Source organism: Solea senegalensis, linkage group LG15 (assembly GCF_019176455.1).
Source record: "Solea senegalensis isolate Sse05_10M linkage group LG15, IFAPA_SoseM_1, whole genome shotgun sequence".
NCBI classification, from domain to species: Eukaryota; Metazoa; Chordata; class Actinopteri; order Pleuronectiformes; family Soleidae; genus Solea; species Solea senegalensis.
Genome location: NC_058035.1, coordinates 9,645,199 through 9,717,287, shown reverse-complemented (window position 1 = coordinate 9,717,287; position 72,089 = coordinate 9,645,199). Strand labels below are relative to the sequence as shown.

Below are 72,089 nucleotides of genomic sequence, written 5' to 3'. Positions count from 1 at the left end.
GAGAAAGGCTAGGTAGATAGATAAATTAGGAAACTGCAGGCCGACAAACAGGGAAAGCTGCAGCAAGAAATTACATTCAAAGCCAGGATATGATCTAAAATATAGACCCAACATGCACTCACCATATAGACTTTATTCTGGTCAATATCCTATTTTGATTAAAGGCACTGAGGGTCGTAATGTATAACACACTTGACCTTGGGAGGCTGACGTCCAGACTGCCAGACATTCATGAAGGGGCTAGTGAGTGAATGAGAACTTATGAGGAGAAAATAGTGAAAGAAAAGCTTGGCACTTTGAGACTCCAGGTCTTGGAACAGCAGCAGTGGAGAATCTACTGCATTCCAAATTCCGAAATGGATGGTGAATCCCAAGGCAGATGAAACTAAATTCGACGCTTATCAACAGATGATGTGGAGAACATTGCGGTGTCTCCCACTACAACGGACCCAGAGGCGTTGAAAAGTGAACATATCCTTGAGATGGGAATTGAGACCATGACAAGAAAGCTGGCACAGATACAGCTTTGGGTGTTGAAAAGACCATGACAAGAAGACACAAGTTCCATTGATGGACAGTGACGTTGACTAGGTCACTTACAGCGATGAACAATGACTTAAATGATGTTGCCACACCAGATGTGTGCTGTGGATGTGGTGAAACTGGACACATTGTGAGACATTGCATAAGTTCACAAGCTGACTCTGATTGTGTGGAACGTGGTTGTGGAGCTCAGCCTAGTCAAGGTGAAGGTGTGAATTCAGTAAATTTAAATGGAGAATATTTTTACAAGGGGAGAACTTTTGAAAAAGTGACGATCAAGATGCCAAATTTGGCTTCTGCCTAAAGTTCCATTAATCAACTGGGAAGAATTATGTTGTGAACAAGCTTATGTTTATTATCAGACTATTAGACAATCAAATGTGAACATTTATTGATTAAGGAAAGGGGTGAGTCAGCAATGAAGACTATAAACCAATGATAAAAGATTATTTGATCTCAAAAGAGCAATTGATTGAAGTGTTAACTCCCATTGTAGTAAGTATGTTGTTCCCCTGTGCGACACTATGTTTAAAGTAATAAGATGTTAGCAGATTGGAATTAAGTTCAATGTGACTTCTCATTGATTAATCTAGTTTAGGACTTGCAAAGTTATAGTATAACTGTGCGAGGGGGGAATAATGGAAATACATTTTTGGAACAGTTTTGGAACAATAAAATAAATTAAATGAAATTTATAAGAATGAACTTGCATTTGAGATGATGAGACAAAATTAGATACATTTGTAATTGAAATTTGTGCATGGAAAAATGTAATACATTTGTAAGCTTTGTATGAAAAGTAGTCTAATATTCCACGAGAATCTCATTCCTAGATCGATTTAGTTATGAACACTGTAGGCTTTAGAATCAATAAAACAATACATAGTGATAGTGCTGAATCGTTTTCGTCATTTGAATATAGTACCATCTGACAACCTTGGAGCAGAAAAAGCTGATGAAAAATGTTGTTGATTTGAATTGAATATTGGATTTTAACTGAATATTATTCAAACTAAATTTAATCTCTGAGTTGGGGATTAGGTAAATTGGATGCTCTAAAGTGACTATAGGTGTGAGTATGAGAGTGAGTGGTTGTTTGTCTATATGTAACCCAGCGATGGACTGACTGTCCATGGTGTACCTATCGCCTATGTCAGCTCAGATTGGGACAGCATCTCTGAGATCCTCACGTGGAGGATGGAGCAGTGAAAATGGATGGATTGTTTCTGAATCAGTATTTGTGTTGACATGTATTAAATCTCCTAAAGGTAACTAAGAAACGAAACAACATGTGAAAGTATCTATCATATCATATTCAAAGTCAAGGTTTGGTTTAAGAGAAGTGATGCAATATTGACAACCAAGTTAAATGAAATGAGTACTAACACTACACTGAATTGAACGTATGTGGAGTCATTGCATGCTAATTCACACCAGAGCTAATGCTGCATGAAATGCTAACAGGTCGACCTATGCTAATATTGCTGCTGCATTGTTTTTAGCAAATAACCCACATTAGCTGACTGCCCTCCATAGTCTTGTCTGTAGGTCTGTTTTCTTTCAGAAAAGATGGTGGCTTCCTTGCTCGAGACAAGGAAGTTGAGTGACTCAAGCTGTCTGTGAACCCATGCGCCAGAAGGGGGTTCAAAGAGAAGTGGAGATGAGCCAGTGAAAGAAGAATCCTGTACTGTGATGAGACCAACATCATCAGCAATCCAGGCTAAAGAAGCATGCCATGGCGTCAATCGAACAAACTGGTTGGAATGTTCTTTTAGGGAACATCTTCAAGTACAAGGGAGCAACAGCTCAAAACAGCAGCAAAGGAAAGGATGGACTGTGGACCATGAAGAGGACAATAACGGGATACACTAATTCAATATGGACATTGCATTGTATTACATTGTATTAGGAGGCAACACTACTGAAGTTTGAAGTTCAAATAACACATGGAATGATATGATTGTGAATGGTTTACATACAGAAAAGTGTTTGTGATATAATCTCTGACATTGATATAGATGTTTGAAATCTTTTTCTTGTGCATCAATATTACTGTTTGATAACATCGATAGAGAAAATGTGAATTATCTGACCAATTGGCAAAGGATCATAAAATTAGATGGTAATTGTTAAAATTTTAATGGAGACTTCTTGTCCCAATTGGCTCAAGGATGGGAGTTTCTCCAATTTTATTCTAGAAAAGGTTTCCTAGTCTTTTTCCCACCTTTTAGGAGGGGTGGTTTTTCTGATTGGGAGATAACAGCTGATCCTAGGTTCCCTTACACCTACACTTAAAGAGTATTTGTCTTAAAGAAGTGTGGCTGGATGGAGATCGACGGATGTGGCTAAGTGTAGCCGAATTTGATTTAAGTAAGATAGATGATTAGTTTACCTAGTCTAAAATAGTTAAAATAATGTGCAAATAGGACATCAAATAGAATATTACTCAATTAGCTGATCCTAAAATTGAAGTTTCAAACTGTTCCTCAAGTTAGATAAAAGACTGAATGAAGGGAATTTTGTTGAAGCAAGCAGGCAAGCGTTATTATGTTAAAGCAACTAAGCAACATAGTTGTGTTAATTATTCTGCATTTTCGAGACTTTACGGAGTCTCGAAGGGGGGAATGAAGTATATGAACTAAGAAGAACACATTAACACAACTAATGTTTAATACTTAAACGTATTAAAGATTTACATTAATAAGTAAACATGAGACAAGAGGATCTCTTGGACACATGACAAGTCAGACCATACGTTGTACAATAGGCATCCTGTATAGGACAAGAAGCTTGAGGGTCTGTCTTGGATATGGTTCGTTAGGAAAATAGATGTCTCTTGTTTGATTAAATGGTGATATTGTCCAAGGTAAAGATCATGGGACAGTATGGCATATCTGGACCCAACTTGTTTTCCAAGTTGTTGTATTATGGAAACAGGAGAAAGGCGGGTGTCGAAACATGTGATGCCTGCAAATAGGAGTGTTAGAGAATCTATATAGTGTTGGTTTTGCTTTTCTGAGGCAGAATTGTTCGGAGATTCGGCAGGAGCACATTCTCCCAAGCTGCTGTGGCGGCTTGGTTCTGACGCCTGACTTGTAACTAAATAAAATCCCTTTGTTCAGTACAAGTCCTGTGTCAGCGAGGTCTTTTTCTGCATCATCAACTCATCACCTATCGTTCAGAAGAAGAAGGAAGCCTGACAAAAACGACACTTTGATTCAAACTTGGTGGAGAGGAGTTGCTTGTGGCTTGATTAGGGTTTACAGTCATGGGTCGGAGATATTTCACACGTGTCTTCTTTACTTTAAGACTTTACTCTAAGAGCCGTGTTGTAAAAAAAAAAAAAAAAAAAGACACATACATGGGAAAAGCAGATTAAAAGTTTCTTGCATTTTATTCATACAGAGTATTAAAACAATCAGTTATCTGAGCATGATAATCAGAACCTCAATTAACTGCTCATGCATATTATAGTCTCAATATTCCATTTAATTTTTAGGCCATTTAGGCCTCTATGACTCCATTACCATAAATTACTCCAAACTAATATCTTTCCTGATGGAACGATATTAGTAGTTCACTGTTCACAGGAAGACACAAGATAATTATGTGCTGCTATTTAACATTTATTAAAAAACTGGTTTTGACAATCCTGAAGTCTGTGTTGTGTAAAATGTAACAGCCTCCGTGCTAATATTTGATGTAAGTTATTAGTTGTTTTGTTGTTTCCTTTTAATAATAAATGCATTACAAATTGGTGTTTTTAATGACATGATTGAGTCTAGATTAACTGTCAGGGCGATGAAGCAGTCATGTGCATAATTTCCACACATGGCACACTGGTATCTCCTTTCCACCGCACTGGTAATCCGGGACACGCTCCCCAGCCATCGATTCCACCGAGCACACCAGATATAATACAAAAACACATCCATAGTCCGCCACTGGTGAGAAATATAAACCAATTTTATAAGTCCACAAATCTCTAAGCTGTAATCGAGCCCGAGAAATGCTGCAAAGTATGACCCAGAAAAACATCCTTCATGCTGTAGTTGCTACAAATGGACTGTGGCCCGTCCAAATTATTTCTAATAGAAATGCCATTCACTTTAATGTCCGTAAATTGTGCTGCCAGGCGAAGAGGCACAGACTTGGGATGCATTAACTAGAATTTAAGTGATCTACAGCAACATGAGTGACACTGGGAGTGGATAAAGGTTAAGTGCGTGTGTTATGTGTGTGAGGGGGAGTTTAAAAGAGACCGTCTCTCCACGTACTGTTTATATTTGGTGGGAAAAATCAAGTCAACTGAAATCTAAATGTGGTTTTTGTGATCCTGGCTTGGGCTGTTTCTGTGTGTAAACGTCAGGACTAAGGCAGGATGAAGATGGGGCCTCCAGTCAGGGTGCGCTGCACCTGAGCGTCCCCGCTCCGAACCCCCCGTCGGACACGCCCTCGGCAGTGTTGAGCACAGCGGGAGTCTCCTGCTCCACACACTAAGACCTGACAGTGCAGGAACACTTGCTGTAAACAAAAGAAATTCAGCTTATTTCAGCAGAAATCCAATTATGTCCAGAGGTGGTACTGAAATATACTAGTCAGTAAAAGTACCACTATTTTAATCACTATTGAGTAAAAGTTACTAAGCAACTTTTCTAACAAGGTTGGGGTTCTTTTTTTTTTTTTCCTTATTAATCCCCTTTATTCCACTTGGCCACAGGCTGCCCTTTCTTGTGTCGTGCAAAATGTACAAGGGGACACAAATCTCACATGAATTGTTTTTAATTAAATTATTAATAAAATATGTGAAGACATAATGTGTTGGTCAAAGTGGGTCAAAGGTCACAAATGCGTTAACTTAAGGTCCCTGAGGACCTTCAAGTTTCTGGTGCGTGATTAATTTTTTTTAATTCAGGAAGTACAGTAAAAGTGAAACTACAAATTTTGAAAATGACTTTAACCCTTAGAACACAGAGCATTTTGGCTGCTTTTCTCCATGACTATGTTTAAACGTCCAGTATATACCTAGGCTATAAGAATGTGCAATAATAGAATGTCTTCTATCCTTTTTTCAGCACTACTTAGGCAATCTGATGAAAAATAATAATCATTTTCACCGACTATATAAACAAAAAGTACTCAAAATATTTAATATTGGAAATACGTCACAGTTCAAAGTTTTTATGAACAAAAAGAAAAGAAAAACACTCTATTTTGTGACTGCTGCACAATTATTGCTGCTTTATACTACTAATAAATAATAAATAAACTCATTTTTAAAAAAAAATTTAAAGCCTGACTATGTGACCTATAAACACATACCACCAGGACGTCCATATAAGGAGTTGTGTATTATTCATGTACACTAAGGGTTAAAAAATACACAAAAAACGACTCAATGACAGTAAAGTGAGTAAATGTAATCCATTACATTTCTCACCTCTGATTACATCATGTCAGTCTTTTGCATTACTGTGCGTCACACATACACCACCCACTCCCAGCATGCATCGTTGACTCACTTGGTTGTCCTTGCCAATGAACTTGAAGACAGGGACCTGGTAGTGTTTAGAGAGCTGGTCCTTTGATGAATATTGTGTCACTGCTTCATCAGAGATGCACCTGAGCAGGAAGCAGCCAAAGCAGGAAATGTAGTCATACAGGTGACCTCCTGGGACAACACTCACTCAGTCAGCGATGGAAACAGATCAAAGTCACAGAGCGGCACGTAAAAACATTTACTCTGGACTTTAGTGGAGAAATGGTTTTCCAAAGTGTTCCCCACATGACAAGGCTGTTTCAATTTCTCTACCTTAAACATTATTGTTTTCCTTCCACATTAATCAAGAGTACGAGGCCTGTGGCATTTTTCATTTGACATTTCCTTGCGGAGATTTCCTGTCCTATAACTGTCAAGCAGCTGATGCTAAGGCTGCGTGGTAACAGCGACCGGGCCTGATCCAGTTGACATTTATTGTAGGAATTATTTAATGTTGTGGCGATAAAAGCAGTTCTGCTATTTGTGAGAAAACAAAAAAAAAACCAAAAAAAAAAACCATTTAGCAGTTTAGCAATGTTCACATAAGCAGGACACTGATAAACAAAGGCGCTGTGTTATCACAGTGCCATGCAGTTTTAGTTTTATTTGCTCGGATTATAAAACTGCCAAATACAATGCATGTTAATAACATATTCATTTGTACAGCCCACGGAACTGAAAAATGACATCTGAAAATTCATTAACTTTGTGCCTCTGGAAATGATTTCCATTGACAGTGTTTGTGTGTAATAACAGCTCATCGTCAAAGATTTCTATTAAAAGAAAGTCTCTATGAAAACTGCTTTGCTCTGTGAATGGATCAGACTATATAAACTATATCCAAATGTAATTGGATGACATGATACTAGATGTGTGGTGTTAAAATAAAATATGGACAGTGCATCATGTCTTCTTTTCACAACCATCCTCTTATTTCAGACATTAGAGCAGTGTTTCTCAAACCTTTTAAACGAAATAACAAAAACTCAAATTGAAAAACTAGAGTTAAAAGAAAATGATAACTAACTGAAACTGAATTGTGTGTTTACAAAACGAACTAAAATTGCAGGGAAAACGTGCTTAGTTTTCATCTTTATAAAGTTATTTTATACAATATAACACAAGCCCTCATATGTGGTGTACTTATTTTTTCTCTGCCGGTTGTATTTAGAGATGAAACAATTACTCGATCGATCAAAGCTTTTCTCATGATTAAAACAAGAATTTGGATTAATCAATTATGAAAAGAATCGCTGGTTGCAGCTCTAATTGTATTTTCATTCACAATAAAAACGTTTTCAATTTGTTTTTGTTTACAATGTGCGACATAAGGCTGCGCAAGTGAAACACAACAGTCGTTATGCAGTTAATTGGGTTGAGTTAGTTCACTTAAGTGAATCAAACCTCTCAGCTTTTATTGTGTTTATTCTTGAGATTGAGCTCCTGAGACTCCTGGCTCACAAACAATGTGATGTAATTATTTATGTTATGTTCATGTGTGTCTTTAGTCTGTTGAATTATGACACACAATATTAAAACTAATGAAAAACTATTATAACTGCCCTGCATGTTTCAACACACCTGATTGAGGAACTTTGCATTGGAGGACACACTGCAGGATTTGTAATAGTTTTTTTTTTTTTATTATTTCTAATTCACATTTGGTTAATGTTTAACTTTTCATGGACTGTATGTTGCGTACATTACTATTGCTCTTCTATTTAATCATTTGAGAGGAAAGATCAACTAGTTTAATAATACAGTATTCATTGCATTCTGAAGTAGCATGAAGCTTTAAAACTGATAAAAAAAAAAAAATGATTCACCCATCTTTGATGAGGTAATACTTAAGAGCCTGGTCAGCTTTGGGGCCTGGTGTGGCGAAGCAGCTCTCCACCAGTGCAGCGAGGCCCTCCACTCGCTCCTTGGGCTCCACCCCGAAGAACAGGGAGTCATGCAGGCGGAGCTGAGGTGGGGTGCGGTAGGACTCTGAAAACTCTGCGTTCGTAAAGAGCTCCAGAGAGAAGGGGAAGACTCCCTCACTGTGGCCTGCCAGCTTCAGGGCAGAGCTGCGCACACTTGCCTGGTACCTGTCCGACACGTGGTACTCCCTGGGGAACTCACAGGTGACTGGGAGCAACAACTTGCTGGTGCGGACGATCACGTCCCTGCTGCTGCCCGGGTTGCTCCTGGGAAGGCCTGTCACCAGGTTAGTGCCAACAATCTTGTCACCTGTCACCTGGGGGTCAACATTTATCACTTCACAGCTTTTTGGGTGACAACCTCACATGACACACTTTTGAATTACAGTGGGAAAAAAAAACAAAAAAAAACTACTCCATGTCTCTGACCTCCACCACTGTGCCGCAGGTCTTCAGGCTGAAGTTGAGATTGATGTGCGTGCCGTTGGAGACACCTCGACAAGACGAGTTGGACAGGAAGAGCTCAAGTCCTCCCACAAGGTCCTTAGGGACTGACACAGTAATAGAGCTGGGATCACACTGGACTGGCACTGCACGAATGAAAAGTGACACTTTTGATTAAGTCATAAATAATCCTGCACTATGTTTAAAAACACTCCGAGGCCACAGACTTTTATGAAGGCTGCTCATTCTCCCATGACATCAGCATGGATCAAGGTCCAAAAATATTCAGAATCCACTACACAATAAATTTTCATAGCAATAATGACTTTAAAAAGAAAAAAAAAAGTCAAAAACTCCACTCTCTCACAAGGACAACAAATGTTTTTGTTAGGTTAAAACTGAATCCAGAATTAGATCTGAATCATCACAGATCTGAACTCCATTCTTAACTTTTTAAATTCTCACAAATCAGACAGAGGAAGTATCAGTTTGGGCCTGAAGAAATGAATTCTGATCAAAATTCAATAATCTTTTTAGATTACACAGAAACACAGAAACCCTCTCACCCTGACATGTGCGTCTGTCCTCTCCCAGCTCCAGCCCTCTGGGACAGTGACACTGATATGAGTGGAGCAGTGTGGAGCAGCCATGGCTGCAGCCTCCATTGTTCACATGACAGCCGTCTATCTCTGCATGACACACACAGAGAGAAGATTTAGGACACAGTGTATATCCCCTTGCTTGGTTCACCTGTCTCAGTAGACTACCTTTGCAGTGGCGTCCGTCCTCGCTCAGCACGCGACCCGGTCTGCACTCACAGCGGTTGGAGCCTTTGGTGTTCACGCACACCTCAGCACAGCCACCATTGTCCTTCTCGCACTCATTCACGTCTGAACACAGAACATACACCACACCTGGGTCAGGAATGATTATCAGATCGGTCTTGTTTTAATCGACTGACTGCCAGATGGAGGGAGTTTATTACCATGAGGCAATTCAGTTAGTGGGAAGAGGTTGATAAATCAGCTTTAAAGGAGTTTGAAACACACTTTATAACACTGAGCAGACTGAGAAAGATACATATATACTGTATATGATAAAAAAGTTTTTTTTTCCCTTTGGCTTCTCCCTCTCTAGAGGTCACTATGGAATATAAGGGATGGAATAGTGCAAGACAGAGAGGGTAAAAAAAAAAAAGGAATTAGGATGAAAAAATGAGAAAGTAATGTCTAAGACAGGGGGAGACAGATTAGGACGATGGGTGAATAATGAGATAATGGCAGTTTGCGAGCTGCCCAGGTTCCCACTGCATGTCTGTCACACATCATTAGGTGTACTGTCCACTCTACACACACACACACACAGATTGTGATAGGCTCCCTGGAGATTTACCTAAAAATATGACAAATAATCATTTTGTGCCAAGAAGGAAACAAATCCTTATGAGGCCAACTAGATCCAGATCATTTGTCAGCCGAGACACCTGGACTACAATTAAGCGTGTTTATAATCAGTAAATCAAACAGGACATTTAAGCATTTCAAAATGAATCGGTGGATTAAAGTTTGAGTAACTTAGAGTAACCGAAAAATATTCATTCATGGTCGTGCTGAGTAGAGCTGGAGCTAATTCCAGGTGACTAAAGGCAAAAGGCAGGGTACACGCTCCACAGCAGGCTCAAACAGACCTGAACTATGACACTCACACCTATGGTCATTTAGGGCGTCCAATTACCCTAATCCCCAGTCTGCATGTTTTTGGACTGAAGCTGGAGAGGAACCCACAATGGAGAACATCCACAAAGAAAGACCCTCTGTTACCAGTGACCTCCTTGCCGTGAAGCAATAATGCTAGCCACTGCACCACTTTATAGCCCCTATAGATTAATAATATCCATTTGAAAAATAATGGATGGATGCTCATGGTTCAGGAGTCTATCTGACACTAATGTGGTGGTGGGGCTGTGATCCGCAGGTGAACAGACGGGTTTATTGTTTAAATCCCTGACAGGACAATATAAATGCAAATAAAGAATAAGATTCATTTTCAAAGCGCTCAAAAAGCTGCGGGTGAGACGATGTATGTATGTACATGTTCTTTACTGTATCTGTACATTATACTTGCTGCATACACAAAGGCTTTTGTCGTCTCTGCAAATTCTGCCCCACGTTGAATAGTTTACTAAAAATAGCATAAAAAAACATGCTTCACTTTACATCCAGTCTGTGAGTTCTCTTGTTATTGTTTTTAGAATCAATCTGCAGCTCATCCACTCCTGCTTATCTGCGATATCGGTTGTTGTCACTGTCATCTCTCTTCACCCCCTCTGTCTCTGTCTCACCCAGGCACGTTTGTCCGTCTGGTCCCAGCACAGTTCCAGTTGCACAGCGACAGTCGGACTCGGGACACGTGGGACCTGCACAGTCCGCCTCATCACAGATATCGTAGAAGTCTGTGCAACAAAGACATAAATCATGACGAGTCACGCAGGGGTAGGATTTGGATTGGGGGGAAGGGTTAGTTTTATACGGACAGTTTCACTCACAGCCACAGTAAACATGGAAGCAGACTGAGGGTCTGGGCAGACGGTAGACAAAGTACCCCCCAGCACAGGCCTTCACGTCTACACTGGCGTTCCACTGGCAGCAGTTGTCATTGTAGCTGGCGCACACAGACAGGGTCACGATGCCGTCCTGGGGTCGAGGATGGCTGCCACTGAGCCAGACTGGAGCGTGCGTGCCACAGTGGTTCTCAGGTATGCAGAAGGTGGGCATGGCATCCCCAGCCATGCCAGTGAAGCGGTACCATTCTCCAGACATGTGGCTGTCACACAGAGGCACCCCAGACGACTGGTTCACGTGGAACTCTGTGTTCCTCCACGGCTCGTTCAGGCTGATGTAGGCAGAGCACGGGTCCAAGGCTGAGATTTCAAAAAAAAAAAAAAAAAGATTCTAAACAGTTGTTATTATTCTTATTATTCATGTTATCTGTATTCTATTACACCATTTCTTTTAACATCTTGTAATCTTAAACTTTAAACTGCATTTGTGTATGAACATCCCCCTATAAATAAAATAAACCTTATGTATACTTAATAGGAACATGATGTAAATGTGTATTTTAAAATATGGAGGCTAAAACAGGGAGGCAGTGTAGAAACAGATAAGGCAGAGAGTTACTGCTTTGATTAAGTAACACTCCTTAAATGGTTACTTCATCCAAATAATGAAGAAAAGACAACAAACAAAAACAAAAGTCCTTCACTTGATCCAGCAAAAGCAGAAATCTCTCAAATAACATTATGTGCATTGTTAAGTACCACTGCATGATAGAAGATGATAGAAGATGTCATTTGAAAAAAGGCTTTAGTAGTGATTTTGATGGAGAATAACACAATTAGTTACTTTGGGAGAATGTCACTGTCTGCTCAGTCTACAGGCAAGCAATAAATCCTTTACCCCGTTCCTTGTTTTGTACCATGCAGCAAACCTTTGAGCCGTCATGATAAACACAGTCGATCCTAATTGAACTAAAAGCCAACATTTATCCTGCATGTTTTTGCCAGTGGTGACTTCTCACAACAGCCGCTTGTGCAGAGTCAGGAGAAAGAGCGGAGTAAACAAAGTGCAGCAAAAGCATCGACGCGCTCTCACTTGGTCAGGCCCTGACAACAGTGTAATTAAGAGCCAGAGAACATGACAGCAGTCAAGCAGCACATACAGACAGGAACACGTGAGTGGAGCAGTAACCGCAGATGTAGTTAAGGTTCACAGCTTTCCATTTATTAATCTCTCCTCCTCAATCAAACTACCCTGTCAGGCAGTTGTTTAGGGAGCGCTTAGCAACGTTCATGAGAAGCCAAAACTGTGATCATGACTAAAATATGACTGAGCAGCCACACTGAACATCCTGCTTTGTTTCTAACTTTACAAGTGCTTGCAGTCCCCTTATCCGTATGAAGCATGTACGTTTGTCGTTTATTACTTAGTCAATAAACACAACATTAGGAAAGTCTTCAGTAAATAAAATGTTCAAAATGTTCTATTGATTTAAATATTCAGTCTATATTAAAATAACTAAAGACAGGACTTTTCAATTTAACACTGTCCATTTGATGTGTATTTGGTGTACTGTTATGACACAGTTCTTCCAGGACACAAATGTGGGAAGACGTCAGTGAACATAACTAAACATTAATGAAAAACCCCTCTTCTTCTTTCGGCTTCTCACTTTAGGGGGCGCCACTGTGGATCTTCTGCCTAATAGATACTGCTCTTGCTCAGTACCGGCCCATTTAAAGCACTTCTTCTTGACATTTTCAGCCATAGTCTAATTGTATGCAGACGTACTGCTTTACTAGCGCAATGATGTTCTTCTTTTTCTTCCGCCTTGACTCCATCAGTCATGGGTGAAAAATGCGTCGCTCTGTGTTCAGCGTGGAAATGTCGCGGGAGACATGAGAACAAAACATGGCTATACTGAGCTGACATTCTCCTTCACCACCGTGTGGGCTCATTTGGCAACAGAGTGGACGTAACATTCATTATTTATATTCAACAGTTACGGAAAATTCTATCTCACTGCTTTGCAAATGAGGAAACACCAGAGGCAGAGAAATGCCTCTGGGGTAAAATATCCTAATGAGAATTAAACAGAATTTAACTGCGTCATCTTCAATGAAAACAACTTTCTGTGTGACGAGGGTGACGAGAGATTTACACTTGTCCGTACTGCTGATAACACAAGCAAACAGGAAAGCACACTCATCTGTTTATTACAAATTTTGGTAAGAAACTCTGCAGCTTGGGTGTAGAATTACGCATTTCTTTTGTGCAATGGAACACATTTTATGACCATAAATGATGTCCCTGCATTTCCTCCTTCCATCCACTAATGGACTGTCGATCTTGTCGCAACCTGCTGCTCCAGTAAAACTAGAAGGATCAATCCATGGCCCGGGTCCACTTAAGCTCACAGCATAAACGCCCAGTTTTGGGAACGTGCAGTTGACCAACTGTGCACCACCTCAAGCAGCACGGAGTGGGCAAAAGAACAAAGCTGACTCATGAGGGTGTATGTTAATGGGGGCCTTAAATCTGCCAGATGGGGCTTGAATAGCTTAATATGGCTGTTTAGGGAATGCAGAGCTGCGCCCGACCTGTGTCCGACTCCTGCATCATATCTGTTCAGATGAGTATGAAGACCACAACAAAACGGTTACTGTTGTTCCATATGTAAATATAGGGATGACAATGTTCTGTGCATTTCTGTGTTCTAACGAAATATTACAAAAACAATCGGATGCACCCGGTGCTTCATCTAGAATCATCAAACTCTTTCAATCGCCCGGCTACTTTTGTCAATAGCCTATTAAAACTCATCACATCCATCCTGGTGACGTGTCATTTCAATAAGAGGAAATGGAGACTGATTTAATTTTGAGTTAATGGCACATTCTCATTCTGGGGCTGGAAATACTGCACCAAAATACACACACATAACATTAAAATAAATGTATGAGTTTGGCCTTATATTGAAAAATCTTACTGGCTTGGCCAAGAGTTTCATGACGTGTTTTTTTTTTTTTTTAAATAGGATTAGATGACAATGACATAGTAAAATATCAGCTTTTTACTTTAACCTATTTTACAATAAGAAAAAAAAAAGATATCAAAGAACAAATAAATCACAGGATTTGTCAGGCACGACATATGAAATGTTTCACTCACCTTCGCCTGCAACGGCCAGATACTCCTGCAGCAAACGGATAATCACCAAAATAATCATGATATAATTTTGCTCTACACTTAATCCAAGCTCGGTGAATATGCTCGTGTCCCTCCTGCTTCATCCCTTTTATCTGTAAGTGTCTTTCTCACCTTGACCCCCTGATCTGCTTCTCCCCAAGTCCATTAGCGGGACCGTCCTCCTATTGTTTCAGCCTAATCAGTTGAACATGCTCTTCCTTTTTTTTTTTCTGTTGTCATGTTGAAAAGAAAAAGTGTGGTGACGGTTGTTTTGTCTGTCTTGTTTTTCCCTGATCCTCCCACATTTAAGAGACAAAGACTTGGCAGCAATGAGTTCATCTCAAGCCACTTTAAATCAATCAAATGAATCTTCATCTATGTGCTGTGCAGAAAGTGTTCTCCCTGCATGGCAACACCAGTGTTTGCACACTCAGGACTGACCATGGAGTTGACCGAGACGCTCGCTGAGGACAAACTGTGCCCGTGGAGTGAATATGTTCTTATCTAGCTCATTACCCGAGTACTAGCTCAGACCAGGAAACATGTAAGGTTTCATTTAGAAGCCGTCCAAACTAACCAGGTGCTCGCCGTTTTTATTTCTTATATGTAATCAAATCAATGGAAGCATTACTCAGCAAGGCTGCTGCAGGAAATGGGGCGGAACACGCCATTCTTGCTTTGTGATTACTCCTGGAAATAAGATACGATTCGAATCAGCACTTTACAACACCATAACCACAGTGCGGGATAAAAGCCGTATGCAGTATGAACTGTATCACTTTTTATACTTTAATTTTTTTATCTTTATATTGTTTTAAAGGTTTGTTGTGACACAGATTTGCATTCATTTGGTCCTGGCACCCCAGTGTGGGGTTTGCACTGAAACGTCTCAGGATTATTTGCAAATGTTTACTGTGGGTTCACATAATAAAAATAAAACAAACATAGTATTTAAAAGAAATAGATTGCAGCCTTTCGTACTCACTCATCTTAAGGTCACAGGGGGCGCTGGTGCCAATCCCAGCTGACATGGGGGGAAAGGCAGTGAACAACCTGGACAGGTCACCAGACCATCACCACAGGTCCACATGGAGACAAACAACCATCCACTCTCACACTCACTCCTTTGGTCATTTTATAGAGCGTCCAGTTTGCCTAATCCCCTAATCTGCATGGTTTTGGACTTTGGGAGTAAACCTGAGAACCTGGAGAAAACACACACACACACACACAAGGGGAGAACATGCAAACTCCCTGCAGAAATCAAAAGGTCAATGCAAAGGTAAGAATGCTAAGCACTTGTAGCCTTTCCATTTTCTTTAAAAAAGAAAAAGAAAAGAGTTCTTTCCTCATGTGCAGAGATTTCTAACAACATGTGATGTCATGCATCTATTGTCTGCAGCAGAATTCTTCCCCACAGGTTTATCTTTTAGGATGTCCTGTGCAAGGAGAGCTGGAGGCCAAGGAGAACCGGAGGACACGGTCAAGACCTGGAGTAGCTGCTTCTTGTAAATACGTCCAATAGATCCATTAATCACCGAGGCTCCACTTTGAGTACAAGAGACAACTGCACGTGGACCCACTTTCTCCAAAACCTGGATAAGGATTTTATTGATAATTGAATTACATTTCTCTTTTATACATATTTCATAAATGGTACAGGATTTTACATTTTCTTTTTTGCCAACATTGCAGCATCGTATGTCAACAGAAAAACAACAAAACAAAGAAAAGAAGAAAAAAAAACAAAGAAAAAGAAAAGAAAAGTAAGAGGTCAGAATGGAGTACAAGATCATTTCAATCCTATATTCTGCTTCACTCTGTAGGCATTTTAAACACATCTTATTGGAATTGCACACAGATGAGATACTTTAAAACATAACACACATTCCAAACAGAATAATAACAATAATGCGATTCTTTGGAGGAAATAAAGAGGTCGAGGGTGAGTTACAATGAAAAGAGAGAGGGACAAGAATAGAAGGTGTTCCCCAAAAAGCTAAGAGAGTGGGCCTGACGCTTTTTCCTTTTGACTCAGATGCAGGACGGAGTTACTGAGGTCAAGTGGTCATACAGCTTTCTTTACACAAGCACCGAGGATGGAGGGTGCTTTCTTTTTTTAATTTACTGGGGAGTAAAAATGACACACCGAGTGTGGGGACATGGGAGTAATTAAAGTGAAGATGGGACTGAGGTCTGATGGGGTTGGAGCAGTTGGTTGGCTGGGACTAAGTCAAATTTGACAAGGCAGATTCTAAAGACGCAGCCCTGTCCACTGCCCTTTATAACTAGGAATCTCTACAAACAACATTCTTAAATTATCTTTGCAAGTTGTGTTTTTTTTTTTTCCCGTTAGATAAATCATCTTTTTTTTTTTTTTAATTTTACATAATTTCCCATGTAAACATACATTCATGCAACACCCTCTTTATAATAAAGTTTCCCTATATTTGATATATTTTGTTTTTAAAAAATAAAATTAAAAATGAAAGTGATTCAAAAACGAAAGGCAGTAAACAATGGATGGCATGATTTTTTTGTTTGTTGTTTTTTTAAAAAAAGGAGGAGGTGATGATAAAGAGAAGACTTGGAAACAGTGACGAGGAGGATTGGACTGCAGACAGAGGCCTCAACTGGCGCAACTGTACATCTCCAAGGAAACGCCATTGTCACTTTGTGCGTGTGTGTGTGTGTGTGTGTGTAATTGATGCAAAACTAACGTGGCTATGAAGTGGGATGAAGGCAGCATAGATTTTTACTACCACTGACAGGCAAGGACAAGGGGCAAAGTACTCATTAATATCGTGATCTGAACTTTGGCGGCGGATTCAATGGGCAAACACACATGGACACACATGTGCGCACACAAGCCGAGATTGATTTCCAGTCCAAGATTTCAATTTAACTATCCTCCCTATCAATGCGTCTTTTCAAATAAGAGATTGACTTTCTCACTGCTGCTGCTGTTGCTAAGAGGATCTACACCTTTTTAATTATTGGTCGCATCGATAGGCGCCGTTTCCCTTGGAGCTGACACACACACACACACACACACACACAGAGTTAAAGATCAGACCAACTCCTGCATTTTTGAGATCTGCATGGCTAACTTCTAATTCTGACATAAAATCATGCATTTTAGTGAAATTACCTCTACAGTTAAACACCACGATCTCCTCAGTAGGATTGGGCCAGCTGTTCACACACACACATACAGTCAGGAGACCACGTTGATCTCGAGTCCGTGCACAGACGTCCGCACAGGTGATCTCGAGCAGCTCAGAATTACACAAATAGGATTGGAGACACGGCCACCAATCCTCGCTCTGAATGGGGGGGAGTGAAGCCAAAGAAGATTCAGTGACGATTTAAAAAACCAAAAGAAGAAAAAGGACAACATAAATAAATGATCTCTATAGGCTTTGATTTACCTGGGGGGGCGTTAGCTAGATGTGGCAAAGGAAAGTGTCCAATTAAGTACAAAATTGCAATAATGCTCCTACACATTCACAAATTTCTACTGAGGGCATACCACAGCATGCAGTCTACCCTGCCTTGCCATCAAGGGAGCAGGGGGCATTACAGCAACAGTGGGAGGAGAAAGCTCTGGCTTTATTTTAGGAGAAAGCAAGCCGCTATGAATCAGTGATCAGTGTCGTGTTGCTCTATTTTTAGGTGCAGCCTTTTGTTTTTGTCTGTGCATCTCAGATACTATGGAAGGGAGGCAAATTACCCGAATCCTGCTCCTTCTCTAAACTGCAGATTCTTTTTTTTTTTTTGTTAAAAGCCATTCAGTTCATCAGATATATTGAACTATAACATGCCTGTCACTTTGTCTGAAGCTGGGGACTCGGTTTCTTCACCTCTAAGGTGACACCTATACAAATAGGGGACAAACAGGACAACATCACTACCCATAGGGCATAAAGGGTCATCGGATGGTTTGATGAGTGTGAAAATGACGCGAGATGTATGCTGTGATGTGGCCTGTGTCGTCATCAGATCCCAAACCAACTGGACACCTGTGACAGACTTTGGACCGACATGTTAGTCAGTGCTCTCCACCTCGTCTCCAACATCATCAAAACACCAATATTTTGGAATATTGTCTTCGTCTCTCTAGAATTCAGAATCAAAACCAATATGTGACTACAGCTGGTTCTTCTTTTGCTAGATCTCTTAAAGAAATGTTATGTTTTGTTTAGTGTGGACGTTTGTATTTGTGAGACAACGGATGTCAGAGGCAACATGGCTGTCCATAAGCCGTTTTCATTATGTCCCTATCTTAGTGATACCTGGATGTGGTTACTGTTAAATATTATACGAGCGTTTGTCAGGGAAAGATATGATACAGCATTCAGTATAATCCTCTTTTTCTTTGTGCGTATGTGATGTCCTTCTCGATGGGGCAGATCTTTATGAGTTTGTCATAAAATTAGGTTTCGCAGGAGAGCTCCTCCCCCCACTGAAAGAAACTAGCCTCTGGTCATCTGTTTATTTGATTGTATACATATATATATTTATATTCTTCTCATAACAAATATAATATGGCTTTCAAAATAAAAAGTGCCAAAATATTTTCTTTTTTTCTTTTTCTTTTCTTTTTTTTTGGAATAAAAGAACACACAGTGATGTTGTTGTCGGTAGTACTCTCCTACTTGCGCAGACCGGGCCGCTACAGGAAATCAACAGGAAGAGGAGATGAGGCGTCGCCGTGCCTGCATCCTGTGAGCCGAGACAAGCTCCTGACAAAGGTCACAACTGGAAGGACAGCTGTCTGTTACCTGGAGGAGGCGTGGCCCAGGGAGGGAGAGGCAGCAGAGTTCGGCTTCAGGGAAGACGCCAAAGGTCTCCCTGATGGTGCAACTGCAGTCGGGACTTTCTTGTAAACTTTAACATTTGGGATAGAGTCTCTCCCTGGAGCCGGCCCCCAACCAGGAGTAGGTGTGTGTGTGTGTTGACAGTTTGACTGCTCAAGGAAGCGAGACTGTACTGCTGTGTCAATCCGCAGCGTGATGGTCGGGGCCCTTGTCCCAGTGTACCCTGAAGTCCCCCACACACACACACACACACACACACACACACACGCACACACATATATGCACACACAAACAAACAGGCACGCATGCACACACACACACTCAACAATGCCCTTCTGTGTGTCCTCTGTCCTGGAGCGTCTAAAGGTGTGATCATTCCCGATGTCCCTGGAGGTCACTTAAGTCTCTCTCTCTGGAGACTTGAGGCATATCCATAGTGCCCAGTTTTATTTCGTCGTCATTTAAAGTCGTCGTCCTCTTATCCATCGCCGCCACCAACCTTCGCCGGTACGAGACTTCTTTGCTTGGTCTTGTCATTGTCTTCTTTGTCTTTCAGAAGTTTTTTTTAACTTGCAATTCCATCTGGAGTTTTCAGTCAGGAAAGAAAAAAATAATAATTAAAAGAAATAACAAAAAAAAAAGAGGAAAAACATTCTAACTCCTACAGTCAAGAAGGGGATGGGATTTTGGAGTGTGGGAGGGATGGTGGGTAGAGGGAGAGGAGGTGTGAAATTGCTGTGGGTAAAAGGAGATGGAGAAGAGTGTTGGACAGCAGGAAGGTGGAGGGAGAGGAGCTTGTAGGAGCCGAGAAGGGAGGGAGTCACTGGTTCTATCAATTTTCACTGGAGGTGAGCTGCTGAACTGGGAGCTGGAGTTGGAGCGGGTCCCGAAGACGCTTCAGATCCAACTCCACCTGTTGTGGGTGGAGGGATGGATGGGGAGAGAGGGGGAGAGAGGGAGAGAGAGAGACAGAGAGGGAAGGGGGGAGGGGAGTACGAAATTTAGATTAAAGTGTTCGGGGAAATAACATGAGAGTGAATCTAATTACAGTCATTACAACTACGCGAATCCCCCGGTGTGAAATAGAAGCTGTAAACGTCCGTAGCCACCGTACCTCGGCAATATCATCCTTCAGCTTGTTGTACTTCTCAATGTCGAAGCGTGTCCTTTTCACCCCCTTGTGGAAGAACAGCAGATATTGTCTGTCTCTAGCATCGGGGTAAACATACTCCTGCAGGATCCAGAGAGACACAGACAGAGCGCTCAGTAACAGGAAGCACATTTATCAGGTAGCCTGCGTTTTAAGCCGCATTACATTGTTGTCATATCAAAATCTAATGTTCATCTTTCAACTGCAAAGGGCAACAACCAGAGACCAGATCGGCCTTTCAAGCCGCTAAAAATATTGTCATTTAGAACAGGGCATTGTAAAGAGGGAAAGCATTAGTTCCATTATTGTGAGGCTTCTTTCTCAGGTTCTTAGAGGAGTTACTGCAAAATGTTGCTAAAATAATACATGACACATCGCGTTATTTGGCACAAAAATGCATGAAAAGGACAACCGGTGCGTCTACCAGCAGTGGGACTATTAATAAGACTCATCTGATGATAATGTTAACAGTAAGTAGTCAAATATGTCAAAATATGAGAAGAGCTGGATGTGAAATGATTTATAGACCAGCAGTTAATCAAAGACACTCGCTTTACAATACAACAAGAGCAAGTCTCTAAATTTAGGAGGCTGCCACCAAAGGACGCTTGACTCGCTTCTTTGACCTAAATAATTTATGAATATGAATATGCAGAGTTCATGCACCTTTTATGAGGTCAAATTCAATACTTTTCAAGCGCTTTTTAATGTCCATATTCAAGCTCATCCTCACAGATGTCAAAAATGATATACTCAAATCACACTAAAAGAGATGATGATTTTATGCCATTATGTGATTTTAGACATGTCCCTGGTGAGTGCTGGAGATAAACCCACGTTTTTAGGATTGTTAAGTCTTTTTTTACTGATCTATATTACGGCAGAGCAGGTACTAAAAAAAGCACCAGGGACCAGGTACTATTCTAGTGGAGTCGAGTCGAGCTGGTGGAAACACAAACATTAGGATTTGACTGTGTCCTACCTGACGTGTGAGCACAAAGTAGGCATACATGGCCATGGCCGTGCCATAAGTGATGAAGTAGGTTACAGGCTCCATGATATCCCAGGAGTACTCCCACCAGGTGAGCCGGGCCAGGACGCCAAACTGGGTGGCCATGTACGCCATGCCCCCCCACAGCACCCAGGTGGTGCGCCGCTCTGCCTTCTTACTCAACTCCGCCCTCACCTGCACGGCAGTCAGGAACAAAACAGAGACAGTCAGTGAAAGAAGAACGACGTCAAGTTGCAAGTTTGGGTTGAGAGTCTTGTTAGGGAAAAAAAAATAGGATTTTCAGCAACAAAAGCTGCACACAAACCGATAAGAGCAGATTATCTTAGGCCCTTGTTCAAAGATTAAGGCTTAATTATCATGAGATGAACTATTCTGTTGTGATCACAAATTGATTATGTCATTACAGGAACGATAACTTCATTGTTTTGCTAATTTCCCAACTTGACAGCTCCTTCACTATCACTAATGACTCAACTGGCCACGCCCCCTTTAACCAGTCATTCTTACAGACTAAATAGGAACAAAGCCTGGTATCCTAATGCTAATGTTGCAGTGTGTAACCTTTGGTGATTTTAATTTGAAAGTGTTTTGCATACATGTTTTGTATACACGGGCAGGGCATGGGTGAGGTTGCTTGAGAACGAGAAGCGTTTGTCCCGTCTGATTTTTTGAGCAGTAGAAGTCGCTTCTCCATCACTCCCACCATCACCTTTCCTTTTTTGGAACTCAAGTTTCTTAGTCTAATTTTATTCTTAACTTGTTAAATTGCTTTTGAGAAGAGGGAGACAGGCAAAGTGATTTTTCTGCATGTGTTTCAAACTTCTTCCATCCTGTGTCTGTCTTGTGATCATATTAATGACTTCCTGTGTGCAGTGGGGGAATGTTGCCAGGCAACACAAGATCTAAACACCGCCTATATTGTGAGTCATGTGAAACCGAAAGTCTTAACAAGTGGTTTGGAGCTAACAAACATTTATTTATATTTAAAATACATTTTTAAAAAAAAGCAACTACAGGCCCTCATGCTTTTTTTCTTTACAGGGTCACATTTACACTCTACAACTTTTCAGAAATGAAACTGTTAATACAGTACAACAACAACGGAAATGTTAATCATGTCATTGAAAGGACCTTTTCTAGGGGGCGGAGTTGAGAGTTGAGGTCCTCCAGTCGTCCAATCAGCTCACGCTCTTTGCTAAGTTGGTGCTCCTCGATGCGCAGGGTGGTGTAAAGCTGCTGCACCAGGAACTTGACATCACTGAGCCTCTCTGCCTCCTCGTGGGGGAGTATTTCTATAACACACACACACACACACACACAATACACTGCATCTTTTAACAATAAAACCTTATGACCGTTAACTCAGGTGACCCCAATCACAACCAAATCATTTGCAGCAAAAAAAGAGTACAGACTTTAGCTTTACGGCGCCAGACCTCACCTCTTCTCGGTGGCCGCACGAGGTATGTGGTGTCATTAATGACGAGGTTGAAGTCATCCAGCAGCAGGATGTCTATACCTGTGGAGGAGGCAACCCTTGCTCCATCTGGATGGGGGGGAAAGAGAGAGAGCATGTAAGATGGAGCATTGACGGTGATCCACTTAAAAACACACCGTTCACTTCTCTTCACAATAAGATACAATGATGTGTGATTACAGTGAGAGGTCAAAGCAGACGCACTCACACACTAAGATTGTAAAGTGGCAGTTGATCCTGCATAATGAGTCCTCGGAGCAGAGTGAGGGGTGAAAAATCCCTTCATGGTTCTTGCTTTGGCATTAAATTATGGAGAAAGGCCAGCACTGCAGCAACACTTAATAGCCTCAAAAATACAAGACCACTTGAAAGCATGTAAGGGCATATCGATGTAACCCGCTGGACTAAACGAACATGATTGACGCGTGTATGTGTGTTTGCGTGCATACCTATGGAGTAGATGGCTACCCGGTCAATGCCTCTGTCCTCTGCCTGGAGCTGTTGCAGGAAAACTCCCACACAGTCACTGAGAGGCTTGAGGGTGAACTGGCAGCGCTCTCGCCTGGAAGGCAACGTGACTGAGATCACCGGCAGCCCATTCTGATAAGCCACCGTCACCTCTGAGGGGAGAGAGGAAAAACACGAGTCAGACAAAATGTCACAAATGCAGAAAACTCTACTGGACCACTGAAGTGTGCTTTCATGTATCCAAATAAACTTTAATAATAACGCATTAGTAGCCGTTTGTTGTTTGTTTTGCTTTTGGTTATAGTTAGGCTTAGCTTCTTATAAATAATTAGCTTTTAAATATGCAGAACAATGGCCAACTTAATTTTTTCTTGCCTTCCCTGGAGGGTTTTATGACAATTCTCCCTCACAAAGTCTTTTAAATGTGAACATTAAATGAATATCAGCTGACTGTTTGGGAACATTTATGTCTCTAACTTGCAGTCTGCCGGTTAACACCACACTGTCCACGACAACATAACCACACACTTCAGGTTCTGATATTCTGATGCTCCATCCATCAGTGAGCTACATGTAGGGCTGGGTAATATGGCCAAAACATTATCATGCTTTTAAAAAAAGTCAATATAGGTGTTGTCATGATAAAATATCGTATAGTATGAAAGTTGAAGAAAGCAGTTAATTGTGGTTTATCAAATTCTTTCTGTTTACAGAGTGCATAAATGATGCATTATATAGATTTAAGAGATTTAAGAAAGTGACACCCCAGTTTGTTGCTAGTTACTGATCACCCGGCTATAATAACGACATGTATCACCTGAGGGCTGCAGGGGAGCTGAGGCCAATCCCTGCTGACAGGTGCAGAGAGGTGGAGCCCACTGTCTGTCACAGAGCTGATTTAAAGCAACAAACATTCACGCCGACAGGAAATTAGGAGCCTCTAGTCAATCAAACCTGCACAACTATGGATTGTGGGAGGAGGTGATGTAAGAAAACAGGGGAAACCTTCAAACTCCACACAGACAGTCACAGAAACTTCACACACTGTGGTGACTGCAACCGAACAAAAGTGTGTGTTTAAATAAACCATTTCTTCTGACCACACACACACACCCAGTAGAGGGCAGAACAGCAGCAGCAGCTCCACCTGTTGGAGTTCAACAACAAAGCAACTGAACCAAGACAAATAGGAGACGTCCAAAATCCAGTATCTGCAACGCGACAGTTAACTACAGCGAATGCCTTGAGAGTTATTAGTAAAACCTATATGAATTCTGACTTGATACATCTCCAAATACGGGAGAGAGCTTTTCTGCCAAAAACAAGCCCTTGTTGGTCTGTTAATCCCCGAGAATCAATGTGGCATAAAATTGCTCGCCCTCTCCTCACAGAGCTGTCATAACTGTGATTCACTGATGACAAATATTGATATTTATCACTCCCATAGAAAGACTTAAAAAAAACAAACTCTGGTGCGGTGGGGCCTACAATCAAAAAGACCTTGAGCTACACATCATGAACCACTCATTCCTTTCACCTTTTTATAGCAGCAAATACAAGAAAAAAGGACGGGAACAAATCAGTCGAGAACACACAGGAATACATTTTGAATTTCGGGAGGGGGGGGATTTTGTGTGCTCGGAGCCTTCATCTACAGTATATGTGCTAGTTTCTAGGGATGCTCCATACCACCTTTTCTTGCCTGATACCCATCAATCATTTGTAATTTGTAATCATCTGTTAAGCTATCTTTCTTCTTTTATTTCAAAATAGCTCACAGGATCACTGCAAACACCTGCAGCTCTCATCTCTCTATATAGTATTTAGCATAGCAAAGGTTTTTTGTATCTCATATTTTTATTTCTGACATGTGATCCAGTGATTTTGAACAGTTTATGATATTGATATTAATCCTAAATATCGCACCCTAGTAGTTTCCTTTTTGCAACATACAGCCTAACCTCCGTCTTGTTCCGCCGCAGGTTTGGCCGTGGCTGCCGTATTAATAATGGTTTGTGCTGCAGCTCTACTGGTCAGTAACTGGTTTTAATGAGCCTGCACAGCATATTGTATTATCATACTGAGTGGCCCCTGATGCCAGAGCAATGCATCAATGCAGAGGGCTGCAAGCGCACAGAGCGGAGAGATCTAAGCTGCCGTATTACACCCAACAACCTCTCCCTCCTGCTCAGCGCCACTGCAGTGAATCAGCAGATCTCTGCTTGGGCTCGCACCAAGAAGTGAGGGGATCATCGTGTGGCACAGGCAGCGCGAGGCGGGCCTGGTTTCAGGAGCGTCTCGACCATGTCCAAAGACAAAGAGCTGCAGACGTCTCATTTCACAGCGACTTCGGTGACAGTTTGAAACTTAAGCCTAACCGTCTGTGCCGCTCTCCTCATGCATTTGTCCTCCCTTATCCTAGCATCGCGGGCAGATTATTAAGGGTGTGAGCATCGTGTGCCCATCTCTGCTCCAAGGCTACATCTATTGAAGCTCACTTTACAATGAAATCAGATTGCCCTTCTCCTTTCAATCCCCCGACCTATCCATCTCTCCCACATTCACACTTCCCATGTCTCCTGCCTCTCACACAGATGAGCAGATGCTTCCCCGAGACAAGATTTTATATTAATGGCTGAGGGCTGTTAACTCCAAATGAACCTCTGCTGTCTGATTGATGCGGATAAAATATTCTCTTGTGAACCCCTTTTTAGTGGATTGGGGGGGCAGGGGGCTGTAAGGGAAACCCCTTTGTGAGGCCTTACCTTCTGGAGCAGCGGAGGAACACAACAGTCTCTGACCATGCCATGATGGGCTGCCCCTCCAAACCTGCAGACAGAAAAAGAAACCTGGTTATTAGTCTTCATCTTTCATTTCTATTCTAGATCAGCAACAATGCATCGTCCTCCTCATCCATGCTTTTTACTTCACCCATTTGTGAGGATGACATTATTATTATGCAACAAAATGACTCAGTCTGTTCCAGTTTAAAGAAATGTTGCTCCGTGCAGAGCCACACCCAACACACACAAAAGGAACAGCTCTAAGGAAATATTCTACAACAGGCTGCTCCTGGTCTCTCTCTCTCTCTCTCTCTTTTCTGTCTCTACGTCGCCTCAATCTTTCAAAAACAGCAACAGCGTAGTTATGTATGAATTCTGGTTTTGTCACAGACGAGACAGAGGTGGGGTAGAGGATGAACAAAGCTGGGGGAATCCCTCTTTTTTTTGGGTTATTAAATGCTTAGAACGTTTTCAATTACAGGATTCATCATGTTTTTCTGGTGAGCCATGAGGGAGCCTTTTAAGGTATCAGACAGGCAGACAGGCAGATTTCTCCCCATGCTTACACGGCAAAGAGGGGAGAGGATGAGACTGCAGAGGGCCAACTGTCCCAAATATGAGCCATGTGTTATATGACACTGTGGTGTTTTATATTAATGTGTTCACGGGGTACAAGTATATTAAATTTCCCCACGGTGGGAGCACAGCATCACCACTCAATACCAAACACATTAAGTGATCCTTCAGTCAACAGACCTGACTGTTTGCTACTAGGACTCCAGCCTCAGTGTACAACTGTTGTAATTTTAGATTTACAAAACATGATAAATATAATAAACTGACCCTTACTGTGCTGAATCCCAAACAGCAGAGAAGCTCTTACCGTTCCTATTTTTACACTGCACTGACAGTTATGGACCACAGAGACTAAAGACATGTCTGTGTGTGTGTTTGTTTTTGTGTGTATGCAGTCAGATACTGACTCAGTGGTAAATCTAGAAGAATGTTTTCATGATAGGACCCAAAGATGCAGTTTTAGACCATTTATTCTACTATGTACATCACTGTGTGCTGTTTATAACATCACAACTTGAAAAGGTCATAAAAATTGGAATTTCCATTCAAGAGTCAGAGATATACGACAACCAAGAGCTGTGTGAACATAAAATAAAAAATTTAAAAGATTATACATTATAACATGAACTATACGATGACAGAGGGACCGCCCACTAATCCCAGCACCAACCTGACCAAAACCGCTGCCAATCAACCACTGCCGAATAAAAGCCCTTGCTGTCAATCACGGTATGTGACTTTCAGTCAATTCCCCAATTCCCCACAGTTGTTTATAGTCAGACGGTTCAAAACAGTCAGACTGCTGCACTCCCGCTGACCCTAAAAATTAGCAGTAAACATTTCGACAGCGGAACGTGAGTGACATTAATTAGCAATGAGCTGTTAACCTGCATGCTGTCAGCTCTGGATCTTTACTGCTGTGTCCCGAGGATGCAACACCGACTATTTACTACCACTATACAGAGGGATGCATAGACAGAGCGGAGATGTTATACATCGAAACATAAAATGACTACTGCAGTCCTGATGTGAGACTTCTACAGCAAACTGTGTATATGTGTCTACACATGTGCACTGTAAAAACCTAATGTTGACACCTCCTGGCCAAGGATTAGTGAATGATGCATAGTGGAATGTGTGTCTGTGTCTGTGCTGATCAGATGATACGCTGAGAGAGGCCTGTTTTTAAAGTCAGGAGGAAAGGTTTCATCATCAAGACAGGCACAGCATCACCCGCACAGCTAATTAATCACACATACGCAAATACAAAGCTAAAGTGTGTGTGCGTCCATCTGTGCAGAGACATGGATAAGTGAATGTACCTCTGCATGTGTGTGTGTGTGTGTGTGTACAGGTAGTGGGTGTATGTGTGATTGTGTGTCCACCCGTCAGTTCACCAGCCTGTTTGTCAGCGGTAGTTGCAAAGCGACCGAGCGATCTTTACCACACTCCTCTTCCTCCTCCTCCTCGGCACACAGCCCCTGAAACGCTGCCTGAAATATTTAACAGCAGCAGTCAATAGCACAGCAACCTTGGAATCAATGTCACGTGGCTAAGAGAGGGAGAACAAGAAAGAAAGGGGGGGCATGGAGGATGGCCACTGAGATGGACAGATGAACTGAAGAGAGAGGAAAGTGTGCAGGAGGAGGAATGTTGTGAGGATAAATGGAGGAGCAGCAGGGGAGCGATAGAGATAAATAAAGGTTGGAGTAAAAGGGTGCCTACGTCGCTAACCATGTGCTGCTGCATATACTGTATTCTGCAGCAGACAACCCCTCCACACTGAAACGTGACTTTAGTATGTGTGTGTGTGTGTGAGAGGGAGAGAGAGGGAGAGAGAGAGAGTAGATGAGATGATGGCTAGAAGGACGCAAACTAGAAGAAAGAAGGCAGAGAGAAGAGGGGGAGATGAAATACAAAGAGAGAGAAAAGAGTATGAGGGAAGGCAGCTGGAGGAAGGAGAGGAACAGTAGACTTGGGAGGAGGAGGGAGGGAGAGCGGGACGTGGGGAGTGCTGATCACTGCAGTAAAGGAATCCCTCGTCTAGAAAGGGGGGTTGCCCCTCAACTTCACCCTCCCTCCTCCATCTCTGTCTTCCACTCACAATGAATCCTGATGTGCTGATTTTGATCGTCTCTCATTTCTCATCTGCACTGCGCTTTAACTTCCGCTGCCTCTTGTGTACGTGTATGTGTGTGTGAGAGAGAGCGAGAGCATTTCCCTTTAATTTAAAAAATAAAAAAAATAATATCTTGTTTGCAGCTAAGCAGAAGCACTGCAAGCAAGGTTGCAATTGATTAAATGGGAAATACTAGTCCAAGTACTGCAGGAGATGAGAGTAAATAAGAAACACTGGGGGGAATATAAGCTTTCTTAATACCAGCTCTCCCCTGCTCTCACATTACTGGTGCTAAAGGGACTGGTAGATTAAACAAACAATTTAAAGGAGAAAAAGAAAATAATGTTCTCCTAATGTTTGTGGCTTTCCCGTGTTTCCAGCACAGCACTATTTGGATGGATCCAAGGTCGTCATTTGTTGTTTTGATGGTGATGGCAGAGACGCGTCAGTCCAATATCTCCCATAGGGGCTGAATTAAATTAAAACCACAAAACAATCCCACACAGATGTGCCAGTTTTCAAGACAGATAACAGAAAAAAAAAACATCACAAAATTATAGTCAAGAGGAAAGTGAAAGCTGATCGACAGCTGAGCTTCGGCCATTGCCAAGTTAATCATCACCCAATTTATAAAATAATGCGTCAAGTTGTTTAATTTAAATATGATGCATCTTGTTAATACTCCAAATGTTCAAACAGTGCATGAAAATGCAAGAAAGATGTCGAAAAAAATCCAGACAGGCCAGAGAAAAGTCACTAATGAATCACTAATGACTGACGCTGTCTGATGCTCCTGCATGCTGACAAACAAAGAGATGATCAGATACTGGTCAAATTTGGATTTTGGAAAGAGAAGAATAACCTCAATATTAAACCCTAAATGTGACATAAATGCTTCGCCTAAATGCAGGCAGCATGCGATGTGATCTATCACTGAGCTGTGACAAGGATGTGTGAATGAGGGCTCCAGATGTCCGCTACAAAGTTCAAGCGTTGTTTCTGAAATGGCTGGTTATAGCTAGACCTGTCTTATTAACAGCCAAGTTGTTGAAAAGAGGAAAAAGACTCTGTCAGACAGACACTAGTGTGAGTAGTTACTCAACGCTGTGATATCAGCATCATAACAGGCACAAGAAGTGGTAATGAGGATTCCCCACTAACAGTGCTTAGTGTTCTGGCTATTGCGGTCGTCATTACAACGTACAATGTGATCAAACTCTAATTGCTGTTTGGCACATCTACACCCACCTACGACTACAGGCACAGTGACTGCATCCATCGATGTAGTCATTTGGCCGCAGCTGCAGACCAGTCGCACAAAGCCATTCATGAAATCACACACCATGTGTGGATGCTGTTCACTCCAACATGAATGCACACGTGCACTTTAATTATCCTTTAATATTACACCTGCTAATCGGAGATGCCTGAGCTCTTATTCTCCCCGCAGTCCATTTTCCTGGCAGAAGTCGTAACGTGTGGACAGATTTAAAGGGGAAAGGGCAGAGATCAGTTCCCTAGTGGCTCAGTCATTGGAGAAAGGCGGTGTGCTCCATCACACTACAATGACAGACAAAGCTTGGAGAGGAATGCATGGTCAAGGTGGGGTCAGAGGGAGGTCACAGTGTGTAGAATGACGGTAGACTTCAGGATAGATCAATAGGAAGGCAGCTCAGAGGAGAGAATAGACGAGGTTCAGGTAGAGAACTCATCCTGCCACACTCCACGAGGTGGACGCAATTTTATGCCAAGCGTTTTCAAGCGGCAGCCAAATTAGAACGCTGTAGCTCAAACACCTTAAACAGAGCTCTCAGAGAAGGTTGCTCTCCTTGTCGCCCCAACCCAACAATGGTGCTTTAGTAACGTTATGACAGACACTGCACTGCTAACCTCCAATAGCCATTGAACAAGTGATGCGGGATGCTCGCATGCATCGCTTTTGCTATTTCTAACACAATTTCAACATTTTCTAATGCAGAATAGAAAATTTCACACACATAAGCTTATATTTCGATACCAAGGTCATCAATATTTGATTATCCAATCACAATCCAGGTTGATTGTTTTGCGTGGCTTTTCTGAAAAAGGGAATTCAGGAGGAAATGTGTGCCGAGTTTGATTCAAAGTTGAAATGTGGACCAAAATATATGGACGCACAATTCGTAGGAAGGAAGGAAATTATTACAGTTGAAAAGCTGATGACTGATGGCTTTTGATGTCAATTTCTTTACTGTTTTCTGATTCGTAGACTAAATTCAACCTCCCACTTAGGGAAACTGGATAAAAAAAAAACTGCTGGCTCACATCTTATAAATTATACAGCGAGTATGTAAGGGGCATTCTGTGTCAGTGCAGTATAGCTGATGTGTCCAGTTTTATATCTTGTTGTGCATCATGTCACCTCCTCTCTCTCTCTCTCTCTCACTCACTCTCTCACTCTCTCTCTTGCTTTCTCTGCTCTAGGGCGAGGTCCAGGTCCTGTCCACTCAGCCTCTTGCAGTCTACAACTCCCCATCATGAGATTGAAAAAACAAAAGCACAAATTCACCTACAGTAGATAAGGCGGCTACGCTGCAATTGCTAGAGAAGAAAGTGGCTTTAAGTCCAGTCAGTGTGTCTGTAGTCGCTGTCATTTCCTCTGCCCAGGAACAATCTTATGTAACAAAAAGGCTGCCATTTATCTCGTCTATGTTCCTCGGGTTGCTGGTAAAAACCATTTAGAGATATGAAATCTGCAGTCACTTTCTTCAGCGGCACAGTATTAAGTAATCTCTGCTCACACAAGGAGAAGGACGCTGTGACAATGCACAGTGTGCCCCGCGAAAGCCCATACCCATCTGATCGCTCCACTGCAATGCAGCGTTGATAGTGAAAGCAACTCTCCCCTGATTAGGCAATGTCAAACATCACACCCCAGTCTGGTTACAGCAAGATAATAAACAGATCCCAATTAATCTGGCGTTCCATTTCAGTAAATTGCCTTTCAGACAATGGCCATGCTTTGATTAATTGATGCTAGCTCATGGCACGCTTGATCCATGGGATAAGATCTCAGCAGTGCATGAGTCCATTTCCATGACACGTGGGCTACTTCAGAAGCACCAGGTGGAGCCCTGACGCACTCGCCACCGCTGACACCAACGACCCCACCTCACTGCACTTCACGGAACCAGCAACACTGTAACCTGATGCATTATTAAACAGCAGTGCAGGCATTCACACACGAGCATAAGGCAACTACAGTGAATCCTCTAAAGATTGAACCCATCTGAGGAGAGGCATTTGCATTTTCCAACGCTCTTCGGTCACTTTTGAGATGAGAGTGAAGTGCAGCGTGTATCTCAAACTGTGTGTCTGTGTGTGTGTGTGTGTGTGTGTGTGTGTGTGCGCGGTCAGTCTGCAGACATGACCCTTTACTGATTGCTCATACACCAGATGGCACTCGCCGGCGCCGCTTGTATCAGGTGTTCATTCCAGTGCAGGTCACGCAATACTTCACTCACCTGCTCCAGCAACTGGATGAAGGGAGTGAAGTTTTTTTTTTACCTTCTTCAATCCCTCAACCCTTTTCACTTTCCCCCCCTTTCTTGAAAGAGATCTGGCTGACATTCACAGACACACAGCTCATCTGAAGAGAACTGTGGCCGCCACTCTGGGACTTTTACAGCTGGCCTGAGGGTCGCACTGGTCTGCACTGTGAACTGGTCAGCTTGACTAGCAATAATGCAGTCAAGCAGGAATGAGTTGTTGAACCCCAGGATGCATGCTGGAGGCACACATCTTACACTGGTCAGAGTGTTAAGCTGAGTCTGAGTGAGAGTGAGAGACCTAACCACTGAAGCCGCTAAGTGATGTGACCAGGTCAGTCAAAAGCAGAAGTGTGTATGTTTGACAATTTTGTAATACTTTCGATCTACTACTATTATCCTATAATCTATATTTAACTATTATCATTTAATTATCATATTATTTAAATTTTGAAAAGTGTAGGATACCCTTTTTCCAGTGAGTTTTTAACTGTTTTACTAGTTAACTGTTAACTAGTACCCTACACTAGAACAGCGCAGACTTCCAATCAAGGCCCATACTACACTCTTCTGACACCAAAATTAAACGTGTCCTTCCCTTGCTCCATGCTCCACGACACCATTAGGTTTTGTGAAAACCAGTTTCGTAGTTTTTGGTGATTCTGCTCACAGGCAAACAGACGAACACACAAAAGACAAAGACCTTTGGCAAAGAGAATGAGAGCTAGTTGACTTAGTCAACAGTCAAATTCCCAACTTGCATCCTTTTATCAACAAAGGTGATCGTGATATGTGAAAAGGTGAAGACCTGCAGCTCTTCTGCATCACACGCCAATAAATGCTGCTGAATAATCCCGGCTCAAACTGGGATTATCCTCTTTTTTCTTTCTTTCTCTTCCCACCAGCAGCAGCAGCAGTCAGAAAGCCTTGCTGTCCTTCTTCACATGCCAACATTGTAATTATCTGCTTGAAAAGAGAGCAGATCTACATTTAGCACCAACATTTTCTGTTGATTCTGGACACATTAATTAATTAAAGTGGAACTTGGAAGATAAAACATACATTTTAAATTGAGAAATAAATTACCAGCTATTTGCGCTGCCTAAGCCAGAACAAATTACCACTTTACTGCTTCACCTGCTGAAACTGCTTTGGGGAGCTTAAAAACAGCAATATTTCTCCCTGATGTTTGAGGATTTATCCAGTAGAAAACAACTTCTTTTTTTAAAGTAGTTTTTGTGGCATCGCACAAAACTCTGAATAAAAATGCTCGTGCTCATGTTCAGAGCCCATGCTTAGTACAAGGTCATCATCGCCAGTTTATCTCATCTATAATGCTGAAGGGCACAAGATGCTCCACTTTCCCCATTTTCTGCTTCGTGTCTTGCAAGGCTTCCAAAATCTGTCTCCGAAAGATGTTCCCGACAAAGGGCACAAACTCTGTTACTCATGACTAACTGTAGTGAGAGTGAATTATATATTCCAAAACTTCTGTTATAGTGATCGTAAAAAGTCATTCCTGGTTACTTCTACCCATTTAAATTTGCTTTACTAAATCCTTTCCATTTAACGCATACGGCTGTCGAGAGGCACAAGGGAGTTTTTTGTTCTTCTTCGGTAGAGAATCTCTCCAATTAACTGTCAGCTGAGAAAAAACGTGGAGTAAGATTCAATAATGAAAATGTCCAATTTGAATTTCAAGGCAGGATGACTGAATCTTGACTGCGTTTTTTTGTTGTTGTTGTTTACTCGTTCAGCGTTTAGCGAGCAGTGAGGTGAACTAAAATTTGTAGTATTGTTTGACTAATGGGCCAAACCGATGGTAACGCACCGCTTTAATGTGCAGGTATTAAAACAAAACACCTGGCCGGACTACAGAATGCAGGGGAGAGAAGGGCATGCAATAAATCATGGGCTAAGCAAAGATCTGTCTTCACAATTCAAAGCTGGAAAAAAAGCTAATTGCGCAGTGTAATGGCAATAGCAAAATCACACCATCCATTTTTATGTTGTTTCCCCGATAAACGTTGCTTTATTTCTGTTCTTCTCTCAGTGCCTGGGACAGGGGTTTCGTGGGGAAAAATAATGACCCAAGTTACAGCCCATAGGAACTGCATTATTACGTACCCAAAAAAACAACAACGAGAACAGCAGTGACCAAATAGCTATACTAATTTTTATTCAGGGGCAGGTATTACGACACAGCATAACCCATGGTTTTCTTAATTTAAGTCTGGAAGAATAAGAAAAACTCTCAACTCATAGCATCTGAGACCGATTAGAAAGACTTGTAATACCTGTACATTGTGTGTTGATGTAACAGTTGCTCCCATAAATGGTCAAACATCAGCTAGTGCAGTGTCGTGCCAATATTCCCCTGATGCAGCGCTGAATGTTTGCTCCTCTGAGTGTGTGTGGTGACATTCAGAGCAACATACAATGTCTCCCAGACTGCTGTTATTTATGGAGCAGAGCCGGGGAATTCCTTTTGAGGAACTTTGACGGTCTTCTCCCTACACACAGCGTGATCTTCAGAGGTTTCATGTCCATAGGTTTTTAGATGTTATATCTTTTTCTTGTCCTTCTTCTTCCGTCTGACAAACCAGTGTCATCAGTGTTCATTTTCAGATTCTGGGTCACAAGAGGCAATAACAAGCCAATTAGGAGCGATAAGCCACAACTTTAGAAACGTGGATTTTCCCGTTGAATACCCTGTAGTGTAAATTAGCCTTGAGAGGACATCTCTCTCTGCACTGTAAAGGGGCCAAGGTCAGAGTTCAACTCTGTTTCTGCAGCGTTTAATGTCCAGCCTTTGAGCCACTGGTCCATGGAGAGACTCCAGGAAGTCTGGAAAAAAACTGAAGCAACAGCAGTGCAACTCTCTGCCCTCTTTGGTGGTGTCAGCAAGTCTGTCCGAGTTTGACTTTGCTGCAGTCCACATGGACATTTGGCATGCTAAAACACCGGAGCAGGAAATGAACGCAACTCAGACAGACTGACAATGCTGAAAGACCTGCAGCACAACAACTCGCTCATACTGAACACAGCAACATACAGCGCTCTTCATAAAGATACCTACTATAGCGAGACTGTTGGTTTACACCCTCAGTTTGTCTATGATTAGAATATTTTAGTCAAGCTGCAAGAAGGCGGTGACAGCTCTTTTGTGTCGTGTTGAGTTTCCACTGAGCCCTACACTCACTTTCAAGTGTTTTAGTGGGAGAGTATGACGTACAGTACATGGAGACTATGTGACTGGCTGCCCAAGCAAATTCCTAGAGGCATTTCAGTGACTAGGTTTACAGGGATAGATGGTATACTGTAACAATAATACAATATTTATCTGAAAAAGACAATGCCTTGAGGTCATACTCTAAAGATTTTCCCAACTCATACCGATCTTCACGTGAAAGATCTGATATTGGTTCATACAATCTTGAGATCAATATTTTAATACAGACTCTATCCTCTGCATGAAATCGAATCAGCAGCTGGTGAGTCAGGATCAAATCAAATCAGTTCAGGACACCAGTGCAAATACCCAGCCCTGGTGAAAAAGCAATTATCAAATCATGGTTTGGAGTCTTCTGATGCACGAGGTGGGCACGTCTATGTCTTCAATCAGATTATAAACTGTATCATAAATAAGTAGACACATACAACGATCATCTCCGCAGGCCACTGTGAACCTGCACTACCACAGGTGACCTTTAAGGGACCCGAGAGGCAAAGGGTCCAAAACAGAAATACAGAGCCTGACCATCCACTTTAGTACTAATAGCCCCATTAATGGAGGCATCTCTTCCACGAGACAGAAGTAAATGGATGAATAAACCCAGAGAGCCATTGTGACTGACTTATGGTAGCATGTTCTCAGTTAACCTTGCGGAGAGTCCCTACATCATTTTTTGTGAGGATGCATAAATGAAGCTGTGTCACTCTCTTGACAGGACCAAGGCTCAACACTCAGTGAGACAAAGTCTTGTTAGTATGAAATCATGTCGGTGTTAAAATGAATTAACGCAGAGCCCTTGTTAAAGACTTTGGAGATATACCGTGTTCGTGGAACAACAGCATGTCATTATCTTGTTGTGTCAGATTGTTAATAAGAACAAAAGCTTCACCCTAAGCCATTCACAGATCCTGCACCGTGTGGAAGAGTCAGGAAGAGCTTGCTCTCAAACAGACTACATACGGTTGTACAGAAAGCGGGGCATACTCTTTCATGATGCCAACCTGCAGGGCCGGGGGAATGAGAGTCACAGCAGTCGAGTGAGCAGCGAGCCCAGCTCTCAGATCTCATAGGGTCCTCTGCGCTGCAGCTAGTACTGTATTCACATGCCTGCGCGTTATGCGACAGTCCCTGCTCCACGAGCTCTGTGGAGTCATGACAACCCACCATCCTGACTCTCGGACCACACAATGCTGACAATGCTGAACAGGCTCAGCTGATACTAATTGTGGATCAGGCTGCATGGCTGATAATGACTTTGTTAAAAGACCGTCCCCATCCTCTAATCTCGCCTCCAGCTCCTCCTCTCATTTTTGCCCTTTCGTCTCTGTGCCAGTGCTTCGATACTGCTCACACAATCACTATATCTTTGTCCTCATGCCCTCATTCAAATCTTAATCCTCATCATCACTGTGTTGCCTTTTCTCTTTGATTCTAGTTTGAATGCAATTTGACTCTCATCTTTCTCAAGGGCCTAATCTGCCACTCGACTCCCCGCGGCCGTTGTTTTTGTCCATTTCCCTCTCTCCCTCACTGCAGGAATCAGCCTGGATATTGGTGAATGAGCTCAGGCGAGGGCACAACAGTTTCTTCGTCACGTTGCCTCCCACAGTGGACCGACCACTGCAGCTCCCCGTCCAAGATACAACTGGTTTAAGCTATCTGGAAGCAAAAGAGGTTTCTTTTGGTGAAAATATGCTAATAATGTGCATGTTAAAGGGGCTACATACCACGAATGAGAGGTTTAACAGCTTTGGTGTGATCACTGCCCCTCTTGGCATCACCTCTGGTGAGCTGGCTCACTCACGGTAACTTGGAATTCAAAAAGTCTTCGGAACAATAAATTCACTTTTATTTTTACATCTCATCCTTCATAAACCAACATGACCTTTGATGACCTTTAATCCCGCAGACTGCAGGCCAATAAGAAACCTGATTAATGACAACGCTGTGTGGAGGATGTGCTGATAATTTGCAAGAAAAACAAGGACAAAGTAACAGGATGAAGAAAAGCGAAGCGTTATGATGTAAATCGACATCTAAAAATAGACTATACTGCACTGATGCAATTGGACAGAGTGATTTTAATAATTAAGTACATTAATCTGGATTATGTTGGCTAAAAAAAAAAGCAGCAGATGTGCTTTAATCAGTAGCCATCTTTGAATAACTGAAATTATCAGATGCATTCTTGTGCAACTAGCACTGATATTAATACTAAAGCTGTATTTAATACGATTTTATAATAATGACAGTGTTTTATCTGCACATCAGCACAGGCCAGACAGGCATCAGTATCAGTAGCTGTAGCATCAGGTTTGTTTGACGCCACATGCTGTATGTTGCATATCACTGCAATGGGACTCCATCATGACGAAAATGTACAGCGTTTTCATGTCATGACAGATTCACGGGAATGCAGGGGCAGCATCGACACAAATTTTCTTCCTCACACGTTGTAAACAAATTGTCGATTTAAGACTTTAAGTCAGTCAAACCACCTGGCAGCCCTTTATCATACATTCCTGCTTTTGAACGTCGGGTTTATGAATGCAGTGCGGGTCACACCATCACTCAAGATGGACGACGTGTTTGTTCAAACTGAGACAGAAAATGTCACTTCATACACGGGGAGAAAAATTGCCGTCGTAAAACACATTTTGCGATCAATCACAGACTAGAATATATCCCGTCTAACTATAGAGAGTGAATATAATATACATACAAAGCAGGGATTGTTATCTGATAGGCTCAATTGTCAGTGTACAGAAACACTACACCCCTTTATATCCCTAAATGCACTGGTTAGCTTATCAATATAGTGATGCTCTCTCAGTCATACAGGTGGGTTTTAAACCTTACTGAGCTGATCAGTATCTGTGTGTCACGATGCAGAATAATCAGTTTGATCACCGTATCAACTGTTTTCACTCATGCCTGCAGACAAATGACTTTTTTAGAAAAAAAACAAACTGAAAATGGTATCAGAATGCGCATACATTTTATTTATAGGCACCTTAGCGCAATAAAACCTGAATACGTTTGCTAATGTCTTGTTTATGTGGGAAAACACAATCCATCTGCTTAACAGCAGTTCAATTACTGTGGAGTTAGGACACAGGTTGAGAAAAAGTGACAAATGCCTTCCTCATTTATTTCTCCTTGCATCACTTTTTTTTTTTTTTTCAGCGCTGCACTCGGAGAAAACGATCACTCCTATCAAACTTTAGTTACCTTATCAACTCTGATAATCAGCTCCTGCTTGAGCCTTTGAAATAAACAGTACACGGCCCCACACACACAACAAGCCTTTTGACACAACACTGTCAGAACCTTTCCAAACTGATTACAAGTTTTATGCTCATTTTGATAACCTTTCTGGTGTGTTTGTGTGTGATAGGGAATAGTTTAAAAAAAAAAGGTACAGCAGAGACTAAAGGATTTTATAATAAAGACTTTTTCCTTTCCTAATTCCCAATCTTATTTATTCTTGATGTAAAGCACCTTTGAGTTTATGAAAATATAAATATTATTATGATTATTTTTGAAGTGTTGGAACCATTATAGTGCACCATACTGTTAGAATTATTACTAGACACTACACAAATTTTCAGTTAGCAATTCATCTTTGCAGTGAATACACACACAACACAATCACTGGATTACTCTGATATGGACGAAAACACACAGATGTAATGATTCTGAGTCAGGTTCTGGGGAAATAAAAGTGACCTATTTTCGATGCTGATTTCTTTCGCAATTGACAGAGCAATATTGTTCAGTGTAAGGCCATCTGACTGAGAGAGATGTGATTTTCGACACAAATTGCACTTCATGTCTTTCTCTCACACCTCACAGTTTTGAAATAAATGTTTGAAGCTTGGAATCCTGGTCGCAATAAAAGGAAACCTTGGAGGAAAAAAATGTTACATGACCCTATCAAAGAAGCTGTTAGTTCAGAAATGATAAATACAAAACAGAGGATATCAACAGCATCTCCAAACTTTGTGGCCACATCTGCAATTACGTCAAGTTGTGGACAACACACGGCACAACCTCTGTGTGACTTGACACCATAAAAGGAGAAGTGATAGAAATGTGTACATGCAGGGAGAACAGGAAAGGAAACTGCCTCACAACAATACCGTTTGAGAAGAGAAATTCTGCTTGAGCACAAAAAAAATGTCATTTAAACACAGCAACTGGTTTCACGTTCCCTTCATAAACACGCCAGCCTCCCAGAGCAAACAGAAGCCTCTCTTCTCATAAATTGGCCATTTCCCAATGCTCACCTCCATGGCAGCTTCCTGCACCGAAGAAGTGATTGTGGTTTAAACTACAGCCACATGTCAGAACTGTGACAATGTGTGATTGCTCAGATCGGTGTAGATTACTGACAAAAATCAAGCAACAAAAATGGGAGCAATACTGTATACACCGTGGACTGACCAACTGACTGGTTTTTTTTACTCGTCTCTGTCTCAGGAAGAGGAAAGATTATTTTGACATCCAAGAGTTACAACACCACGTCCCCTAACTTCCCTTAGACTAAATCTTAACCAGCTTCCATGACAATGTATGGTTTTACCAGTTTTGTCTTACCAATCTCAAAAAAGTAGCATGAACTCCATTTACTTCCAGTCAGGAGCCAACATCTTATTTCTTCCTCATTTAAAAATAAATGAAAAGTTAAAAAAGGAAAAGGAAATCTCTCTCTTCTCATGTATCAGTGTGACATTTGACAACATTTCCACATCGTCACAACTCCCTTCTGTAGAAGCTGAGTCACAGATGGGTCGAGAGGTCCATGCATGGACGACGACGCAGTATGTGTGTGTGTGTATGTGTATGTGTGTGTGTGTGTGTGTGTGTGTGTGTGTGTGTGTGTGTGTGTGTGTGTGTGTGTGTGTAGCTGTGACCCATCAGGCCTCGTGGGAAGCTGCAGCTAAACTGATGGATGCCAAAGAGCTACAGAGGGAGGAGGGAAAGGGGGAGAAGTAGGAGCCAAGTATCAGAGACAAGTGCCTGTACTGCAGCAATGCAGGGGCAAGGGAGAGAGAGATATCAATGAAATTAGAAAAAGACAAAAAGTGCAAAATGAAATCAATGCAGGGCACACATAGGGTTGCATAGACTTGTTCTAAACATATACCATCAGACTCTCTTTCAGAATCTCTGCTCGATGTCATTGCTTTGCTGATGTTTACTCTTGGTTATGAGAATAATATCCTCAACCTACGTAGCAGACAACAAGCCCTGGTGAAGCAAACACTCCCTGCTGAGCCTCCTATGTCTCCTCCCTCCCCTGCCCTCTGAACAAACAGCTCTCCCTCTGGAGGCTCTGTGGCAGGGAGTAGGACACTCGCAACTATCAACCGGCTGTTTCACCCTCATGTAAACAAGGTCTTGCTAGGACAACCCAACCATAGCTGGTGCTCTTAACTTACAAGCAGCGATAGTAATGTATACATTTCCTCCGTCCTGCTTCCCCAACCTTCCCCCAACGCTGTTCTGAGAGACTCGCTGCAGTGAAATGTAAACACAGTCCGAGGGGAAGCCTCTGCTCATTTTTCATTGTACAACCACCCCCCACCCTGTGCAAACGCACGCCTGGCCTTCTCCATTTCACGTAGCCCAATGACACATAAAGGCACATGCACGAACCCAATCAAATCACAAGGAACATACAATCGCTACGATGCACGGTACCGAACACATACACACATCCAGAAAGAAGAGGAGATGAGCTAATGCACGGCCTGCATTGGACTGCAGGCACTCAAGGAACAAATATCCTGTTCTCATCATAAAATTTTCATCCCTAGCAAGCTTGTTGGGTAGCCAAGCGCATTTCCCGGTGAAAAATATATACACACTTAACCTTGAGCTGATCTTTTTAACATAATGCATCTCTATTGGATTCTAGCTGGACTTTACTCACAAGAATACCAAGTGCAAAGACTTGTGGTTTGACAAACACAAGTTTGGGGGGATGAAGGACAAAGTGGCAGAGATGAGAAGTGAAGAACTGCCAGATCTCGTGACTGCTTGTTATGTTCCATCGGAAGGACACCAACGTGACACCATGTTCTGAGAATGTTGCGACTGCCCAGCGCTAATCTTCAAGACACACCATGTAGGCAAATTTCACAAGTACACGTAAAGACACGGACTGGTGGACCTTTCACTTTATATACGATGTCTTCCAATGCGTACCGGCGCTAAAAATAGCCGCAATCACCGAGCAGCTGTTCCAGAACACTCAGTCAAAATCACATGATCACGACCATGTCAGCTGCTGCTGTAAAGGCCAAAAATGGACTAAGAAAGCAATGCATTATTAAATCCTGGGATAAGAATGTTACTTGTAAAAGTACCACAACCTCCATCTGAGATTAGTACTAGCGCTGCAACTAACAATTATTTACACAATAGAATAATTTTAATTGTTTTAATTCATGGAAAAAAACAAACACTCAAACTGATTAATCGATTATCAAAATAGTTCAAAAATAATCAATGAATCGAATAATCGCTGCAGTCCTAGTGAGCTGGAAAACAACAGACACGACCTCAAGACTCTATTGCAACACAACACTGCAGGAAGACAGAATGAACCTCATTGTGATGTGATCCAAACACAGATGGCAACAGGGGATCAAAGTAATAACTGAGGGAGAAGTTAGTGAGGCTGTGATGTCACACGACTGAGCCCAGCAACAGACACACAAGTGACACAAATTCATCCTTAATTTGATCTGACATCAAATTTCCATCTGAAATCCCCCAGTACCCGACAAGTGAATCAAACGTCTGCCGGTCAAGTGGGTATATTATGATACTTTGTGAGAGTCAGACAGCTGCGTGGCTGTTTGCATACATCTTACACACCTGTGTTCATACAGCTGCTGTTAAATTTCACTGCTGCCTTTGTCAAGTGGTCAACTACAAGCCTCATGCAGGCCGTGTGGCTGCACTAACCTGATAGCATGTGTGCCGAAATGCAAAGCAAGACATTCCACGAGACGCAGTATGTTTCCATGCACAATTAAATATACAAGCACTAACTTATTGAATAGAGTGTGTCTGCCTGCTCTTGTTAGTATTAGACTCATCAGTCGCGGAAAAAAAAGGATAAGCCTGGACTTCACCATGTTTTCTTTCATGCTAGGGTGGGAACTGTGGAGAACCTGAGTGCAATGTAGCTTTTCCACTATGCAGTTGTAGCACAGCTCGGCATGTCACGGCTCGACTCTTCTCGTTGTTTTGCTTTTCCATTCGGGATAGCACCTGGTTTTTTTTTTAGTACCTGCTCTGGCGAGGTTCCAAGCGAGTGTAAATGTGATGTCAACAGACTAACGGACACGGATAGTGTGACACTGAGAGTGTTGAGCGCCAAGTGTGCCGTCCGACACAAGAATCAAACCGCACAACGCCGCGCTGTAGATCCGTTAAAAAGACTTAAAAATCCTGAAAACATTTAACAAGGAAATGTCTCAAATCTCAGAGGAGTCACAACCCGTTCAGCCGTATTTAGTTTAGTTTGTGTCGCGTATAAAACACCGTCACTGCATTTCCGCGCAGCCCACATTGAGGCGATACTACAGTAATGGAAAACCACCAAAACCGTGTTCGATCCGTGCCGTGTCGAGCCATGCTACAGCTGTATAGTGGAAAAGCACCACAAATTAACACACTAGTAGTAGTAATTTGATTTCCAAACGCATTACCTGGGTGTGTTGGTCCCACTTTGAGAAATTTGATTCAGTACAAGTGGACTAAAATGTTTAAAGGGAATTTAAAAAGTCTGGTTTTAGTCATCCTGACATCATGGAAACGTCCTGACAGACATGCTTCTCATAACTCATCTGTGCTGTAATGTAGAGTCTGTGGCACTGAGCATTATTTGTAGCTATAACGTTATTACACAACAACAGTTGTGGTGAAACGACTTCGATATTTGTTTTTGATACGTTTTCTTTCACGCCACAGGTTGGGTTTTATGATGTAACATTGCATTTGCAAAAAATATCTGCGTTTATAATACAAATACACATTTGTCAAAGTGTCAACACACAGGCTTTAATAAGGTTGAGCGGGGAACAGGTTTTCATATGGCAGTGCACACCGCTTCATGTAAACAGCACTAAATCAAGGCAGCAGCGGCCGTGGTGGGGAGGTTGCCATTGAACAGTGGGCTTCATGAATACATTTGAATAGATTTTGCCTTGTAATGGCTTTATCAGAATACTGCCCTCCAGTGACCTCATCAACCTTCAAAGGATTCTCTTGCATATTAATCACTGGTAAACTGACAATAATAGAAACAACACAGCAGTCCTGTTCAAAACAGGAAGTGGCAGAGGGATTATTAAGATTTGGATGACAGGTGGTTATTAGTCAACATCATTCCAAAAACGCATCTAGGAGGCCAACAGAAAATGTTGTGCGTTGAATATGTATTTTTTTTTTTTTGTCACTGATTTACTAAATAGGCACGTTATAAAATAACAAGGAATTAATTAATGGTTGTTCCTACAAGTGTTGGGTAAAGCTGGCAGGTTCTTAGATTACAATTCTGCAGGTACACCGACTGCCAACAATGGATTAGCCAATATCTGTTTGATAACTGCAACAATTTCAGATTATACATACACACATCTCACGTACAAACACAGAAATCAACATAGAAAATTCCTGTCAGATACACAAACACTAACCTGTGGAGACAGGGCAGTGGGAGGTTGGGTGAAGAGTGTGCACTGGGCTGCTGACCGTAGGCCATGTGCTCTCCTGACAGTCTGACGGGTGAAAGGAGCAGACAGTACGTCCTGCTGAGGAGGAGACACAAACAGAAAAAAATGTCAAGTTGGGCAACATCGTCTTTAGATCGAGTAGCAAACGTGAATTAATTGCATAAAATACTTTTTCTTCTGGCTTCTCTCTTTAGGGGACGCCACAGCAGATCCCTATGCAAAATTATAAACCTCACCATCAGGACCTAAACGGTCCCCATCAGGACCTACAGCACAACAACAACAAGCTCCAGACATGAAAGTGGTCATTGTGTTTTACGTTCTATTTGCATCCTCTGCACTGCCATGCAAACACGCCGTGTGGCCAGAGCTGTGCCTGTAGTGTGTGGATTCCCTGCGTGCTCTGGGGGCAACGAGTGAGGAAGCCTCAATTGCAGATGAAAGAGCTGCAGAAGCTCCACACCTAAACCAAGATTAGCTGTGAATTAGTTTTCCCCATTATCCACTACTGCACAAACTGATTGTTGATGGACTAAAATACTTTCACCTTTAAAGTCAGTGCAGGCACTCAGATGTTCTCTGCCTACCAGCACTGCGGAAAGATTAGATGGAGACAAAGTGGGATGGATAATTATAAACACTGTGTGTGCCTTGACTGTACACTTTGAACAACAACCTGAGTACCACGCTAACTATTCATATTGGCGCCAAGTATGTGGAGCTGTTTAGCCTCAGGGGGAATCTGAGCACAGACAATCTCACCGTACAAGATTTGTATTTACAAACCTACCGTCAGCAGTCTAAAGCATTGACTTTAGAGGTGAGGTGTGAACTATTATAAAACTATAAAACTATTCTCCTTTAAAAGCACATTTAAGAGTCAACGGTGACAAAGGAAAACAGTTATAGGGCTTTTCCACTATACAGTTGAAACTCTTAGCTTTGCTCTATTCTACTCTGTTTGTTGTCAGACGTAACGCATGTTTTCAGGACTTTTGAGTCTTTGACACTCTCTGACCAATCAGTGGCCGGCAGTCTGTTGACGTCACATGTTAGTACCAGGTACCAGGTTCTATCCCTAAAGGAAAAGCAAAAAACAAACCAAAAAAAGCGTGTCTGCTATAGACGTCAATTCAACCACTGTTGGCAGCCAATGAGTTTTAATAGTTAGGCGAGTTCAAACGTGTGTGTGTGATATGTAATGTAACCATTGCGACAATGACAGGAAAGAGAAGCAGCCACAGTGAGAGGATGATCTCACTGCACCTTGAAAGGTTCAGGAAGTCCTTTGTCCCCACAGCCATCAGGCTTTTTAACAGTGACCCAAACAATGGGCAGGTTGCAATAATCAGACCTGGTGCAATATTTGTTTATTCATCTGCTTTTTTTTTACTATTTATGTTTGTTTTATACTGGTTTTATACCTATCTATCAAGAGCAATGTGCATTTACCCCATGGAGGATGAATTAAGTATTTATCTATCTCTAATTAACTGAATACTTTCACATTTTATGCCCAGAGAAGATAGAACATGAAGCCACATGTAGTGTTTTAGTTAACTTAACTGGCAGGAGGAGCAAGAGACAACTGCTGCCTCTGTACAAAGGTGACCACATCCACCTACTAGAACTAAGTGAGTCATCGACATGTTAAAACCGGAATATGACGATGCCACATTGTTTTATAGAGGACAATGGACTGAACTACTTCATGGTTCAGTGCAGTCAGTGGTTTCCCAGCAACCTTCTGCCAGTATCATTGTGAGGTAGCAGTTTCATTGAGATTAAACTCTAAACGCCAACCCGTCTTTGTGTTTTTATCGGTAACGATAAATGAAGACATGCTGCATCTTATATTGTGCTAAATGCATACCTAACCTATTGAGTGAGCACACTTACAGTATGACAACTGTTGTGACAACCTGTAAAAGGTCTAGTGCCTAACATTCAGGGGAGTTTATTGGCATAAATTGAATATACTACCCATAAGTAAGTTTGTATAGTGTATAAAGGTTTTAAAATAAAAATAAGTTGGTTTTCATAGCCTTATAATGACCTTTTAATGTGTACTCGACGCAAGGGCCTTGCTTGACGGAGGCCGTTATCGTTCACATCCGCGTTTCTACATCAGCCTGAATGGAAGCTTCCGAAAGAACATGCTTTCTGTGCAAATGAAGGAGGACAATATTCTTTCTCGTGTGCGTAAGTCACTGCAGTTCCTCGACATGCTTGGAAAAGGGAAGGGTTAGGGGAGGACTCCTCAGTTTGTTATAATCTGCAGTCATTAGCTGTCACTAATTCTTACACACTGGGCCTTCAAATATAACATATTCAAACATTTCAGAGTCACCAGTTCAGCACATCTGTGTTTTCAGACCCATGTGGGCATGAAGAGATTCACACGCACACACACAATTCAACACAGTGACACAACAGATCTAACCACCACTGAGCCACCGCACTGCCGCGGAATGTAGGCTTTACATTAATTAATCAATACCAATAAACACAACAGTCCATAATAAGAAGGCCAGCATGAGAAGCTGTAATTCTTTAGCGATTCTGCCGTGTATTTCCTGCTATCAGGATTCTAATCAATGAAGAGGTGTCAGCTTACCTTTTCCTCAACATGTTACACACACAATTACCTTTCATTTAACGATTTTCAGCTTTGGTTCCTCACATCACAAGCAAAGATGTGGCTTGGATTATGCCAATTTGAGTTGTTGCCAGTAGAAACACTTGTTGATAAATGTAGAATGTTTACTTTTCAGTATGCACACCTGCAGGCACTGGGGACCAAAAAGGCTCATGGGTTAGCTATGGTGCAGAGCCGCAATTATAACCAGTACTTCTACTATGTTTCTACAAATGCAAACGCACAGAAAGGGACCACGAAGGACAGTTACTGAAAGAGAAGTACAATTTGCAGACTTATTCCGACATTGTCTTTGTCTGTCAACAAACTGGACCCCTTGTGGTTATACAATTTCAGCAGCTGGACACTCGTAGTTCTACAAAAGAATGAGCAATGAACGTCTGGAAGTCTTTCAGACACTTTCAGATAAGCAATGGACCTTGGCACTCACATAATATGTTGCTTGCTTCTTATCAATGACAAGTCAGACATGCATGGACACATGAGGGCTCTGTCTGTGTTCAAGACTCCACCAAGTACAAAGCGTGCCAATGAACGACCAAGAGGATCTGAATCCTGTGATCTGTTACTGTGGAGGAGGAACAGCATGCATGGAATTGTTGACAGTGTGAAGTGGGATATTTACTGAAGCTAAGCCAAGTAACCGGACTGACTCATTGTCATTCTGACAATGAATTCAAGCCGCAGGAAAACAGTTACAGAAAATGTTATTATGGGTCAATAAACAGTGGGTTTCATTATTTTGGGGGGACAAACGTGAACTATAGGGTTTACAAAAACAATACACACATACTGATATCTACTAATATATCAGTTCTACAGTAGAATACTAACCAAAAATAGACTCGTGAAGCAATGAAGTGTCCTCTGTTTGAGTGGGGACAGGTGAGCTCAGCCTTTACCCTCCAGACACACACAGTGTGGTGTCATTTAAAATTTGCGCCACCTTATTTGTTTCTTAAGGACGTGGCTGTGACCTCTTTGCTGCACCAGGCCTGAGGTCCACCGAGGGGAGGATCCTTCAAGGAAAAGACAGCTGCTGTCTGTAGATACTACAGTACTGGAGGACGACGATACAGAACACACACACACACACACACAAAGTTAGCTACTTTATTATCCTGATACAATGGTTAAGTATCTGGTTAAGCTGGTTAAGTCCCTACTAAAAACACCCTTTTCTGTTGGTTTAAACACAAAATGCAACAAAGAGGTGATAAGATGTGTTTGCTGCCAATGCAAGAGCAGCTGTAAGTACATCTTCAAGCGTTCACTGCAGCCTAGAGTGAGACATGTAATTCTGAATAGCTTATATCAGAGCTGGGGGATGAAGTGGTAGCAACTATTAGCTCCATAGTCTACAGTATAAAGTATACAGTACAGCAATATTGTGAGAGCATTAACCAGTGTTAGAGGACACACTGCTGCCATTGTCAGCATGTCTGAGATATTAAAGGGTGTAAAATTAGTAAACCTTTAATTAATTAAACCTTTTCAGTGACCAACATAAGAATAATCATTTTTGTTACTGTGTGATATAAAACTAAGAGATTCAGACGGAGAGAGGAAATGTAGCAGATAAAAGCCTCCATTTTTACTTTAAAACCTTCTCCTGACGATGGTTTTTACAGTAACACTGATTTGAAATGTGCACAGCTGCTTCAGAATAGACTGAATGGCTTTGTTCTTCCAAGATGATATTGCGTGCATCAAAGGTTCAGCCACGTTGTGTGTGACACATTCGGGGCACTCACAGAAAAGTGTTTCATATTCCTCATCACAGCGAGAAAATAAATAACCACTGGCTTGTCATGTATTGATTTACCGGCTGACTTATAGCAGGGTGTACTATGAGCTCACTGCTGCTCTCAGACCAACCGACTCAGATCACAGACACATCGAAACCGTGCCTGGTGCACAGCTTGCAGTATTATCAGGTAAATCCAATCACACCAGCACTTCATCTACCGTGCGCCATGTGTCGGTACTCTGCTGTGTTTGCCCCCCCGAGTGTACACTGGATTGTTTTACATTAACTCTAAGCCAGACACCAGCATTCTGTCACCTCTGCACATTTGTGATGCCTGGACTGACACGATCCTCAGCTTTAATTACTGGAAACGACTCATCAGCAAAAACGCCAGAGGACTCAGATGTCTCTTTATGCAAGATATCTCACAGCATAGATTGGCTAATGTTTTATCTTAGATGTCACAGATGCTAAGTTAAGTGGACCGCTGTGGAAGATTGTGCAACTGAATAGGCCTGTGGGTGTGCTCTACAACGGTGGCATCAGACTGTGTGTTTTCAGCACATCCACTCATGAGCTTATTATCCCCAACTTGATTATGAAAACAGTTCCCCACACCGAAACATTAATGTAATGTCTAGTTAGTGGAGGCTATTCTTGACAAGTTTGCTGATCACAGTAGGGTAAAAGTCCAACAAATAAACACAGACTCAAGTCTTCATACCTGATAGACCAAGAGAGAGGCAATATCACACACCTCATAACCTGCACAATAAATGACTAGGAGTTCAATAATCCAAAGATAAAACCTGCTTTATCAGGAGTGTAAGTACAACAGAAATCACCATGTGCATAAGCCAAGAAAACAAGACAAATTCAAAATGCCTTCCTCATATCATATTTTAAAGTTGACAGCTAAATCATCTTGAACAGAAAAGTGGTCCATTATACCTATAGCATACATACAGTGTTAGTAATAATGAAAATAAAATAAATAAAACTATCACCTCAGGTCACATCCATATAAATGAGTTTTTATCTGAAAACCATTTACAGATAATAAAAAACAAAACAAAAAAAAAAAACAATCTGCATCCAGACAATCATTTCAGTTCCATATCTGTATCGGTACTAACACACCTGAAAGCATATATCATGTAAGCAGTTCAGGTACACTGAGCAGGTGCATTCTGGTGTAAACAGGAAGACGACTCTCCTCTGTAGTTGTTTACTTGGCTTTAGAAAGTATCCCCAACGACCACAGTGAAAAATAAAGCAAGGATTCCTGTTTGCAAACTAGCGACAAGGTGAAACCACAGACTGCATGTGCCTCCCTTAGGTCAATCCTGAAGTTACAATGAATATCTACCATGGGGTGACTCAGCTGGTTGCAAAAAGAACTCTGTTTGAATGGAAGTCCATGGGAAAATGATGTGAAAGTGATGAAGTATGACAGATATGAGTGGACACCAGACAGCTGGTGTCATCCAATAGGAGACTAGTTGCCAGTGTCAACATGGCCCCGTCCAAATTGTGAATCTCAGACCTTCAAAATGGGAGTTTGGATTCTTATTGTTCACGACGTGACCAGCTCTCACCAATTAGGTGAAACTGAATGAAAAGAACCAGTCAGGAAGCAAACGTGGGTAACGTCATTGTTTTCAAAGGTCTCCGTTTCTGCCCATCTAGCCTTGTGTTGTGTGGATGCAGCACAGAGTAAGAGAAGTGTCATGACAGAGGTGCCCAGTGGATTGGGAAGCCGCTGAGTAATAATTGCAGACAAATGAATGGGAAATGCTATCTCGTAGCATTTGAGCGATTGAACTACAACAGCAGATGGTAAATGGAGGGCATCCTGCAGAGAATGAGGAGCAGGCGTACGTCACATCATCTTGTCCTCACATACTGGATGTTCAAACGTACAAGCTATTTAATATTGCATGTCCCTATCGAGTCCATTGTCTACATTCTCTCTGTGCACTTTATGTGAGGTGCCGTTGTCCATGGGGACCGCAAAACTATGGGAGCTGCAGAATGGCACCTTCTGAAGGATTGAAGGGTTCTGCACCAAAGTCAGTGAGCGACACTTAAAACTTCAGTTATTCACATTATGATCTGGCCATTTCTCCCAATCCCCTTATCTTCCCCTCTCAGCTCTTCTTCCTGCCTTGCTCCATCACCCTCTCTGTATTTCCCTTCTGTAAGGAAGGCAGTGAGGGGTAAGAGAAAGAAAACACAGGGAAGCTGCAGGCATTCACTGACCAAGAGAATGGATGATGTGTAAAATGAAATTTCCAACACATTAGGCACATTCGAGTACTCAGTGGGGGGTGGACGGCTGCTGCCTAATGATAATCATCTATTGTTAAGAAGAAGAAGTGATCTAATTGAAGGGGAAGACCCAAAAATATAGAATCTCGTACAGTGAGAGAATAACCCATTCAGGTAGAGGTGGCATGAAGGATTCACACTAATCACATCATAGACCAAGTCACATTCCCAGTGAACCCAACTATCAGCTTCCTTTTGAGGACAAGTCTTCATTGTATTGTGTGTGTGTACGTGTGGTTTGCTGCAGGGCTGGACAAAGAAATTACATGAGCCATGCAGCCAAGCAGTGACAAACCAATTTAAGGCAGACAAAGCGAGGGAGGGTTGCATGGTCAGTTTCTGCCGTGATCATTAATCACCTGGGAAAAGGTGGACACCCACCCATACACAAATGTGACGCAAACTGGCACTATACTATACTATTTATTGTTTGCTCATGTGGGATGCACACAAATCGGGTCATGAAGGAGGCGAGAGCAGAGAGTGGGGTTGACAGCTTAGCATCTGCTGCTGCAGCAAAGAGGAATGGGTGGGCTGAGAACCGCCTTCATTTATAATGGAATACAGCAACAATGCAGCTTCATCCCCAGGTGTCTCAGGGACTGCAAGAGCCAGGATATGGCCCAAAAAGAATTTAAGCCCTACATTCACCACACAGCTATTTTTCTGATTTATTGCCCCAGGTGTTACTCAAATAAAGGTTAGCAGGGCAGAAAAACCAACACCATAACAGCGCTGGTATTGTTGGTAATCAGGAATGCACCGGGATGTCACAACAAATGCTTCTGACTTTATTGCACATTGAAAGCCATTGCTGTAAACAAGCATGAATTGAACATGAAGAAGGAAAGAAGGAAAGAAGGAAAGAAGGATAAAATTGATACTGAGGGTAATGGGTGCACAAAATTTTGTTAGGAATGTCCCTTTTGCTTTGCGTCATACAAAAGACAGACACCCTCCGAGGAGACGGAGATGATGATCAGCAGCACCATGGAGAGTAGGAGCGTGGGTGTGTGGGAGAGGAAACTCAAGCATGTGAGAGAAAGAGAGAGTGAACACGCGTCAGAGAAGAGATGAAAGACTTGGCCTCTGCATGAGTGCGATGACTACAAAGCAATCATTCTTTGCATCAGTGAATAGTAAGGACCATTTACTGGCAAAAAGTTACATGAATAGCCATAATAATTTAGTATGCCACAGCTAAATGCTGCTGTTATTCTGTAAAATGTGGCTTACAATCAGTACGGGCAGATTCCCAAACTAAGCAACGCATTACTTGGGCCAAAACAAATGAGCGGAGGTCTTGAATCGCGCATATTATGCACAGAAAAATACATGTTGACATTTAAATGAACTTGAAAATACAAACACATAATGTACCTCAATTCTTCAAGGATATTGCCAGATTGTATATTGATACCTGCGAGGATAAATAAAAGGAAAATGATGAAAGAAAGGAAAAGCTCTGGCAGAAAAATATCATGTTGAATTCTGGAGTTCGCTGTAGTCAACTAAAATTGGTTATTGGGTTTTGGTTAAGCTGAAGCTATCTCATCCAAGAGGCTTCTTCAGTTCTGACTAAGTGGTGGACAAATCCAGGTATTTTGTCTCTGTGCGTTGGATACCCGTCTTGAGAGTCGTTATGTTAAACAAAGCCGGTCGGCCACTTCTGACCCAGTTTCAGGTTGTTAGTTTCACCTGAGTCAAGATGTGAAAGAGGGCTGTTATGGTCACCTGAGGGACGTGGTACATTTCCACGCACAGTTAAGTCGCTCCACTACACCATTCAGTTTGACTACTGTCCTTGTCCCAGTATACAAGCACTAGTGGGGAATCGATTTATTGAATGAAGTGTGTCCACCTTCGCTAAGCTATGGGGGCAAAACACCCCGTTCAGCTTGTTAGGATTAGGCCATCTCTGGTTTCATTTGCATGCATGTCAAGCTCCATTCATTCCTCTCCCGACCATCCAGGAACTAAGCTGACAGAGCACAGCACTGAGGCCACTTCCTCTGATAGGTGGTGGTTTCTTCTTTCACTCCCTTGTTTAATGTTGGAGATTTTTAAGTCTATTTAACTGATCTACAGTTCGGTTGGATTCTTGTGTCGGACTCTTCTAATGATGACACTCTCTGCCAAACAGTGGTCCGGCAGTCTGTGACATTTCAGTTTCAACTCAGCTCGCTTGGGATCAGGTACCAAAAAAAGCACCACGGTCTACTGCTGAAGAAATATGGGTACATGGATGATGGGTGTCTGCACACAGTGTCTCTTCAGGTTGAAGTCCGAGGGAAAAAACAAAACAAAAAATGTATTCAAATTCTGTCTGTAGACCAGCATTACATTCACAGTGCAGCTCAGCAGTGACTACAAGTTAAGCCTGTAGTGTAACTCTAGCCAACCGCATCAATCAAAGTTTTATGGGCCTGTCATTTGTCTGTTGAAATGGAATCTTGCAAAGAATAGAGTTAGCCGTTTTGTCTAAGGATGACTTTCTATGTGCATGACACTGCCACTGTATATTACAGGTACATGTGTTGGTCAGCAACACCATTTCCATATACAATATTTCTCTGCTTGTCCTCTAACATACAATACTCCCTTCTTTTTTTAAGGATTTAAACATTTTCACTAATGTCGAGTTATATACATCGACATCTTGCAGTGGACAGTGTGCATTAAGTTTGAATCATTGTTGGAAATGTTAAGGATAATCTAAACAAATTGGCAAAATGTGTAACATAAGCCCAGATTTTAGTTATTTCATAATAGACTAAATATTTAAATAGAATAGATGTTGTGAACATCACTAACATATTGGGGTATATTTTATTTCCTGAAGATTCTCATACTTTAGTGTTTTAATCATTTTGAAATATCGACAGACATGAATGCCTCATGGAGGAAAATGAGGCACTGGTTACAAAGCAGCAAGGATAAAAAAAGATTTAGCCACCAATGGATAACTGTAAAAGATTGGAAGGTGCTTATTCTTATGCTTAACAGGATGAACTTCAAATCTCATTGACATCTCTTCCTGTGTAGGGATTCAAAATAACATCTACCCCCGCTGCCTAACAGAATGCACATCTTTTGATGTGCAAGGAGTTGTCAGATTTCACAGGATTAGGACAGAGTGAGTTAAGCCAAAATGACAATAAGGAAACAGACGGCAGCAATTTGACTATTATGCTATTTTTTTTTGAAAACATGTACAAAAAAAAAAAGCAAAGGCAAAGATAAAACTGCCTGTTCGTTGTAGCGTAACATTTATTCTGTAGAGCTGGCTGAATGGAATGAGGTAAATAGTGCACAACAGTACAGTAGGCGTTTATTAAGTGTATGTTTACACAAAGAAATGTCCTGCTATAGAGCTACAGACGTCACGTGACTCAGTTTCAATGAACCGGCCGTGTTGGTAGCCTAAGATGCAGCAAAAATGAACCGGAGCGGTGCTGGATTGAACCTGTTCACTGCACCCTTTAAATCCATTTAAAGCAAGAGAGGACATTATTCTGGACCTGCAGGACCCTGACATCTTCAACTTCCTGATTAACTTCCATTCATCATACCCAAGAGAGTCACTGAAAGTTTACAAGAGCCGGGAGGGGAACAGATGGTCATAATCTGGCTTTGTGACAAACATTCAACTCTGGAGGAGTCTACCAACAACATGTAAATAATTGCTGTGTTGGTGTTGCTATGCAGACTCGTTCTTGGTAAATCTAGTCCATGTTTTAACAAGAGCTAACCATGAAATCTGTTGCTTCTAGGTTCCTGTGGCTCCGTCTTCTTCTGCTCTCTGCGATGTTTGATAGCAGTGATTTACCTCTGCTGTCTCTCTAGATCTAAAGTGTTCTCCCGTCAGCCATTCCCCGACTGTTTTGGCATCCCGGGACACAACAGCTATCTGCCATTTTTCAATTTTTATGATGAAAACAGCCAAAAAGAGACTGGGTTGTCTGACATGTTGTCTGATTTATGTGTTGTCTAGTATATACATCCATAGTGTCCTTTCCTGCCAGAGAACATTACCTTGGTTATGTGACGTCAGCTACCGGAGCGCTATTCACTGCAAAATGTGCCAGGTGGGATGTACTGAATGTGAACTGGGTATATTGGTTGCATCAGAGGCTATAGGGACAAAGGGTGCATTTAAGTTAAGATTAGATTATAAAATGTATAAAGAAGCTATTTTTGCATAACAAGGGGCAACGTAATGGCTAACCATCAATTCTTTGTTGGAAAATGAACATTTTCAGTGTGCAAAGCGTTACCAAGGCACACCAAGACCATTAGCACTTTTGAAACTGTGACACTTTATTTACCTTTGTCTCCTCACTTTAACAACTTAAGAGTGGCTCAGTCATCTTCCAACCAGAAGGTTGGGGTTTGAACCCCAGCTCCACTAGTCTACAGGCCGAGACACTGAACCACAAGTTGCTCCTTGGTGGCCATGTCGTCAGGGTGTGAATGACGTTGAGTGACAAGTGCTGCACATAAATGCACCGTATCAATGTGCGAGAGACAAAACTGTAGTGTTGAGCACTTTTAGTGGTCATCAAGGCTAGAAATGCTTTCCTTAAGAAAAGCCAGTTTGGCAGCAGGTTTGGCTGAATGAGGAATAACTCACGAACCTTTCTCTGACAAGCAGATAATTGTTTTCTCCCTGGACTGTATATAAAAGGGAAGGTTTATGGGGCTAATTTGCAGATAGCCAACACAGCAGGATAACACAGTCAAAGACACACAAATACCAGGATACCAGGTTTTTCCATATGCACAGTAAAACAGCACTTTTTATTCTGAGGCCGCAGGTATGTCAAACAGCTGTGCCCACTCCGAGTTCAACACCTTGGGGGAAACATTTTAAATATTACGCACACAAGAAAACAGCAGAAAGTGACACAAAATGGACATGTGGCTGCTTTAAAATACCTTTAGAGCAACATAAAGGATAAAAACACACAAACACTTAGGCGGACACAATTTCATGTCTTTTGTGGTCTGCCAGCAGGTCAGGAGACACCAATAAATGCTGCTTTACACTACAGTTTTGCTATTCACCCACTCACTCATACATTCATACAGTGTACAAATGGGCAGCACATTCTCTATCACACATCTTTATGTTTGAGGTGTTGCTCGACACAAGATATTCTGCACAGTGGAAGAAGTAGTGTTGCATCTGCGTGCTCTGCATGTCTGTGTGTAGCCAAGTGGCATAAGCCTGACACAACACAATAACAAAAGTGATTAATTGTTATATTCCAAGCAGAATATAGATGTTGTATAAAGTGTCTGACATGGATACTGAGCAGAGAAGAAAAAGCTTGCTCAACTTTTCTAAAAGGAAGAAAATACTGTCCTGACAACATTTTATGGAATGTAAACACATAGTTCCCCTTAAGTAGACCAAAATCAAGTCCTGCACAATGGCCCGTTGCTCACAAAGCCCAAGCCCAACGAACACCATCTCCATGGAAATGCATTCGCCAACAAAGTCTCCTCGTCACCACTCTCCACTATTTATAGAAGGGTGGAGAGTTAGCAAGCTGGCATTCAGTGATGCTCATCCTTTGCTCATCACAGTGAGAATGGAAATGTCTAGTATCTTCACCTCTCCATGCTGCCTTTATTTTTACTCACAGCTTAATTTCAAACAGCTCGCTCACAATCCCTCAGCTGAAAGCAGGATTTAAGTGTGTGAAGTTACAAGAAGCTGCGTGTCTGTCAAACTCCAGGTTGCACACGCACACATGCCAGATAGAGGGTGAAGTGGGGTCATTCCAAACCTTCTGGGGCAGAAGCTCGTGGGACTCTGCCGGGACTCTGCTGCCTTTTTGACATCTACGTGTGAAGAGGAGACAACCACAGGCATTTTGGAGGTCAAAAGATTCTTCCTCAATGTCAACTATAAAGGAACCGTGTGCATGCACAATCACATCCACACAAATAAATCAATAGAGAAGGATGTTTCTAATTCCCTGCACGGGTCCGTCATACAACAAAGAGCTGGATGAGTGAAGCTATCTGATGAACAGAAAGACCTCCACCACCACACTGGACATCAGTCGTGGGATCAACGCTGTCAAAGGAAAAAGTCCTCCACAACTTGCCAATTAGCATTAGTCTCCAATTTTCAGTGTCTCAACTGCAGCTGCTCCATAAAACTGAGCTTTGACAAACAGCACGGCATTAACTCAATGACCGAGAACAATTACAGCTGTCAGATTTCATTAGCAAATGCACTCAGTCTTAGTGTGTCACCATCATCTAATTGCTGTGTAGGGCTGAAACCATTACTCGATTGATGCAATTATTAATTGATTACTAAATTAATCGTCAACTATTTTGATAATTGATAAACGAGCGTTTTTTAAATATTTCAAAATAAGCTTCTTAAATGTGAGTATTTTCTGGTTTCTTTGCTCCGTAACTGAATAAATCATTAAAACTGAACCATTTTGGTTAGTGGACAAACAAAAATTTCCAGATTTGTGAAACACTATCAACATTCTCTGACATTTTATGGACCAAATGATTAATCGATTAATCGAGAAAAAGATCAATCCATTACGAAAATAATCGTCAGCTGCTGCCCTAGTGCTGTGGTTGTTGCTCCTGAATATTCCTTCTTAAAATGATGATCCGATGCCGACACAAGTCAAAGTTAAGTGCTCTTTTAAGCCAGAAAACAAAAGAAAATTGAAATATTTTGTGTCCTGGAATCACATCAGAGACCTCATCAACAATGGTTTAAAGCAGCAGAGCTATTTACATAAGCAATTTATTTACCTCCCTGCTTCCTGGAGGTGCCTTTGAGCAAAAGTGAGATTGTACTGTATCACTCACACATTGTCCCCTCTAAATCCTCACTGACACAAATACAGGAAGACGGAACGCTACTCATATACGCCGGGAAAATGCTTTGCTTTCATGACGCACAGGTGTTTTGTGACATACAGGGCATCTAAAATTAAGCCGCACATTGTATGTCAGTCACTGGAAGACCGACATCAGGTTAACTGATGTGCACAGTAATACAACATTAACTCTAGAGGTCAACCGAAATGGGTTTTTCTAGGACCAATGACTGTGCTATTATTAAGAAATCCGTGCAGCTCACGGCCAATATAAGACGCGGTTTGTTTTCGTCGATAGGTTAGGCCAGTTTTGTTTTTTCCCCGTCATCTAATAAAATATAACAGTTTAATAATAGCAATTATAACAATAAATCTAAATTTTCTTTTGAATTCTCTCCTTAGGAGTCGCCACAGCAGATCATCTGCCACCATCTTGCCTTATCCCTTGTGTCCTCTCTCGATACAAAAGACTTAAATTGATCCCCTTAAATACTTAACAACACTTATCGTCTGTCTCTCCAATCTGTTTTGGTGCCTGCACTGCAGTTTTTTAAATAAAATGATGTATAAATGTAATATTACATACATGAATTTATTATAAATTTAAGAGAAGTTTAAGAGAACAGAATCTTCTGCGTTTTTCAATTCTCGCCATTTGAAAAAATCTGATGTTTACTTGTGTGTGGCTCCTCACTCGGTCAGACAGACATTTCATCTTGCTCGCTTCCATCCGTTAACAGTTTGCTCTGCTTCTTTTTCGCCAGTTATGCCATATCTGTACCTGGCTAGGGGATGTGTGTGTGTGTGTGTGTAGTTAAGTCAAGCAATTCGTGTTTCCAGACCTCCTGATTCTGAGGATGGGGTCAGCAGCCCTGATCTTGCAAGGCTGGTTTTCCGCTCACAGACAGTATAGGGAGGGGTGGAGACAGCCAATCTCCCCCGCAAACAAGCCACCAAAATGACATTGAAGCGGTTCAAATCGAGTAAAAATCTTTAAAACCACTTTAAAACCAAGACACGATAATTTGATAATAGCAAAAGGAAGGCTACAACCAACACGTCTGTCATACCACATGTACGACCCGTAACACAAGGCCAATCACCCCCCGCTCTGCTCTCTGTAACCGACATGCTTATTCTGTGTGTGTCTCCAGCCATTGATCCACTTGCACTGATACAGGACTTAATTAAAAGAAACAAGACTCAAAGCTCAGACCTCTGATTCATTTGAAACTGGCAATTAAGTAGTCAGGAGAGAGGCGGGAGTCCTACCAACAGGAAAATTACAAATTAGCTGCAAGAATGTTGCATGGTAGCAAATACACATACTCAAATTATATTTAAAAATATGAGCTTGACTTGTTCGGGGCTTGTTTGGCTCATCTCTCTGGTCCAGTTAATCATTGCAAATAAGACAATGGGACTTAAGGGCTATGAGTTGATTGCTGGGCAAAAGTGTGCATCCTTGTTTTCACCATGGTGAATCCCCAGCCTCGGTTTGTGTCAACCACAGCGCTGCTACAATCTAGGTAATTACAGTGCAAACCAACTGGGCACCAGGCCGGACAGACAGTCTTGCTTTCTGAGGCTCACTGACTCCCTGAACGTGCTCAGAGCCTGATCAATCTCAGTTAAGGTTCAGTTCTGGATGTGTAATGATGCAGCCAGAGGCATCATTCAGAAAACACTGACAGCTCCATTTCAGAAGGCTGATATTGGAAAAGTGAAAGGGAACAAAACAGAAATGGTGAACTTTTATGAGTCAGCAGCATAAATGGGCCTTGAAGCTTCTGGATAATAACAATTCTGATGTACGCATGGTTTGTGGGTGTCAGACATCCTGTTCTCCTGTCGGCATTTCTCTGATCAGCTGCCAGGCAACAGCTTCCTTCAATGTGTCATTGTTAGGACCACTACATCTTAAAAGTCAGCTTCCTCCACTTCAACTGACATCACCATATAGTAAATGCAACTCTGGGGAGTGCCAGGCACTAAATACTGTATGTGGATATGACAATAGAAAAAAAAGTCGGACTCAAGCTAGCCTGGGTGCTCTGTGCACACGCCATAGTTCCCACCGCCAGCTTGAACCCAGAAAATAATAGAAGACAGTACACGGAGGAACAACAAGGACACCGACATGCCAACAACTAGCTGCAAGCTAAACAGGAAACCACCTGATATTATAGAAGACATAAGGGGCTGACAAACTTCATTCAATAATTAAATTCCCCAACAGTGCTTCTATACTGGGACAAGGACAGTCGTCCAACTTAATGGCATAAATGTGCATGGAAATCTACTGTCTGGCACCAAACCACCATGGAGCTACACTTTCTCTCTACACTAGCCATAATAACCTCCACACAAGGGGGATGACACAGCCCTCAAAACATACTGTTTAACCATGACCAGCAAAGCCGTTTCCCTGGTAACTAAACACCACAGTGTTTCACTAGTACTCACACTAACTCTTAAATGGATGCAGATTTCCCTCCAGCAGAGCAGAGTCCTCATCTTTCCTCTGTAGGTCAACTGGCTTTGTCAGAAGTGACTAGACCAATTTCTTAAATCACCATGACAAAAAAAAGTGTAACGAAGTCGAAAATGTCACGCTCTCTTGCCATTAACCCTGTGCACTGATCCAGCACGAACAAAGGAACTAGTCGGGAGCTTGTGTGTGGGGTTATTCCGCTGATTAAAGTGCTATTGACTGGGTTTAAGTTTGAAGGGGCCCCAATTTGGAAAGTCATTTGTACATATTATTCATCTTTCTACGCTTCTCTCCAATATCTGCATCCAATTGTGATGTTCTCTCTTGGTTAAACTGTGACCTAATGGAGCAGAATTTTGTCCTTGAAACTCCTACTGAGTTTCTAAGTGACTTGTATGCCTGCATAAATCATTTACAGAGTAATTATACTTAAAACAGTTGTTAGGGATCCTAAATGCTCCTGTTTCACATACCTTGGTGATCTTTTTGCAGAGAGCTACCCAGTGACATTGGTTTGACACTAATTGAGCACAAATTTGCCACAAACAGGGAAATGATATAACTCCAATTTCGGGGCAAAAGTTTGAACAGTAGACATTTGCAGTAATCCTTTCAGCTCTGCTGGCAGTGACATGGGAACACTAACAAGAAGCTGCTTTGCTCACCCAATTTCTCTCCAGCGAAAGGGGTGAGCCTGAGGTCGAGGGAATCCTCACATCACAAATCCTAGCATTGCTGTGAACGACTTTCCAGCCACTACTTTGCCCATTTGGAAAACAGGACTCCTTTGAACATAGTAAGTTACACTTCTAATTAGCAGTTGCTGCCTTTGACTGCTACACCAGTTTCTTCTCTCCCCCTCTTCTCCCTCCCTTTCACTGCACAATTGGGATTGATGGAACTGTCAGATTCAACACACTACTTTGTTTTCAATGCAATAAAGCAGCACCAAGTAGACAAGTGAGAGTATTTTTGGGACATGGGACAGTTTGGCACGGGAATTTACAGCTGTGTCATATCCACTTGAGTTTCCCTAGACATGTATATCTGTAGCTCAGAGATATTTTAATGACAGGATTACATCTAAATAAAAGGGGCTTTTATACACACACATATTGTAGGTTCTATTAAAACCAAACAAGGTGGAATCAGCAAGGATAATAAATGTCTAATAAATATGTGTGAGGAGTAGGAATGAAGTGATTCAACAAATACATAATTCAGCTCAGACCAGGGTTCAGTTCACACTTTTCTTTGTTGAATTATAATGACAGTTTTGTGATTTGCATGAATTATAATTTTGATTATTAAATGTATAAGTAAAGAAATGGCAGCAGGCCATACTATCACAGTTCCATCACCATCTATCATTTCAGAATCATTAAACCCCACACAAGGAGCGTTTTTGTTACACAACCATTAACCACGCCATGGTATGGTCTGAAATTGTAAACCCTAACTCTGGCTTGTGTGTGTCGCAGGGTGCGTGGGGCCAGATGGTGATAGCTGTGTCAGCAATTCTAACAGCATGACACCATACTGGCACAATGCACCGTAGCCCACCAAAAAAAAAAGGAATCCAAAGTGATTCCTTCTCAAGAAATCTCTTGTAGATTTCGCTTATTTTTTTAGATTACCGGTACACTTGTCCAGATGCGACTGATTCCCTGACCTCTCGAAACTTTGACCTAGCCATATAATATGTGCATTAAATTAATGAGTCCAGGAGTGTAAGGGCTTTCATGTGAAGTAAAACCAGAGGGTCTTTCAACCACTTTCTGCAACATTACTCTATGGCTCATTACTCTGGGTCTTTTGCTGCGTTCGGGAACTGACAAACTCAAAACTGCACCATGCAAAGTCATGCACAGGATATCCTGAACCTATCCTGAATCTTTCACAAAACTCGAGTTAACAGTTCGTAAATATGAATGAGGAACATTTGTCTTGTGAGGATGAATGTTACATAGAAAGCCATCTAGACTTATTGACTCATTTTGTTCCTCCATTGTGACTTGGTTGTAAATGTGTTTTTTGTAATAACACCAATATGGCTAGAACATACAGTATCTAAACAGCATAGTTAAAGAGGATATCTGTACAAACTTCATTCCCACTGATCAAAAATGTATTTAATCCTGCGTTTAAACATTTTTTTCCACCAGTAAGAAAGTGTTAAATCGGTATTCACTCCAAGGTCAAATGACTCTGCAGTGCAGATGGGTTTTAATGTGCTTCTGCTCAGATCTGCATCATTGGAAACGCAAGATCTGGGTGAAAACGCTCTATTTTTACCAGCGATGCATCATTTCTGGTGCAACGCTACGACGTGGACTCCTCTTGTGGCCGTAAATAGTTATCGTATTTTTAGCCATCCTGATTTTTTTAAAACTTGAGACATCACTCAAAATCACCACCAAAACATGATCACTGTGAACCAAAAGCATAATTTGGTGTTTCTTTCACTTTGTTGTTTTCAGTAACATCACAAATCACGCACAAACGGGAGACACAAACACCACAGGGCAGAGCAACCACTGGCAAAGGGAATGGTGTTACTCACCTTTTTTTTAGCGGCTTCACTTGGGTTTAAAAATCCCAGGTATACACAGTGTGAAAGAGGTTATTACTGGCAACAGATTTACAATACTTTCACAATTGCAAATAAACTGAAATATGTGTTTGTGCGTATTAATAAAATCAGGAGTCACCCATAACTGTCCCACCTTCTTAAATGGATGTGTGCATGGCTGACCATCCATCATACAAGCTAAATCTGCCCAGTCTATAATTAACATCTATTTGAACACTACATTGCAGCAAATGTGTTTGGCTGTCACAATAATGAGCCTAATCCCCTAATCTGATAATGGTATGAAAGGCAGGGCTGCTGATAACCTTCAGGTTGTAGTGGCAGCCTCACCTGCCCACCTAACAGAGGACACAACCAGCTAGATGTCCCAGAAATGAGGAGGTAACCAAGCGTTGCGGCCATCCATCATCACATTACACACATTGGCCTAGTTTAATGTCCTTTGCAGACTTGACTGGAGGCATGCTGGGCCACACGGAAACATGGGAAGCAGCTAATTAGTCTATGCCAACAGCGGAGGTTCACCAGTTGTTTACCACACCAAGGGTGAAATCCCTTTCAGAGTGTTAATGAGGACTTCGTCCATCACAATGGCCTCATCCATAACGACGACACTGCATCTCCATAACGACCCGCCGATTACAGACAAATGTGGCTCCTTAATCGAAGCATGAAAACAACAACTGTACATTCAGACAGTGGGTTGGATGGGAGGATGTGGCTGAGTGAATACGGTGCACTACCTTCAGTGAGGTTGTAAGGTTTTCACCTTCCAGGAAAGTTCTTTTTGACCAAAGGGCAAATAACTGGTGAGTGTGAGAAAGGTTACTGTGTGGAGCAGGTGCTGTAGTGTGATGCACTCAGACAGCTGAGGAAAATTAGAAGAGGGAAGCACACGGGGGAATACAGGACACGCACTAGCATATGTCTGGAGGTGTAAAACGGAAAAGAAAAGGTAGGGTTTTTTTTTTTCTTTCTGTCAATGAAATGGTGGAAAAATAACACTAAATTCACAGCTGTTGACGGGGCACGTGTAAAAAAAATAATGACCCAGTTTAATCAGTGGCATGGTGGAAACACTGCCGGAATTGTATCGGTTCTGCTGAACCCTATCTCATCTCAAATATCTACTCAAACATTTCACTGAGCAGTCAAACTATGATGATTGAAAAGGAATTATAGAAATGTCAGGATTCAGGAAAAACAAACCACAGCAGACTTTTAAAAGTAGACTCCATCATGCTGTTCAACACATTAACATTCCATCTCTTGAAACACTTGCTGCTCATTACTACGTTATTAATGAGTGTCACAGCTCGCATGATCCCATCACATTTTGCTAAACATGCACACACTGTATGCACACACAGAAAGAGAGAGGTGTCAGTCACAATGTCATCATGACTGATGATTACTCTGGCTATCGCTTGCCAGGTTGATTGCCAACTAATCAGAGAAACACACCCATTACATGTTACATTACATTACATTACAGGTCATTTAGCAGACGCTTTTATCCAAAGCAACTTACAAAAGTGCATTTAAACATTTGGGTACAAATAAGAGCTAGAAGTAAGTAAGAGCTTCAAGTAGATCAAACTATGAAGTGCTAGTCATAAGTGCGATATACAATTCTGTCGTCTTAGTCGAGGTAGAGTCGGAAGAAGTGTGTTTTTAGTCGGCGGCGGAAGATGTGGAGGCTTTCAGCTGTCCGGATGTCGATGGGGAGATCGTTCCACCATTTGGGAGCGAGGACAGTGAACAGTCTTGAGTTCTGAGAGTGCCTCTGCGATCCTCTCAGTGAGGGGGCAGCGAGCCGGTTTGTCGATGCAGAGCGGAGTGGGCGGGCTGGGGTGTAGGTTTTGACCATGTCCTGGATGTAGGCTGGACCAGATCCGTTTGTAGCATGGAACGCAAGCACTAGAGTCTTGAAGCGGATGCGAGCAGCTACAGGAAGCCAGTGAAGGGAGCGGAGGAGCGGTGTATTGTGGGACCCATTAAAGTCATCAGCATTTAGTCTCTGATGACACATTTTAGGGATGCATTCTTTCATGGTCCACGAGTTCTGACCAAGCACTCACTGGACTAGTTTCAAACACTATATCCCTGCACTCCCCACAAAAAAATATTTAGTCTTTGTGTTTTTATTGATAATGATAAATGAGATGAACTGCATGTTACATTATGCAAAATCCATAACTCACCCTTGAGTGAGCACTGGTGACAATATAAAACCCATAAAGGTCCAGTATGTGACATGTAGGAGGGTTTATTGGCAGGAATGAAATGTTCTACCTATATGTATGTTGTATTTGTATAATCTCTTAAAATAAGTAATTTGTATTTGAAGCCTCTGAATAAGTCTTTCATATGTACTTTAGGCATTTGGCTTGTTTCAGTCCTGTAAACAAACATGCATTTTGCGTTTTGAAGCAGAAGCTTAATACGCAGTAGAAGAAGAATGGCATACTTTCTAGAATGCAAAGGCCACAGTTCCCTGACAACTTCGGGAATGGGAGTGGTGAGTGGATGTTTGAAGTCTCATCATTTAATGCCACTAATTCTTGGAGACTGTACCTTTAAGAAGGTTCTTTCTTGACCAAATTGCAACTTTGTTTCTGAAGGAAGAACTCACTATACTTGATAAAAGTTTTAGATACAGACAACGATGAGACATTTCTGTAATGCAATTCAGTCAATCAAGTTTACTTTTATGATGTCTGGTGCAGTAACTACATTACATTACATTGGCCCTTTGACCTGTAGAATGTTTTGCATTTATTTCCCTGTTTTAAAAGAACAACTAGTAATTAGGAATATTGTTGTCAAATATATTTCTATGTATTTGCACAGTGCAAATGCTTAATGGTTGTAGGTTTCCTTCAAGTCCACCTTTAAACTTCAAATTCAAACAACAAAGAACTACACAGAAGTTATCATCTACTTTGCTGCCAACACAGATGCAAATTATGACCTATTTTCAAGTAAACCAATCACAACAGCAGCATCATAAACACATACAGTGTCGCAGCCTTGACAAAATTTGGATTTAGATGCTGAACTCGTTCAGAAGGGCAGGTGTTATCATTTTGCACCTGATAAAGAATACTGGTGGTTTCTCCTTCAGTTCCTGAACATTTTTCTCTAAGTCTTCCATCTAAAACTAAAATAAACAGAGAGAGAGTCATTCAGTCATTGGCAGATTCAATCTGCACTGCCATCAAGAACAGCAAAGAACAGCCTCTGGAGGGCACAAGACTATTGGAATGTTTCGCAATTGGCAGCGCCACCTCGATCTGGGGAAACAGCTGATTTTCCAGACCACATTGCAGCCACTCAGGCTCTGCCCAGACATTGTTTTAACACCTGAAACAATGACGCAATGGGTAATGCTGGAACTTACCATCCCCTGGGAAGACAGGATTGAGGAGGCAAACGAGTGGAAAAGGACAAAATATGTCGAGCTTGCGGGGCCGACTGCCGGAGGAATGGCTAGAAAGCCCATTGCCTGGGGAAGTTGGCTGCAGGGGAACCACCAGCCGCTAACAAACATGGTCACTCACAGTCCTTGGCATGAGAAGACAGGCAAAAATAACAGCCACAAAAAACATCCTGGATGCAGCGGAAAAGGCCTGCCAGGTGGATGTGGATCAAGGAGAATGAGATCCATGTGTGAACACAAGTCATTGACTGATCACCCCTGGCTAGGTCACTTGGGTGAGGGCATCTGCTGATTAAAGACCTGAAACACCCAGTGACCCCGGGTTCATGCCCTGATGACGTTTTCATGCAGCACCAAAATGTGTATTCTAGAACTAAATTAATAGCAGGGGTCTTAATACAACATAATATACTGTCATTCCCAAAAATGTTCATCTTTTTTTGTGATATTATTTGCGTCATTTACTATGAAACACTTCATAAAGCAGTTTATGAAGGCTGGTTGCCTTCAAATGCACCCAAATTAGTCAATACTGTATGCTAATGTGGCATGGTATGTGAGCTGAATGGAAAATACGTGCCACAAATCAATCATTTGTGTAACTTTACCTTTGACTGACTGAAATTCTATCATATCACTTTGCCTCATATAACCTTGCAAGAGCATATGAAACCCCACAGGAAAACACAAATCAATTTTCTTACCCACTAAAGAAAACCCACTAGATTGCACTTCATGCCTATTAAAATTGCCTTGTACAGATAGTAATCGAATAATAGTGAAAAGATGGAATGGAACAGCTGTGCTGAACAAAGATTATTAGGATTTGGCGGAGGTATCAAACACCATCTGATAAAATCTGAGGATAGACCTGCAGGTCGTCATCATAAACCTCTAATGTCATGAGCAGTCAGCTTGGCTTTTATGTTGAAATGAGAAGTCAACTCATCTGTCAATCACCACACTCCAGAGTGAAGAATGAAATCGTTAATTGGGCACAAATTCCACTCATCATTTCATGTCAAATCTCGGTCATACATGTAAATGTGAGATTACGAATGGAGTCACAAACCAGGTTGCTCATTTTAACCCTTCTTTTACCAAGGCTGTCGTCGCCGACTTCTCATTACAGTAACTCCTAGACCGTGGGTGATATCTAGAAATTTCAAAAACTATGGACTGGCCATCTGTCCAGGGTGTACCCCACATTTCACCCTATGTCAGCTGAGATTGGCACGGCACCCACCGTGACCCTCATGTGGAGGAAAAAGTGGTAGAAGATGGATGGATACCAACCAGAAAGCAGAGAAATAGAGCATTGCACCCATATACTTGTCAATACGGTAGCATATTTCTAACATAACAGCCAGATGTCAAAAGTGAAAGTTACTAGTTATTTTTTGACAATTCAACAGCCATAAAGTCAAAATAAATCCAGGCGGCCTGATTATCATGATGGTCATAAGAGGGTTAAAGAAGAGATTACATTAATGAAACTGCCTGTGTGGAGGGGTTTATCAATCAATCAATCAATCAACTATCTTATCACCTTTAACAGACAGCAGCCCCAAGCAGGCAGTCACTCTCTTTTCACACTAATCCATACAACTTTAACGGTGAGCCCGTCAAAGCAGGAGAAATAAATTAGTTGACTCCAACACTGATTGGATTTAAAGCCAGGAGTGGGATTTGAACTCATGGCCACAGGTGGCTAAAACCACCGTCTGCTCAGCTTTGGCGAACATGTTGGTTGAAACAGCAATAAATGTTTTGGGTTTTTTTTTTAAAAACGTGATGTCTATTTTACTCCCAAGTTCACAGTGAGTTTTAGAGAATGCAGTGAAATGACTCCCTTTACTCATACTACAAATCCCTGAACAACAATTTATTCACAATGACTCAATTCTTCTGCCACGGTTGCATTTAACATGCCATCTGACTCAACAATAATCTGGTGCAGGTTAAACGAGCACCTCTGGAGCCCACAGTCTGCCGTGCATCCCAGAGGAGACGACCCCTCGAGACAAACAGCAGTCATCATACACCTGAAAACTTGGCTCAAAATAGCATATTTGTGTCTTTAGAGGATCCTACCCTGCTTACAGACACAAAATGCTTAATGACACGTCGTTAGCGTGTGCCCCACTGCAGTGTTTAAGACACCAGTCTAGAAACAGAGTTTACACACTGCAGTGAGGGACTCGCAAATGAATATAAAGACTTGGCTGTCACACCGTAACAGGCCTGAGTTAGAAGCTGCAGCAGCGCTTCAACGGACAAAGACACAGTGTGACGGGAAAACAAAACTACAACCTGAGCAGACTGACACGAAATGAAAAACCTCTTAGCGCAAACTCTGCAGACATACAACCCGCCCCCCAACCCCCCCATAAATCACATGAGGTTTGAATAGGCAGAGTTATTTTAGAAGAAGGGGAGAATATTTATTCTCCATGGGGGGTTAATGTTTCCTGTTATGACAGTTCACGGTAGGCAACAGCAATGGGGGCCACAGTGGAGCATGTGTGTCTATTCTGACCAGCTGCTTCACCTCAAGACGGGGAAACAGTATGTTTGGTTTCACAAGCCCTGCTGCAAGTGTTTGCATATGGGAGGAGTAAGAAAAGAAAAAACAAGCAAAAGAGGGGAAAAGAAAAGGTGAGCGGAAGACAAACAGAGCAAGGAAAATAAAGGCGTGAAGGGATGGAGCAGCGCGGCACAGCAGTGTTTCTTGCTACAACGCACAGGTTATGCTATCCTGGGTAGCAGTTACTTCCTCATTCTTTCATGGCCAGGTCTGTCCTGTGATTTACCTCCCTCCTCAGGCAGCTGCTGATAAGGCTCAGATTTTCAGCTGCCCAAGGCACGAGCGAGTGAAATGTGCAACTACTGCACTATAACAACAATTTTTAAACCCTGTTACCATCCTGTCATTGTGAGCATTTCTGCTACTGCATCTATTACTACGCGGGCAAGAACATGGATTAGCTTGCAGGAAAACCCAGGATCACCCCACCACTGAATGGGGAAACACCCACAGGGAGGGAGGGAGGGAGGGAGGGAGGTTATAGCAGGCTGGCTGGAGAGTGTGACATCATCCAAGTGTGGGTTTTCCATGTTTCTGTAAAGTCTCATTCATATGTATGTGTGTGTGTGTACTTTTATGTATTGCTTCGTAAGGAACATTTTGAACGTTAAACCTGAGACACCAGGACAGTTTGGGAAAGTGAGGGCACATTTTGGCCAGTCCTTCTGTCACACAGTAAAGGGGCTATTTATGGGTTAAGACCTGATTTAAGGGTTGGAATTAGGTTATGGTGAGGGCTAGGCATTCAGTTGTAACGTTAAGGTTATTTCGTAAAGCATTTTGTAACCTTGTTTTGAAAAGTGATACATTATTAGCCATTATTATTTGGTAAGGGGCTCGGAAATGCATTATGCCTTCACAATGATAGCTGTGCAAAAATATGTGTGTGTGCACACAAGTGTAGTTTTCCTTTCTCCACTCTGCCGGGCATACTTCCATTATTCTGCTGCAACACACACACACAGACTATGTAGAGGGATGAGGGGAATCATCGGTCATGGACTGGCAACTAAAGCTTCCTGCAGCCAAAAAAAACCCGCCCTGCTCACAATTAACATGTTTAATGCAACGGCATAAAAATATAAAGACACCCATCGCCATCCGACAGCAGCCGAACCAACACCAATGTCTACTGCAGAAAACGTCCCAACACCTATGGTGGGATCGCGTTCATATTGACACACAGTCCTATGAGCAGCCTTTTCTGGACGGTAAAAAAAAAACCTACAAAGTTGAAGGACGCAGGAGAAACGAGGCTTTATGAGGAGGCGGCTGAGTGTCGGACTCGAACGGCTGCTTTACAGTAAACGTCTGGGGGGTGTAGATGGGCTTCTCAGCAAGCTCTCCAAAAAAAAAACTGCATTGCCACTGTTAAAGATTCACGTCCCAGCGTGGATTACAACACCGACACGACACCACGTTGAGATACATATCATGACTCATCCTGTACTTCACCTTTACGCGAGGGGCGATCTCAAGAACAAGACATGAACGGAAAAATCTTGAGGCTAGTTAGCTCTACTTCCTTAGCCAGCGCAGCCGCCGCTTTGCCTCCCGTTCCTGCCAGACTGCCCGGTCCTACACCTCCTCCCTGAGCGCACGCACGTCCTGGGACTTACCGGTCGTATGTGCTGATGGTGTCGCTGTGAAGAGACAACAAGTGCGGGGAGGCTGCTGGCCACCGCTCCGCTGCTCCGGGACAACAGGAGTATCGATCTGCACACTTTCACAGCCATCTCTGTAGTGAAACCTCGCCGGAAAGGAGACTGCTGCGGGCGGGCGGACAGAGACGCACCGAAGGGAAGAGGGAGGGTGGTGGGCGGGTTGCGGGGCTGGACTACACGGCTTCATACACATGCCCAGTGTTGCACCAGTATGATATGCATAGATCAGACGCCTCTGTGCGGGCTACTCCTAAACAAATAGACACAGACTGTATTTGATATCTATGAAAGGAACACCTATCACTGAGTTCCTCCATTTAATTAACCAGAGCTGAACTTACATGCAGGCTACTCATCTGACAGTACACACACAGGCTCTGATATAGAGCTGTGATATCAATCATTTAATAAAGAAAAGATTCACACAAAGTACTTCACATTATTATGGAGATTATTCATGGAGATTGTCAAATGTATGTTTGAGTCTTTAGTGTCTACTGTTGTTTACCTTTTATTTACATGTACTGTATATGTTCTACTGGAGAAGTAGGTGGTTTTGTTATACACGATTTGACAAAAGAAAGCACTTTGAGATGCCACTATACATGCTAAGGAGAAAGAGAAAGAAAATATCAACCTTAAATAATAATCATGTGATTCTCTCTCCTCTACAATCTATGTCACAGTATATATTATGTGAAAGACACTAGCGGTGAAGTTACAGGAGATTTTCAGTCTTCTTTTCCTCTCATGTACAGTAAGTACACAAGTATGGCATTCCCAGTCATGAAAGGAATATCGACAATTCAATCAACAATACAAAATCAATTACTTCTCTTGCACACCCCAGCTACCATGTCCATGTATAAGGGTTATATTCAGGCTGACAGTATGGGTCCCAAGCAGATTTTTCCACAGTTTCTGTGGTGGCTCCACCCACGTTTGCCCACTTTAGGCCCATGCCCATTAGTTACCTTTCCAGGCTACCTGGGTACTAAGTGGGCATGGGCTTGAAATGGGCAAATTATGCAGGTTCTATATGGTTTCAGTAACATGGGCCCATGTGGGCAAACATGAGTGGGGCCATGGAAACCTCAGAAAAACACACTGAGGACCCATATTTTCAGCCCGAATATAAACCTTATGGGGACCATGTGGACGCTTGAGTTCTAAATACTAAAAATAAGAAGAATAAGTATTATGTTGTGAACTTAAATTCATTTTAAACCTCCACCAAAAGCCACTGTTTCCCCAGTGTCACTACACATATCTCACAAGGTCGAAATAGTTTTTTAAAGAATTCTGAATCTGGCTCACCACGAAAATCGAATCCTTTCTTCATGGGGCTATAAACTACATCTTAAGACAATTTCAATCTAACCTGTCCTTTACTTTTTGAATTATGCTGCTCACAAGCAAAGAAATGCAGCCAAAATCATAACCACCTTGGCAGAGGTAAAATCAAATCAGAAAGCTTCTAAATCTTCATTTTATCATTTATGTCTTGGTACTTGTGTCCTGCTATCTTCAAAGAGACCGACACAACAAAGCTCGCCTCTTTCTGACTCTTCGTAGGGCTAAATCTTGG

At 42.0% G+C, this 72,089-nt stretch overlaps 2 protein-coding genes across 4 annotated transcripts; both read right to left on the bottom strand.

The window, feature by feature from the left end:
- Positions 1-3,875: 3,875 nt before the first annotated feature.
- oit3 (oncoprotein induced transcript 3) lies at positions 3,876-14,447 on the bottom strand. 2 transcript variants are annotated; one of them, XM_044045966.1, is made up of 9 exons: positions 14,178-14,447; positions 10,994-11,368; positions 10,790-10,900; positions 9,216-9,338; positions 9,015-9,137; positions 8,434-8,594; positions 7,909-8,321; positions 6,066-6,165; positions 3,876-5,067 (listed from the first exon to the last, which is right to left on the bottom strand). In XM_044045966.1, exons 1-9 carry the CDS (start codon positions 14,233-14,235, stop codon positions 4,915-4,917), a joined length of 1,617 nt encoding a protein of 538 aa, XP_043901901.1. In that variant the 5' UTR covers positions 14,236-14,447; the 3' UTR covers positions 3,876-4,914. The 2 variants fall into 2 exon arrangements, with proteins under 2 accessions (XP_043901901.1, XP_043901902.1); XM_044045967.1 differs by having other exon boundaries at positions 8,434-8,555.
- A 4,869-nt stretch (positions 14,448-19,316) lies between these two features.
- Positions 19,317-70,631, bottom strand: mcu (mitochondrial calcium uniporter). 2 transcript variants are annotated; one of them, XM_044046047.1, is made up of 9 exons: positions 70,457-70,631; positions 44,080-44,193; positions 25,888-25,951; positions 23,104-23,274; positions 22,619-22,723; positions 22,309-22,469; positions 21,148-21,351; positions 20,130-20,246; positions 19,317-19,928 (listed from the first exon to the last, which is right to left on the bottom strand). In XM_044046047.1, exons 1-9 carry the CDS (start codon positions 70,571-70,573, stop codon positions 19,848-19,850), a joined length of 1,134 nt encoding a protein of 377 aa, XP_043901982.1. In that variant the 5' UTR covers positions 70,574-70,631; the 3' UTR covers positions 19,317-19,847. The 2 variants fall into 2 exon arrangements, with proteins under 2 accessions (XP_043901982.1, XP_043901983.1); XM_044046048.1 differs by having other exon boundaries at positions 44,080-44,190.
- Positions 70,632-72,089: the final 1,458 nt, after the last annotated feature.

What these genes read in the sequence shown, in the direction of transcription:
- oit3 (XM_044045966.1), bottom strand. Translation starts at nt 14,235, where the DNA reads ATGATTATTTTGGTGATTATCCGTTTGCTGCAGGAGTATCTGGCCGTT. An exon ending in CTTCCATGTTTACTGTGGCT is followed by an intron (nt 10,901 to 10,993) that starts GTGAGTGAAACT and finishes TTTGTTGCACAG; the next exon opens with ACTTCTACGATATCTGTGAT. An exon ending in GGACAGACGCACATGTCAGG is followed by an intron (nt 8,595 to 9,014) that starts GTGAGAGGGTTT and finishes TCATTCGTGCAG; the next exon opens with TGCCAGTCCAGTGTGATCCC.
- mcu (XM_044046047.1), bottom strand. Translation starts at nt 70,573, where the DNA reads ATGGCTGTGAAAGTGTGCAGATCGATACTCCTGTTGTCCCGGAGCAGC. An exon ending in CCACTGCCCTGTCTCCACAG is followed by an intron (nt 25,952 to 44,079) that starts GTTAGTGTTTGT and finishes TTCTGTCTGCAG; the next exon opens with GTTTGGAGGGGCAGCCCATC. An exon ending in TGAAGGATGATATTGCCGAG is followed by an intron (nt 19,929 to 20,129) that starts GTACGGTGGCTA and finishes CACCCACAACAG; the next exon opens with GTGGAGTTGGATCTGAAGCG.